This window comes from Ursus arctos, unplaced genomic scaffold (assembly GCF_023065955.2).
Source record: "Ursus arctos isolate Adak ecotype North America unplaced genomic scaffold, UrsArc2.0 scaffold_21, whole genome shotgun sequence".
NCBI lineage: Eukaryota > Metazoa > Chordata > Mammalia > Carnivora > Ursidae > Ursus > Ursus arctos.
Window position 1 is genome coordinate 40,079,483 of NW_026622886.1, and position 72,089 is coordinate 40,151,571.

The 72,089-nt window shown below is 37.9% G+C and overlaps 1 protein-coding gene across 3 annotated transcripts; it reads right to left on the reverse strand.

The window, feature by feature from the left end:
• Window positions 1-3,260: 3,260 nt before the first annotated feature.
• On the reverse strand, window positions 3,261-47,395 carry RAP1B (RAP1B, member of RAS oncogene family). 3 transcript variants are annotated; one of them, XM_026500081.4, is made up of 8 exons: window positions 47,198-47,395; window positions 12,822-12,904; window positions 11,423-11,491; window positions 10,167-10,223; window positions 8,902-9,042; window positions 7,116-7,259; window positions 5,887-6,003; window positions 3,261-4,508 (listed from the first exon to the last, which is right to left on the reverse strand). In XM_026500081.4, the coding sequence occupies exons 2-7, from the start codon at window positions 12,876-12,878 to the stop codon at window positions 5,917-5,919; spliced, it is 555 nt and encodes a 184-aa protein (XP_026355866.1). In that variant the 5' UTR covers window positions 12,879-12,904; window positions 47,198-47,395; the 3' UTR covers window positions 3,261-4,508; window positions 5,887-5,916. The 3 variants fall into 3 exon arrangements, with proteins under 3 accessions (XP_026355866.1, XP_044240562.1, XP_048073765.1); XM_044384627.3 differs by having other exon boundaries at window positions 3,261-5,041; window positions 47,198-47,365; XM_048217808.2 differs by lacking the exon at window positions 47,198-47,395 and adding an exon at window positions 31,752-40,898.
• Window positions 47,396-72,089: the final 24,694 nt, after the last annotated feature.

Genomic DNA, 72,089 nt, shown 5'->3' on the forward strand with positions numbered 1-72,089 from the left:
CAGAACATCCCTGCTCTATCCCTAGCACAGTGAACGATGCCAGGAACATGGCAGACAGGCAGTACTGAATACATTTGTTGATTCTTTGATACAAAAGTCAGGCAGATGTCTCTAATTTTGGATAAAATCTTTAATTCTTAAACTCAGTAATCTATAGGCTACAAACAAGGATGTTTTAAGAAAGCTGAAATTATGTGCAACACCATGGAATACTTTTTTATCTGCATTTAGAAAACCTATTTAGCAGTATTTTACTTCTACCTTTCAAAAATTAATTGTCAACTCCACAAATTTAGCTGCTCCGTTAACAGGCTTATTAGCCAATTTTGACAAGTGTATCAATATCCTAACAAAGACTTATGCAGTTATGGGAAACTAGGTTTAGTTCTACCCAGAATCTTTACAATTCTCTCATGTATTCATAAAACACCAGACGTACTGTGCACTTTAACAAACTATAGAATCGGTAAAACAAAAATTCGAGGGCACCTGGGTGGCTCAGTCAGTTAAATGTCTACCTTCAACTCAGATCAGGATCCTGGGGTCTTGCATCTGGCTCCCCGCTCAGCAGGGAGTCTGCTTCTCCCTCTCCCACTGCCCCTCCCCTCTCTCACTCTCAATTAAATAAAAAATCTTTAAAAAAATTTGAGTCCTATTGGGGTGCCGGGTGGCTCAGTTGGTTGGGCATCTACCTTTGGCTCAGGTCATGATCCTGGAGTCCTGGGACCAAGCCCCGTGCGTTGGGCTCCCTGATCACTAGGAGTCTGCTTCTCCCTTTGCCCCTCACCCCACTCGTGCTCCCTCAAATAAATAAAATCTTTAAAAGAATTTAAGGGCTATCAATCACAATTTATTAAGACTCACCAATAGTTCAGGAGAAGCCTGAAAACACTAAGACTTCTAAAATAAAGTCATAGGAGCATTAATTATAAAATACTGTTAACTCCTTTCTACATTTCCAAGATTTAAAAGGGAGGAGACAGAATAATAGATGGAGATTAATTCAATGAAGACACAGATTGAAGTAAACCAAAAGAAAAAACATTGTGGTGATAAGTTTTGATTCTAAGTTTCCTGCCCCACATCTAAATTGAGATTAAAAAAGCAAAGCAAAATTTACTTTAATTGGAGGTTTTAAAACTTTCTACTCCTAATATCCACATGTGATAAAGGTTATATACATAAGAAAAAGAAGTTGCATCAACAAACATAAAAGTCAAAGCAAGAGTTTTTTACACTTAAAAAAAAAAATTAGATGAAATGTCACTCTGGTTTTCTCCTGGAATTCAAGTTTCTCCAAGTATCTGTGGGGACATGAAAAAGAACTCATGACTTTACTGACTGAATTACTTTAGTATTTTTCCATTTAAGGACCAGAAAAGTCCATCTACATGATTTACGTTCCTAAGCTGCAGTTACTATTTTATATGAGACAATGATGCTTTTTGCCAAACCACAGTCCTATTTCTAGTAGCAAAATATAAAATAAAATTTAAAAAATGACCAAGAGGGTGGCACTGGCATTTACGTCACTCCTTTTAACTCTTTATGAAGTAGGTGCTATTATTCTCATTTTTACAGATACAGCAGAGGCACCTAACTAGTGTCATATGCTAGGAAGTAGCACAGCTGGGATTAGAACCAGGTATCTGGCTCCAGGGGAGCCCAGTCTTATTCACGAAACTGTCCATTTTGTTCCCCTAACACTAATCTGTAATTACCGTGTTGCTTATCACCAGATCAGTGGTTCTCAGTCAGGTGATTTTGCCCTTCGACATCCCCTCCCCTGAATCTACCTGGAAAACACTTGGCAATGTTTGGAGACAATTTTGGTTGTCACAGCTTGAGGGTGGGGGTGGTACTACTGGCATCTAGAGGGTAGATACCAGATACATTGCTAAAAATCCTATAATGCACAGGACGGCTCCCCAACAACTCATTACCCAGCACAAAACACCCATAGTGCTGAGAAGCCCTATAATAGAGTATAAATTCTAGAAGGGGAGGGTCTTAAGTCGATCTCAGTTGTTGCTCTATACTCAGACCTAGAACACTTAAACTTATCTGAATACTTGTTTGTAAGAGCCTAGAATAGAACTCAGGGGGCACCTGGATGGCTCAGTTGGTTAAACGTCTGACTCTTGATTTCGGCTCAGGTCAAGATCTCACGGTGTGGGACCGAGCCTTGCGTCGGGCTCCCTGATCAATTGGGCTCCCTGCTCAATGCAGGGTCTGCTTGAGGATTCACTCTCTCCCTCTCCCCCACCCTAAAATAAACAAATCTTAAAAAAAAAAAAAAGAGCCTAGAATTCAGCCTGTTGCATAGCTGGCAGGCAACATTTATTAAAAGTAACTGAATTAATGGTGGTACCTACAAAGAAGGTCAAATGGGTGTAACCAGACATAATAAATTGAAGTGATTTTAGTGCTCTATAATCCCAATTTTTGGGGGTTTAATTTCCTCCCAATGACTACAGATAAAACCAGTTCTGCCAAGACAAAGCCTCTTAATTAAGTAGGCCTTCTGAGAGAATATTTTTTCTTTAGATACATAAAACCTTTAAATAAATACATGGAACTCTTTGAGTTAAATTTGTAAGGAATAATACCTTTTTCTTCTTAAAATGAAAGCCTTTAAATGTTCCATTCAAATAGCATATATATTTAAGAGATTAGCAGACACCCCTAAATTAGATGATACCACTCATTGATTGAGGATATGCTCCAGTGACTGGCAAATACTTTGAAAAGTTTGAGTTAAGATTTGTTCAAAAATTTCAAAAAAGAATTATAGTACACCTAAGAAAAAGACAGATTATCCAAAAAAAGTAGTTCTTGAGTCCACTTCATTCAAAGATCTTTATAACCATAATATTCTAAGTATAACTTCATCCCATATTTTTAAAAAAAATCCATAAGCGTAACATCTATCAAAGAATTTTCAAATCTTTCTCCTACACCTCAAAGAGCTACTGAACATTACCCAGAAAGCATATGTAATATTGCTTGATTTACAAAATTCTTTCCCAAGAAAAAATTCAAAAGGTGGTTACGTGGATATTCAAACAACGTTAGGGGAAAAAAATCTGGCATCTTTCACTCATTATTTCTATAATCAATGAATCAATCTGGCTTGCCCAAATGTTATTATGAAACCACACTACGTAAAATGCACCTATTACATTTAAAAAGAAGTTAAACCCATATTTATTTGCTAGCACTGTTAAACATTACACAAAACACATTCAAGTGGCAAGTAATTATAATGCAAGCCCTTGCATGGCAATCCAAATTTATTGAACTACTGATGCTAAGTTATACAAAATTGCACCACTTTAATTAAGGCTTTTAGTTTACATTTGGCCACCTCAAAGTAGTTGTAACATTAGGTTGGTCAATTTAAATACTGTGGCTCCCTGTTGGATAGACACACAATCTTTACACCCAAACGGTTAATGCATACAAAGCAACAAGGCATTGTTAAATAAAACAGCAAGAGTTACTGCAACTTAGGCCTTGTGACCAATTACACATGATTAAAATTACTTCCCACATTCACATCCACAGTACTCGTCCACCATTTAACATCTCAACCAAAACGTTACACATGTGAAACAATCACTAACAGGCAAAAATACTAAACCTGTATATTTGGTATTGCAAATACACTTATGCATGAGCAAGCAAGGGATTCACAGTGAGAATCTACAGCTGCAGAAGCCTGAAAATGATTTACAAAAATTGTTAAATCATTAAAAAATTGTTTGAAAATATACACTTCTTGTTGTAGACCCCCACTGTACACACAACTATAAACATTGTTCCCTATGTAAACAAAAAAGGAAACATATAATAAAAGATTTGAAAAGTCTGGACATTTCTTTCCCAACAGATATTAAAGGCAATGTCTTTAATCTAAGACATTATACTGAAAGGACTATCATATTTTAAAGACAAGATCACTGTCTCCACAGGTTTTTTTAAAAATTAAAAAAACTATATAGCTGTGTTAATCAAAGCGCTTATTTGTACAATACAATGATAATGACCTTGAATTTCTTAAAAAAAATTACAATAAGCTACAAGTATCAAAGAAGCGAAGTTATCTGGAGTAGTCTATATAGGAGCTCTTTGGACTTTCTTTTATTATGCTAAAATAGTGGTGCTTTTAGGATTTACATTATTGTACTCTCCAATACAAAGTATGGGGCATGTTAAAGTATACAGTACACCATTTTCATACATGTACAACATTGGTGGATGAAAAATGTCTCTTAGCAGTAATACTGGATTGTAGCCTCTGGTTTTACCAGCTGCATACTCTAGGACTATTATATAAGTAAAAATCTCTCTTGTGATACTGGAAAGTGATTAGAATGTGCAAACTGATGTAGTAGCTTTCATCCGCCTCTTAAAGGGTACCACCACAGAAAGTCCATTTAAGATGTTGGTAGGTTTAACAAAGTTGGAATGCTGGCACTGTTGAATTGGGCAACAGTTCTTCAGACCTGTCGAAAGGAAAAAATTAAATTGAAAACATGGGTTGAAAACAGCTCACTACAGATCCAAAGGAACACAATAAAGCAGCAGTGTTATAAGTGTTAGAAATGAATATACAGGCTCTTGTCATTACATTCATGACAATGTATGACGATGTGCCACACAACTCACAGCAAAGCAAAGCATAGGCAGACATGTTCATCTTTTTGGGATGACTTCATCTACTTTGCTGCCCTCTTGAAAGTCAGTCAAATGAAAAGTTTTAGACACAAAAAGGGAATGTACCTTAGTGCATATTTCTGTGTATTACCTTCCAAAGATTAAAAGCAGAAAAACAAAAAACAAAAAACACCACATTAAAATTTTAGGTCAGGTCAACTTTATTAGAATTAGGATTAAAAAAGATAGCAATATCAACAAAATGAGTGTTTCCAATCCTAGAATTACATCGTAAGTATAGAACACACATCTAATCAAGGTTTTTAGTATCAGAAAATCAAGACCTTTCTTCCTTACTCTTCCAGGAAGAGTGGCTACAAAGCTGGTTCAGAGAAGCAGACAAAAAATAATTTATTTCATGATGGTTCTTTACAGTTGACGGTTATAAACATTCTAATTCCATATTTAAACAAATTCTATCAACTTTAAGATGAATGTCAGAAAAAGCTGGTATTACACTGAAATCATATGTAATTAAACTTAAAAATAATTGTGAGTGACGTAAAAAAAAGTAACTCATTGTCTGCCAAGTATTTATTGACTTTGGATGATTTTCTGCATACATTCCTGGGCTAAAAAAAGTTTTCTTTTTACTGTTTTTCTGGGGTTCAGACTTGTTGCAAGTTCCAGAAATGCTGTTAATATAGATGTGGCTGCTGAGACAATTTTCATAAATGCCTGGAACTCAATGAATATGTGGATAATACTAAGACTGCTAGCATATGATAATGTGTCAGGGATCTTATTACTAGTACTGTGCTGGACTCAGTCTATCCCACATTTATCATATTTTGCAATTGTTTGTCTAACTCTTCCACTAGACCTGAATTAGCTTAAGACAAGGAAAGAAGGTTGGTTTTGTTCACCACTGCACTGGCAGCACAAACCAGTGTACCAACGGGGCAGAAGTCTATATTGGATGAACTTACCTAGACTATTCACTTATGTGGAATACCCTACTTTTGATGATGATATATAAAGGAAACAATTAAATACTAGGATATCATACTAACTCATGGATATCTTAAAAAGAAGTAACCATTTTTTTTTTTTTTAGAACAACAAAACATTCTATACTTGTTTTCTTGTAAGAGTGCCCTTAATGAAGTTGAGGTTAAAGTTAGAGGAAAAGAATATAAAAATAGAAAAAAAGATAAATTAACATACCTGGCTCAGAGCTACAATGCATCTAATATATTAAAGCAGCTGACATGTTGACTTTTTGCGGATCTTCCCAGGCACTGGAGTTTTTCTGTTAATTTGCCGCACTAGGTCATAAAAGATCTGCAAACAGAGTTGTTGTTGTTGTTTTTGTTTTTGTTTTTTTTTGTTTATTTACAGGAAAAAACCCCCCCAAAAAAACCAAAAAAATGAAAAAAATAAAATGAAAACCTGAACTTTCCATGGATATATATATGAACTCCAACAAATATTCTATTCAGTTAAGGAATAAATAAAACTGGGAAGTCATTTAACTGCCAAACGCTTTTGTTTATTTTTTGGGAGGGCTAAAATTGTTCTCCTTAAAATAAGTACTGAGTTAAGGAGCAGCAGAGATCTTACTGTAGTTCATTAGAACATTTAATATCATTCAAAGAAAATGATGATTTACTCTTCAAATCTTTCTATGCTATCTTTACCCTACAACTTGACTTAAGCCCCTTCAAGGCAAGAACGGTGTAGGCCTTCTTGAATTTGTCTCCATCTTTTACAAAACATCCTTCATCTCTACATACATATACCTGAATACTTAATCCTATCTTTCCCATCCCCATCCTTTTCTGTCCAGTCTTCCTTTTTCTTTTTAAAGATTTATTTATTTATTTATTTGACAGAGATTGAGACAGCCAGCGAGAGAGGGAACACAAGCAGGGGGAGTGGGAGAGGAAGAAGCAGACTCCCAGTGGAGGAGCCTGATATGGGGCTCAATCCCATAACGCCGGGATCACACCCTGAGCCGAAGGCAGACGCTTAACCGCTGTGCCACCTAGGTGCCCCCCTTTTTCTTTTTTTAAAGACTTTATTTAGTTATTTGAGAGGGAGAAAGAGATCATGAGCAGGGGGGACAGGTAGAGGGAGAAGCAGACCCACGTTGAGCAGGGAGCCCAATGCAGGACTCGACCCCAGGACCCTGAGATCATGACCTGAGCCGAAGGCAGATGCTTAACTGACTGAGCCACCTAGGCACCCCAGTGTTCCTTTTTCTCATAGTAAATTCTAGCATTGTTGCTTATTAACATGTATATACTTAACATAAGATTTTTGCCTGTAAGATCAACAAAGTACCAGGAGTAAGCATTAACGTTACTAAGGTTAACCTAATACACACTCATTATTTTTCATTAATTTTAAATGAATTCCAAATCAAAAGTTTCTTAAAGTATACTTCATCGTACCTCATTAACATTTATTTTTGATTTTGCAGAAGATTCTAAGAATGCACAGTTGTTCCACTGTCTTGCTAGATTTTGACCTTGTTCCTTTCCTACAACTCTTTCATCTTCCAAGTCACACTTATTACCAACCAGAATCATTGGAACCTAAAAATACAAAAAAAAAATTGGGAGGGTAAAACAAAGTAAGTAAGTATGCTATATAAATTCAAAACCAAAGAATTCTAAGAGTCAACCCTAAGGATTACTTTTTATGCCAGAGAAAAATACTGAATAATATGTAATAAAATTTACAGTTAAATATGAAAGGCTTAACCCTGTTAAGAATCTTTCATGTGAAATTTTTAGAAAACAAGCTATGATCTATTTATAAAAGAGGAGGGGAAAACCCTTAAAATTATGTCCCAATGGACTTATAACTAAATATAGTAAGCAAAACACGAAACCTTTTAAAAAATAAATTACAAAAGGGTATTACTACGAAAAGCCAATATATTTCAAATTTTTAAAATGTTTTTCTAAGGGATGTGAATCAACTCCAAGTTCTCTGGTTTACTGAACGCATTTATCAAATAATCATTCTCAATTTCATAACACAAAAAGGAGAAATTTGGAAAGCCCCTTATTTAGAATTTTTAGTTTCTCATATAGTCTATATTAAAAAGCCAGAAAATAAAATCATCTTATCAAAAATTTAGACTATCTTAATCATGTGATGTCTATTTTAAAAGGACATTATAGAGATAAATAATACTTATTCTGCAAAATTCCTATTAATCATTTAGAGGCTGGCTTTCCAGAGAATTTTTGGAAAAAGATCCAAATTAGGAGTATCAAGAATTTTGGTTTTTAGGAACAGATAAAGAATTTTATATTCATACTTATTTAATGTAATTGACAGAAGAAGAAAACTAGTTATCAGAGACAGTAGAAAACAGACTTACTAATTGAGAAATGGTCACTGAGCTGTAAATATTTAAGAAGCCCCCAAAGTTCTCCCGTTTCAGAAGTCTAGGAAATGGCAACATTTCCCACAGATGACTCTGAACCCTCACAATATTTGCTTATAATTATATGTATAATACAGTGTTTTTAAAAAGTGTGGTTCCCGGACCCTAGCGGCATCAACACCATCTGGAAACCTGTTCGAAATGTAAATTCTTGAGCCCTATTCTAGACCTACTGAATCAGAAACTCTGGGAGTGAGGCCTGGCTATCTGTTTTAACCAGATTTACAGGTGATCATGATGCAAGATCAATTTTGAGAACCACTGCTACAGGGTTTTTCCTACAGGGATTAAACTCCATTATGGTACACTGTAAGGGGCATGCACATTGATGTTAGAATCTAATGTACTGGTTGGCTTCCTTTTAAAAGAATTATTATGTTCTTTTTCTGTCAGTTGTTTGAGATGTGTTCATATGTAGTTTTGATTCCTGTAGAAAGGCTCTTAAGTCTACCAGAAATATGGCCAGAACATCTATTAGTAACATCTGCCACACACATCTTTCCTTCCTCCCCACCAAACGCATTATTTAAAAATAGGAAGGGTATAAAGTTTATTTTACATAGGTTAAGGAGAGAAGAAAGTTATTTCTCATTTTCCACATTATATATTGAAAATATGCATGAGCGTTAAAGATATATTTTTGCCCTTTAAGGAAAAAAGCTTTTGAAACTCCCCTCCCCAAAACACATGAATTTTAAATTGGATTTAAATCCAAATTCTTAAATAATATATCACTTCACTAAGAGTTTGAAATAAAATATATTAGGATGTCAGCTTACATCATCAGTGTCTTTAACTCGAAGAATCTGCTCTCTCAGATCTTGTAAATCATTAAATGTGGACTGTGCTGTGATGGAATAAACTAATGCAAAGCCTTGTCCATTTTTCATGTATAAGTCTCTCATTGCAGTAAATTGTTCCTACAGTAGAAAGAAAGGATCATTAAAAAACAATAAAGTTCTGACAGTTAATGTGATAATTTTTAAAGTCTATAATTAGAGCTCAATGAAGAATACAGTAGTGTTATGTAACATTTCTTAAAATTATAGTCTGTGGCAAGATGCTATTTGAAAAACTGCTATTTCATGAAATAAGTTTTTATTTAACAATACAACCAAAGCAGATTTATGTGCAGTAAGTATACTTAAGTGGGAAAGAAAGATCCTTTCTCCAAAAGCTACTTAAAAGACAGCTTTTAAATATATAATATATAGGGTACCAAAACTGCATCCCCAAGTTTCTCGCAGCTAGTTCACAATACTCTTCTAAGGGACCCACCAGCACGCTTACCTATATCTTGTCATTTCCTCACACTCTTCCTCCTTCACTAGACTGTGAGCCTTTATAAGTAAGAACACAGCCCATGGCACATATCAGGTACTCAAACATATTAGATGAATGAATACCATATATTCAGAATAAATCTTCCCTTCACCTTCTGATACCAACAAATCTAGTTGGTCTAGAAATACTTTGAAGGAAAGATACTGTTCAAGTTATTCCACACAGCCACTAAGGAATAAATGTTTACCGAAGTATTTTCCACATTAACTAAAATATTGTGATATATTTTAACTTGTTTTTAAAGTACTACTGAGACTGAAAATTTTCAAACAAATTTATTTATTTACTTTTAAAAAGATTTTATTTATTTATTTGACAGAGAGAGAGAGCACAAGCTGGGAGAACGGCAGGCAGAGGGCAAGGGAGAAGCAGGCTCCCAGGAAGCCCGATGTGGGGGCTTGATCTCAGGACCCTGGGAACATGACCTAAGCCGAAGGCAGCTGCTTAACCGACTGAGCCACCCAGGTGCTCTCATTCAAACAAATTTCTATTTATTTCTTCAATAAATGACCCACTGCAATTACAAAGCACACACACACAAACTACAACTCAAGAGAATAAGAAAAGCAGCTGTAAGATTTAATGCAAGTAGTAAGCTTTTAAATAATAAGCTTAACTAGTTTCTGTCTATAGAGTACTAGCACTTGCAAGGTCAATATCGCACAAGTTGTGCATGTACTTCGGTACTTGTTTTACATACCGTTCCTGCAGTATCCAAGATTTCAAGCATACACTGTTGTGCATCTACTTCAACTTGCTGGGGGAAAAATTAAAATATACCTTCATTCTTAATGTGTAAAAGAATAACTTATTATATACAAAAGCTAATATGATATTTAAATAGAGATTATTGTAACTTTACAACTAGTTTCACACAGTACCTGAAGAAAACAGGAGGAAAAAATGGCTATATAATCAAGGTCCACTGACCCCCAAATTGTATTAGTGTACAAAAACCATGTGTTCTCAACATAAGGATACCTATAACATCCAAGCTCAAAGTGAATCACTCAACTTAATTCTGGGGGAGGAAATGATTTCAAAATATAGCTCAAAAAATTTTTAAAAGCAGTAATAGTTCCAATAAGATCAGAAGTCATTCTATCTCAACACTGCCATACTTTACTCAGATATACCTTCCTTTCGCTAGATAACTACATCTTCTTCACCATATTGGAACAACATTTCTGGTAGCAAAGAAGCAGAAGACATGTAGCAAATAAATTATATATACCCGTGACCCCTCTTTCCGCCAAACATTTCCTAGGAAAAGAAGCTATTTAGAATTAGACGTGAAAAGAAAAGAGTAATATTGCCTCACAGCTGAGGTGCAAGAAGGGATTTCCAGTTTCTCTGGTAGACTGTGGACACAAAGGTAGGAATAGAAACAGTATCTACACAGCAGCAGGGGTCAAACTGGCTGTTACATAAAGGTGGGGAGATAACTCTCCCCCTACTAAATTAAAAATGTCTGCATATTAAGTTTTATTGTCACATGTTGTATTAGTGGACATAGAAATAACTCTTTCTATTATAAGCAATAACACTTTCTCAAAGAGTTATTACATAGAAAGGTTAGAGAGACTTCTTATTTCCATCTCTAGTTTAAAAAGAAGGGAGCCTGAGAGTATTCAGTCTTTGGTGGTGTTGGGGGTGGGGGGACAGAACTATCACTTGAAATGGATGGCCCAATTCTGACGTTTGTGGGGTCAGGATAAACTTAATATTTTCTGGTGGGGGGAGAGAACACACAAGAGCAAGTGTTTTAAGATTCTCATTAACCGGTAAGGACACAAAGCTAGGAAATAATCAAGTGTGAACTTTTCTTACTAATTTTATAAACTCTTGCTTCTTCATCCAACTTTGTAAACAACATTCAGCAATCACAAAGCTAAAAAATAAGAACTTATATTTATAGTAAAGTCAAAAGCAAAAGCCTCCTAGAGTAACATATACCTTTCTGTAAGAATCTTCTATCGTAGGATCATATTTTTCAACAAAAATTCCTTGAACAAACTGTACAGTCTGGAAAAAAAAAAAGCATACACTTATACTTAAAGAAAACAACAAATCCAAATCCATATGCTTTGAACTACTGATTTTACATAGCTAGTTATACCATCGATGAAAACATAACCACTACTACATTTAATGTAGGCATTTGGTGAGAAAATTACCTTAGAAAGCTTTAAAAAAATTAATAATTACTATGTTCCCTATTAGGTAATTGTAACTTTAGAGCTCATATATTTAAAATTTTTAAATTTATTTTATTTTTAGAGCAAGAAAGAGTGGGGGGGGCGGGGAGAGGGAGAGAGAGAACCTAAAGCAGGCTATGTGGAGCTATCTGAAGACCGTGAGCCAAAATCAACAGTCCAACACTTAACCTTAACCTACTGAGCCACCCCGGGGCCCTATATTTAAACCCATTTTTAGATGTCTTCTATTTTAGTCTTAACAGCTTAAATTTGAACTTTAATTAGAAAGAGGCTAGTTGTTTTGTGAATGTGAGTACATACACTCAAGACGCCGCCTCATCGCCTCATTGCTTTGGATATATTTACAAATGAAAAGGCAGCTCATGCCCCATTGTACACATTTCTCAGTTTGATCCAAACATCAAGTTCTGTGCTAGGTGGCCACTCTAAGTGGCTGAGTGAGATGGTCAATCTGTTTTATAGTGGGGCTTTGTTAGACTGAACAACTCACTACTCATCAGGTTATTTTCTCTAAGTTTCTCCCCTTCCCCAGTCACTACTATCAAACTTTTTCTCACTGATTATTATTATTTTTTTAAAAAATATTTTATTTTTAAGTAATCTCTACACCCAACATGACGCTCAAACTCACAACCCAAGAACAAGAGATGCATGCTCTTCCCACTGAGCCAGCTGGGTGTCCAATCGTTATACTATTCTTGATACAAAAAGCATGGCTGCTAAAATAATGTGAAAACTGGACAAAGGTAGTATTTGAAAAAGGCTTTTTATAAGCTTTAATATTTTCCAACATAAAATATATAAGCCAGTCACAACGAGAAAGGCCAAAATTCATTCCTATCTGGCTCAGAAATACAGATAGGCACACATTTATATGCTCTCCCTCTCTATGCTTAGCCCAAATTGTATTCTGGCATATCTCATGTTGGTCTGGAACCAATGGACCAGAGACAATATGATCTACACAGGTACAACTAAAAGCTGACTAAAATTACAAGGAAAATACTCTATTGCTTCTAAAATCACTGACATTTCACTTTAACAAATAAATGAAGACAAATAATCAAAACCTAAAACTCAACAGAAAAAGAACATGTGTTGCAGTGAATAGCTTAGGTACAGTGAGAATGACTTACCAGAGCAGATTTTCCAACGCCTCCTGAGCCAAGAACGACTAGTTTATACTCACGCATGGTGCAATCTTGTCAAAAGCTAGTACCTTATAAGGCAAAAAAAAAAAAAAAAAAAAAAAAAAAAAGAATTCTTAGGTAATATCTACATATGTACGTGCTTCTTATATAAATTAGACATTCAAGCAAGTAGTTTAAAAATGATTACTCTTACCATACTAATATACACATTCCATAAAGACACTTAGTAAAGAATGCTACTGCTAGGGCTCTTTATACCACATCAGAGGTAGAAAGAAACCACAGAATTACAGACATGACTTTCAGCCCTATCCTAAAATCAAACAGAATAAAACATTTGTGCTATGAATTAAAAAAAGGGGGGGCTGAAAAACAGCATGAAGGGGTATTTTACTGGTTACAAGATGGCAGTAACAGGCATGTTTATTTATCTCCCTTTCCTGAACCATCTGTAACCTTGAGTTGCACAAGTAGTTGAGTGCCTACTAAGTACAGGGATATGTCCAATGAACAACAAAAAATTCCTATCCTCACTGAGCAATATTCCAGTAAAGATGAACAGGCTGAAAGAAAGGTCTGCAAACAAATCCAGCTAATCAGCTGTTTCTGTACATTAAGTTTTATTGAAATACAGTCATGTCCATTCATTTGTGTATTGTCTGTGGTTGCTATCTTGCTGTAATGGCAGAGTTAAGTAGTTACAACATAGGCCATCTGGTCCACAAAGCCTAAAATATTTACTATCTGGCATTTACAGAAATTACAGAAAAAATTTGCCACCCCCTGGGATACATGAATGGGAAATGAGTTAGCAGAGAAAGCAGACCAGGGATCTATTCCCGAAGTGGGGGGAGATACAAAGAGCCTGAAAATGGTCAGGAATCAGAGGCAGAACTGAAGAGTATGAGTCCCAGACTGAAAAACTACGGTGTTCAGGAAGATGAAATAGTGGAAATCAAAACAAAACCAAAAAGAAAACAACCCATACCAAGGCTTATTATCACAAAATTTCAGTATACGAGAGAAAGAAGATCCTAAAAGTTTCCAGGCTAGGGAAATAATAACAAAACTCCTCCAGTCCTAGAAAGAAATAATTGGTCAGTGGCCATGGGAAAGAAGTGGCCACCAGAACGGGTTCTACATCTTAATGAAGAAATGACAGTTCTATGGTCCTAGTAATAAGTGACTACTAGAACTGGTTTAAATGCATTTAATCAATCAATAGCCATTTGCTTCAATGAATGAATATGCTTCTGCAAACTAGCCATTATCAATAGCCCCATACTTATGAAAGCCAGTCAATCAAGAATGGATTCCCTTAGGCACTATATTACATATTTATATATTTTTTCCTCCCAACCCACAGTCTTAGAAAATATATCCCTTGTTTTACCTCTCTATGCCAGTCCTTTATTTCTCTTTAGGACACCATGTCTATTGCCATGGCTTCCTTTCAAAACTTTCTCCACTTCTGACTTTAGATGTGTAGACTAGTTAACATATTTTCTCTTCTCCTGAATGGGAGGAAAATCACCCCCCAAAAATCAACCAATCAAATTAGTTGCTAACCTCCCCACTTACTATCCTATGTTTTATTTCTACTGAACCCATCATTTCTACAGATTTCTCCCCAGTTCTCGAATATGTCTCCTTAATTTTTGTGATCTGCATGGTTCTTACGAGATTATAATTTTAGGAAAGAGGATATGAAATAAAAGTTGAATCAACTTTTAGCTTTAAAAAAATTCCACACGGTAGTATGCATACAAATTTGAGACAGATAAAGAAATCACTCTTGGGGCGCCTGGGTAGCTCAGCTGGTTAAGCACATGACCCTTGATTTCCCCTCAGGTCAGGATCTCAGGGTTGTGAGACTTGAGGCCTGCACTGGTTTTGTGCTGGGCATGGAGCCTGCTTAAGATTCTCTCTTTTGCTCTGTCCCTCTTCCCAGCACCCCCGTACTCTCTCTCCAAAAAAAAAGGAAAAAAAAGAAAAAAAGAAACCACTCTTTGTAAAAATTTAACTGAAGTCACGTTTATTTCTTTTAATGTAAAAAATCATTTAAAAAGAGGATTACTTAGGGGACAATTCCGTTACCAGTCCCGTGTAGACATTACCCAATCACATAGATTTGTATTGATCAGAGAAATATTTTTTAAAAACTCAGGGTTCTAATGAAAGATGTCTTCAAGTTTGTGTTTCTGAACCCAACTAGAGAATATACGGTAACTTTGGGTTAAGAATTTCCTAAACATCCCAAATACTTCAGTAACAGTAAACCAAATACTTCAACACAAATAAAATTAGATTCATCTCCCTGCATTCTTTTATTTTTTATGTGGCTGGCTGAGCCAATTTTTGATAACTTCTTTGTCACTGTTTCTCTAAAAAAATTTAAAAAAAAAAGTCAACAACCACCTCCTTGCTTGAATGACAGTGTTTCTACAGTTGACATTAATTCACTTAACTTGTCTATCTTTGAACTCGCAAATTCCTTCAAACCCTGTAAGACTAGAAGTCTGGTGTCTCGTGGGTGGCAGTGTCTGACCAGGATATCTTTTCCTTAAGTAATCAATAATTTCAGCTTTGTGCTTTTTTGTTTCAGATACTGAATGGTGCCTTTCACTCTTTGATATTTTGACCTAAGACCCTCACTTAGCATCATCCCAAATGATGCCCTAGACAAACAAAAGTACTGAAGGGGATGCTTGGGTCTCATTTGTTTGTTCTGAGAATTTGCTATCAGATGAGTCAGTCTCAACAATGATGGAAGCTTCAATTGGCTCCTAGAGCTCACATTGCCAAATTTATTTTGTTATCCTAGGATGTGTACCAAGTAGGTCTTGGTAGAAGGAAATTAAGCCTTTTGGATATGGCTTGGAAGTGTATTATTTGGTAAATATTTTTGCCATTAGTTTAATTCTTCAGCTATTTGCTTTGCTTTTGTTGATCTACTTGTGCAAAAATCTGTCAAGTATTTTGTTTTGTCCTGGACTGTCTTGTTTCCATTCACTGAATAAGGGAGTGCTCCATTTGGAATGAATGGAGGCATAGCCCCCCACAAGTCTCCAATCCAATTCAAGCTGGCTCCAGGCACTAAAACTTGAAGATGAGTAAAACCAGTGACCTCTTCAGGCAGAGGTGAGTGACTGCTCAAATATCACCTTGGGTCACTTACAAACTTCATGACAGCTTACTGTAAGGTCAGTAACTGTGCAGTTGTTGATAATGTGGGCCCTTCCTAACCTCTGCTTGGTCAGGGAAACTGAGGATCTGTTTGTAAGGACATGCTTGTTAAAAAAAAAGTTTTCTTTAAAGCACTGTTAAATCATTTTTATTTAGGAATAATTTATATCAAGTGAAATAGGAAGATCTTAAATATTATAGTAAAATGAATTCTGACCTATGCTAATACCTTCACAATCACGGAGCCCTCATTAAGATTTTTTTTTAGAAAGATTTTTATTTTATTCTTTTTTTTTTTTTTTTAAGATTTTATTTATTTATTTGACAGAGAGAGACACAGCGAGAGGGGAAACACCAGCAGGAGGAGTGGGAGAGGGAGAAGCAGGCTTCCCGCTGAGCAGGGAGCCTGATGCTGGGCTCGATCCCAGGACTCTGGGATCATGACCTGAGCCGAAGGCAGACGCTCAACGACTGAACCACCCAGGCCCCCCCGAAGATTTTATTTTTAAGTAATCTCTATACCCAATACAGGGCTTGAACTCACAACTCCAAGATCAAGAGTTGCACGTCCTGCCACCTCCGCCAGTCAGGCACCTCACCCCTCATTAAGATTTAAAACACTTCTATCACCCAGAAAGTTCCCATGTGCCTCTTCCCAGTTAATTAACCTGACACGCTTTTTCTTGACTCTAGTGGCTGCTTTATTTGTCAAAGCCACCAACCTTCTCTAGGAAGAACTTCCATGTTTTTTTAATAAACTCCCAATATAATCTTGACTTTTGTACTTACACTGGCAAATGACAAAAACTGATTTTTGACAAGTGTGACTTAACAACTGGACTTATGACCAACTTTTGAAATGTCAAAATTAATACCTTAAGAGGAACTGTAACTACAGAAAAGAATTATGAGACGAAATAACATTCGATAGTCAACTTCTTTAATTGGTATTCTGGGGCCTCAAAATAAAATGACTAAGATAGTCTTTCTTTACTTCCCCCTGCTCAAACCTTTGGAAGCCTACTCTCTTGAATCATTCTGTCTCTTATACTACCCACACAATCCTATTCCTTTTGTTCCTTCCCCTTACCTCTGAAATTAACTACTTTTCTTGAAGGTTTCTCGGCAAAGGAACAATTATACTAGCCTCTTTAATTGCTGGAGTAAAAGACAGAACTGTAAAAATTGAGTGTAAACATGAGTCTAGATTTAGTTGAATTTACAGTTAGGGATTTTCTTAAATCTCAGGGAGACTGACAGAAATTTGTTTCAGAATTTCAGCTTAATCATTACTTACTTAATTTCCTCTTTATAAAGAAAATGGTTAAAAGCAGAACAGGAAAGACCAGATTCAAACAGCCCAGCATATTTTAAAAACTGGCCTTGAGAGAACAAGAACTCATTTAGGAAATGCACTATTTTAGAAGTCTTTCTTAGAGGTAGATTGGTCAAGATTTAAAACTGTAAGCAAAATAAAAACGACGATATGAAACAAAATAAGAATTAATGTCAGGAAACTGTAAAATATATTCTGTGGCAGAGTCTATAGCTGAGGTAAAGGAAGACATGTTCATTCTTTCTGTTAACCGGGCTCAGACCTGAATGGGAAACTTAAAATAAGACATTAATGACTTAGAATACAACAGATGAGATTTTTCAAAGACCCTTACAAATGAAAAAGCTAAGAAGAAAAACTAAACCAGAACGTCTTTGTTTTCTAAGAAATGGGAATCTACGGATAAGGACACTTACACAACGCAAGAAGAGCTACAGGAAGGATCAATGTTCCATATTTACTAAGGAAGTGAAGTACAAGGATTCAAATTGTCCCATAATGCTGCTCTAAGGAAAACTTAAGCACCCAACAATTCCTGCCCTTTCTCCACTGGAGGTAGAAGTGGACTGACTACCCCGAGTCACAAGGGAATTTTTTTGGGTGATGGAAGTGTACTAACACTGGTTGTAGTGATGATGCACAACTGTATAAAAACCCCAAAACGAAAACAATACACAGCTGACTGAATTAACATAAAAACTGCCATTTAAAAATATTGACTATGAAAAGTAAACATTTATGGAATTGCATTTCTTAATGAGATGGTTGAGACCTGTTTCCCCAATTGCTTCATTTATCCATAGTGAATATTACCTGTTGCTAGAATTAGAATCAGGTTCATCTACATTATTGCTTCCATACTGTTCCTTTTATTTGTTATGATAAAAAAATTTTTAAAAATATCCATTGTATGGATACATGACATTTTCTTTACCCATTCATCAAGTGATGAACATCTGGATTATTTCTGGCTTGTGGATATTATAAATAATACTTATTGGGGCACCTGGGTGGCTTAGTCGATTGAGCGTCTGACTCTTGATTTCAGTTCAGATCATGATCTCAGGGCTGGGTGTGTGTGTTGGTGGGGGGGAGGTGGTCCTGAAACTGAGCTCTGTGCTCAGTGGGGAATCTGCTTGGGATTCTCTCTCCCCCCCTTCCGCTGTCTATCCCCCCCCACCTCTCTAAAATAAATAAATCTGTAAAAAAAAATTATGCTTGTCTATTTGTTTTTAGTAATTCAACCAAGAATTTTTATTACAGAGCCCTACGGTCACAGGAAATTTAGAACTGAAATTTTAAATTTTCAAGTAGAGAAATATGATAAAGTTGTTAATAAACTTTCAAATCTAAAAACATAGTGACAAAACATATGTAACTTGCCAATAAGCAGCTTTGTAACAAGCAAAGGTAAGGAAATGCAACTGAGCAAAATCATTATCTCTCATCAATTTTTACCAGTATTTCCTTATATGTACTAAACAACTAAAATATTTTAATCCAAATCCTGATAAATACCAAGGCTAGGGGTGTTTTTTTTTCCTTAAAAAGAAAAAAAAGCAGTATGACAGCCAAGATTTGAATATTAACTTTTCAAATAGGTGCTTTCTACTTTTCAAATAGGTGCCAAGATTTGAATATTAACTTTCCAAATAGGTGCTTTCTACTACACCAGCTTTGAAAAATTGTTTACAGGTTCTAAGATTGAAATAATGGATTTCATTGTGAATGCCAGTGACTGACAGAATGGGCATTAGTTCTATTTTTAAATGGATTGTGTGGTTGCATCTAGTTTTAGCAGAAAAGACAACCCTGTTCAATAAGCAATGTCTGTCATTAGCTTTTTGGTGGGGAGGAGGGAAAAGGTGCTGGCACCTGTGTACTTGTGAGCTGTGGGAAGGACCTTCCTGTTCAAGTGCTCTTAACTTAATGCCCGAGAATGAGTGCTTGAGAATCTGAATTTCTAAAATTTTACACACAATTTTGATGGGGAGAGTTACATCAGAATTTCAAAGAGATTTGTTATAACTATTGTTTGAGACACTGAGAATAACTGTTCTCTTTCATAGAATCCCAAAGAGGGACAATTTTGACAGGACAGCATAATGGTTCACAGCAGCTAAGTGTCAAATCCTAGTTTTGTATAACCTTGGGCAAGTCATGAAATCATTCAAAGCTTCACTTTCTTTATAGGGAAAAACGGAAACAGTAATATCTACATGATAAAGTTGTGAGGGAGACACACAAGAACCTGAAACAGTGCCTGGAGCACACGGTACGTGCTCAATAAATTCAGGAATGAAATGTAGTGATTTTCCTTAAGAGTCACTGGTCCCTTGCACAGAGTAACAATCAAAAGACAGTTTTTTAATAATAATAGGCAGTGGTCTGAGCTACTGCTCAAGTTGCCGCAACTTAGAAGCACTGCTCTACCCTTTTACCTACTAACTCAATAAAACATGTATCAATACAAGTCGGGGACTGCAGTCCAGCTTTTGTCTGAGAAAGTTTCTTCTAGGTACCCAAAGAGATACAATGTATAGGCTAAAACTATTTTCCAACCATATTTAGTCCTCCTGTCACTACAACAAGTTTGGAATATGTTAAGATCAACTAAACTATATTACAATTCTTTAGCTGTAGATTAAGGCTTATGACCATATTCTACTAAATCGAAGAGGCACTTAAAAAAATACAGTTTAGGGGTGCCTGAGTGGCTCAGTCGGTCAGGCGTCTGCCTTCGGCTCGGGTCATGATCTCAGGGTCCTGGGATCAAGCCCTGCGTCAGGCTCCCTGCTCAGTGGGGAACCTGCTCCTCCCTCTCCCTCTGCGCGTCCCCAGATTGTGCACCTGTGCTCTGTGTCAAATAAATAAAATCTTAAAAAAAAAATACATTTTAACATCTCTGCAACTGAAATGTGTTACAACCTCCCATGTCGATACAAAAGCAAAAAGCTAGTAAGTACAAGTCAGTATTCTGAATCATTTAAAGATGTAGTTCAGGGAGAGAGACTGGAAATAATCCTCTTGTAAGTCTTTAAAAAAAGATTACTACACAAAAAATCCTATAATATTGGTTTTATCTCTGATCCTTAATATTAATTACACAAGTCTATGAACTTTTCTGTACCTCAAGTTTTGCAGACTGTAATTTTGACAGCCTAGGGAGAACCTCAGTATACTTTAGGAACAGTGAGAAAAATCCTGAGATTGTAATATAAAATGAATTTTAATTACCTTGAATGTGTAAAACAGATATGTGATAATGTGGGGGATCATTTTTCTTCTACTTTTAAATTTTTTTCTGAGCGTTTTATTACTAATAAACAATTTACAAAATATACAAATGAAAATTAAAGACAAAGTAAAAGAGGAGTTGTGGAGTTGTCTTGTAATTAATTACCCTATGTTATTATCATTTAAGAATGTTGATAATCATTGGCATTTTTAAAAAGTGGTCACTAGAAACTCAAAAATACCAAGTTTAGCCAGTCATTCAACTCACAATGAATAGTAATTATAATATTGATGCTGGCAGAGGGAAATATCTTTCAGATAAATAATATACTGTTGGTGACAGTGCATGTTTAAAGAAAACAGGCAAGCTTAAAAGAAGAATTAAAATTCTTTTAATCCTATTTTTAAACCTTAATAACTAGTATGCTTGTTCTTGAAAAGGGCTAAGAAGTATTTACTGAAAATTACAAAATTAAACATATTGTTTTAAGCGCCTAACAGAAGAATTACCAACATAAATACTGACAATATTTACTCTAACAATGTAAATACTGGAATTTTAAACACGTTCCTCTCTATTGTCAAAGCAGAATTTATCTTTATATTAATTAGCATGCTAATAAGTCTATCTAGAAAGAAAAGATAAGTAGGGTGGCAAAGGAATTAAGTTCTAAGTACTTTAACTGGTGTGCCACAATCAAAGGACTGTATTCTGAAAAGCTTGCTGGTTTATCTTCTTGCACTTCAGGAGAAAATAAAGATTAAGACACAAAAAAGGTACAAAGTAAAATGAGGGTACTTGATTTAGAAATTACTAAGAGTTCTGATAACTAGGTGTAAGTTACTGCTACTTGGAAGAAATGGGAAGTAGAATTAAAACCATTTCATTATCAACTAAAAAAAAATCTATGAATTTAAGAAATTTTAACAACCTTCAGAAAGTTAAGGGCAACACCATGAGAAAACGTTAAATGAAAATGTCACCAGCAATGGGAGTGTCTTGGTTAAACACTGCCAAAAATGATGGTGCTATTGGTCAACTGTGAAACATTCTAGTTTGAATTTCTAATACAGGTGATGGGATTTGGTTGGTTTACATATGTTCTTTTTTTGTGGTATTCCTTGAAATAATGTCATTTATTTGTAAAAATTAGGTGTACTCTGGAAGTTAAAAGCAAAGTTAAGAATTGCTAATTAAAAATAACATGCCTAAATTAATCTGCATTTGAACAAAGCTTTAATCTATTAAGTCGCCTATTATAAGTCATTAATTATTGAGGGACTCTCAGATCCTCATTTTCTTCAGGTAAACAGGTAAGAATAGTATATATGCAAAATGAGTTTAGTGGTGTTACCAATAATGCCACTTCTCACTTACACTTCTTCATTAGCAAGAAAGTATAACTTCTACAACAAGCAGGCACTTACACAATCATAAATATGAAGCATGATTCACATTACTTCTCCAACAATCTAAGATTACAGATGAAGAAAACCAATTAAATTGGTTTAATAAATAAGCTGAATAAAAAATACTTGGAGGGCTTAAAAGTTTCATTAAAAATTGGGGGGGTAACTTTGGGGATTACATATTTACATGTAAAGATTCCTAATTTTAATTACTTATATAGAGCTCCTAAAATTTATATGACTTACAACCAACTCCCGATAAATGAAAATAACTGATAGGTCTTAGACTTTGCTGTATTTCTTCCAAAACACTTGGGTACCTATTCAGTAATTTAAAAGGTTATTTTTTTATTACCTTCTACAACTTCCTCCATTTACTCTACAACCTAGTTTTGCTTGCATTTTTTTTCTCAGTCAATTTAAGAAGTTATTTATTTCTAGTCTCAAAGAAAATCATAGCAAAGACATAGAAGCACAAGAAAACAAAACCGCCTAGGGCTCCTTCCCAAGTCAGGTTCCATGGGCTGCTTCATAATTGCTTGAAAGGACAGTTGAGGAAACAGATGCAATCACAGTCTACCTGAAGTTCAGTAAATATATCCAAGATAATACTTCGTCAATTAAATGGACTGGAATTTTCACAAAAATACAAAACAAAAAAGGACACTATAATGATTCTGAGAAAATTCTGAAGAGATTTACGAGTCAGAGAAAATAAAAATTTGGTAAAATTTTAGTCTAAATGTATTCACTATATAAAAATACGTATCAAAAAGTAAGTGACTTGATTATCTACCACTCTATATTACACATATTTTTTTATTAATAAGACCTAAGACAGACCCAACTTCAAATACTACTGACCCTAATTATGAACCATAAGAGTAATTCTAAAAATCACTGGGGAAATTAAAAAAAGCATTAAAAAATGATATATATTTAAAAAAACCCTCATATATGCATGTAGTTATATATATATATATTTTTTTTAACTATATATATAGTTATAGTTTTTAACAACCATTCATCTATCGATGGGAGGGGGACACTTGGGCTGCTTCTATAGTTCAGCTATTGTAAATAATGCTGCAGTAAACACAGGAGTGCATACGTCCCTTCAAATTAATGCTTCCGCATTTTTTGTGAAGGAGATTAAGAGTACACTTATCTTGATGAGCACTAACTAATATATAGAACTGCTGAGGGGCGCCTGGGTGGCTCAGTTGTTAAGCGTCTGCCTTCGGCTCAGGGCGTGCTCCCGGAGTTCTGGGATCGATCCCCGCATCAGGCTCCTCCGCTGGAAGACTGCTTCTTCCTCTCCCACTCCCCCTGCTTGTGTTCCCTCTCTAGCTGGCTGTCTCTCTCTCTGTCAAATAAATAAATAAAATCTTAAAAAAAAAAAAAAAAAAAAACGAACTGCTGAATCACTATATTGTATACCTGAAACTAATTTAACACTGTTAACTATACTGGAATTAAAAAAACAACCCTTAGCTTTTACTTGGTGTTAACATTTACTGAAGACCTACTCTGGTTTGGGTTGTGCTAGTACCTGAAGATTAAAAAAGAAAATCTAAAATTATAGCTTATACCAAGATTACCATAACATTTAGTATTCAACATCAATATATAATGAATGCCTACAACATGTCAGGTACTGCTCTACCCAAAGGGAATGAAGCAGTGAACAAAAGACTCTGTCCTCAGAATTTATAATGGAGTCTGGGGAGACACAAATATAATCAATATAAAACACGTTAGAAGTGATATACGCACTATGGAGAAAAGAAATAAAGTAAGGTAAGGGGATAGTGTGGGAATGGAGGGATCTTCTTACACCATATGGTGATAAAGGACTTCTGTTAAGGTGAAGGCACCATACAGGTAACCCTTGAACAACAGAGGTTTGAGCCACATGGGTCCACTTATATGCAGATTTTTAAAAATACAGTACAGTACTGTAAATGTATTTTTCTCTTATGATTTTCTAAAAACATTTTCCTCCAGCTTATTTTGTTCTAATAATACAATACACAATATATATGACATATAAAGTATGTGTTAATCAACTGTTTATGTTATCAGTAAGGCTTCCAGCCAACAGTAAGCTATTAGTAAAGTTTTGGGGGAGTAAAAAGTTATATGTGGATTTGACTGTGCAGGAGTCAACACCCTTAATCCCCATGCTGTTCAGAAATCAACTGTATAGCTCAGTACCCAAAGAGCCCTTTCAATAGACTGATTTTGTGTTTTCAACAAAAGTTTCTACCATGTGGCTTTTTCTGTTTATTATTTTCAAATCAACATCTCTGGTAGGGTAATATGCCAATTAATTTGTAGCTAAAGTTAAATTTGGATTTGGGAAAGTCACAGAGCTCTGTCTAGAATCCACTGGAGAGCTCATGGCTACAATGCCCCTTCTTCCTCTGCTAACGGGCAAAAATGGGATTTCTGGAGCAATCTAAATGTAGATGGTCTTATAAGGTAGAATTATTCAATACGTACAAAATGCCCCTCAGTGACTTCCTTTGCCAGCTCTATATGGGGACACATTCATGATCCTCTCTCCCGCACCGCCCCCTCCAGTGTTAATGTAGCAAGAATACTACACAGATCAGGATAGAATGTTCCTGACTAGCAAATACTTAGAATGCAATTCTTAGGAGGGTAGTGTCAAAGATTTCTGAAGTATTCTTGAACTGTCTCAGCCCACAATGACAGTTCCTCTGACAACCCACACCAAATACTTCAGCACTTGATTATATACTATCTTGTATTGTTTTCTAAGGTGAGACAACAAATTGTAGAAAGGAACATTATCTTGAGATTTGAGAAGCTTGGCTCTATTAAAAAATTTGAGATAAACTACTTTATTCTCAATTTTGTTTCCTTGTTTGGAAAATGAGGGAACAGGGAAGGGGCAAGTACTGAACACAGAGTTGCCTTAGATCAGCCAGGTAGGCATGTAAATGTCTGAAGCTGGAAGTTGTTAATATTAAGGAATGGTGTGAACTGTGGCCAAGGGGAATGAATGCTTATACAGCTAAAGTCATTCAAATTCTAAAAAATGTGAATGTTGTGAAAACCAATAAAATCTATTTAAGGTATGGAGATCTGGACTCTGAGTCACTAGTTTTCTACTTCTGGATTAAATGATCTCTAAGGTCCCTTTCAATTCCAAAATGCATTGTTACATATACCAGGGTTTTGAAGAATTATATATCGACAGAACTTTTAAAAATATCTTAATGTGATATTCACTCTTCTTAATTATTGTAAAAAAAAGATATAATTCTATGTTGGTACTAACATTTAACAATAATTTAAATCTTCTTTTCCTAACTCATAATGGTAGTTTCATTAGACATTTTAGAATTATCTTTCAAATATAATACAGATAAAACTAAAATAAAGGGGTTGAACACAATACAGGACAACTTACACATTCATAAGCTGCTCTCAACTGGGAAAATCCATGGATCCTAATGGGCATTCAACCAAGGCAAGATGCAAAGGCTTTCCATATTTTCTTCTTAGTTCTGGCATGTTAATCCAACATGCTTTGTGCAATTAAGGTCTTCTTTTGAACAAACTTAAGATTAGGGTATGGACACAAGGTCCTCTCTTGCCCAGGGTGGTAAAACATGGAATCTGCAAATAAGGGAACCCTAGAATTGACTACCTATATAATTTACCCACGGGTAGTCACTTAATTCTCAGCTTGAAAATATACACAATGCAAACACCAATTTCACAGACTTAGTGGACAGATTAAGAAAGAATGTATATTGTCTATAAAAGTTTTAAGTGTTAGTCATTACTATCATCAACTAGATGCACAGTAGCCCCTTAATTTGTCCCCAATTTGGTCTAGAAATGTATGTTGAATCAAGGAATGACTAAAGATTAATAATTCAATTCTAGCAAAGGAAAGAACTATTCAGATCTTTAAAAGACCATAAACAAGTTACCTTTTGTATGTAAATTGCCATTTGAGTTCACATCAATTACTGACAGTTGTCAAGAATCCCAGTTGAAAATGAACTATACAAATCTTGAAAAAAAAAAATCAGTTCTTACACTTGCCTTGTAGGAATGCAATTCCAGTAGAAAAGAAAATGCTCTGAAGCAGGAAAAGTATTAAAAACAGCAACTTTTGGGTTCCAGAGACACCTGCTCTCAACCTCATAATCTGATTTATTATTTTAATCAATCTCATTAGTAAATGTAAAAACATTGTAAGAATCAAATCCTTGAAAAGTGGTAAGTGATAGTCAAAAAGCATAATTCCTTTCCATTAAAATATGTCACAGGGTCTCCAAATAGCTATAGTCGAATCAGAAATTTTCCAAAACTATGGTAACTCATGCAATTCTATCCTCAAGTTATTTTGCTACGACACCCACCCCCAACCATTCATTTTTGAAATTCTGCTATCTTAAATTATAAATAAAGGATTAAGTAAAAAACTTAACTACTGGTTCCTGAAGTCAAGTGACATTACTTCTCCCACTGAACACTTTCTGGAAGAGATGGTATTCGACTTCTCCTTTCCGCCTCCAACTCCCAAAGCAGTATTTTAGCAGCTGAAGAGGATTACTGTGTTCTCCTTACCCTCCTAAATAAAATTAACTAATTAAAATGTCAGGAGAATCTGGTACTAATCTGTTGGACACAATGATAGAATTCAAAACTTCTGATCAGATTTAAAAAATTGTATTTGGAGGTCCAAACACTATTTCTCATACTCTCTTAAAAATTAACAATGTACTACAAAATAAACAAAAAGCTGTTAAAATGAACATTACGTATCATATTTACTTTTTGAGTTGTCTGTGTCTCTCATAATGAGGACAAACGAGAAATGCTTCCAATCTTACATTCTGCTGAGAAAGGTCTCTGTGAACTAGATTTCTAAATCTAGTCAAGTGTAGAATTTGTGGACTATCAAACTGTTCATAGCATTTTCTCTACTCTGACTGTATTTATAATACCTCAAGTAGGAAAAAATTCTTCCATTGACCTTTTCATGGATTAATATTGCCAGTAAATAAAGCTTATTCCAACATATAGTATGACATGCAAGTTAAGGTCATGTTTTCTAGTTTTATTACTGGAGTTATTACCTTTCAGTTTAGTACTTGATCATGTCTCTGAGAAATTACAGTACAACAATTTATCAGTAATATGACAAATGCAGAAGAACTGTTTCTTAGATTTCTCAGTGGAATCAAGAGATGAGCTGGTAAGTAAGTGACAAAAAAAGGAAAGTTCAACACGTTTCAAAAATAAGCAAGAAAAAATAATGTGGGCTCAAAATGACCTACTAGTTTCTACCATATCCCTCTAAATAGGTCAGATTTATGTAGAACTCTCCCCTGCTCCCAAGAGTTCTTTGGACATGACCTAAGAATTAACCTGTCAGGTTTTTTTTTTTTTCCTTCTTGTCAGATCTAGCAGTAATTCTATAGGTGTACATAGTGACTCAAAGATCTGCTGTGTCTTCCAAACATAATTTAGGTGAGTATGGAGATTAACTTTACTATTTGTTATATGTCTTAGAATCTGACACCCACCCACCCACCGAGACATGCCTTATTTAACTAAATTTTAAACTGAAAAAATGATAACACGGGAAAATGTAAGAGTTAAGAGCACAGGCTTTAACGTGATCTCCTAGAATGCCAGTTCTAATTATTAGCTAAGTAACTCTGGTCATGCTACTTAACCTCTCTGTGTCCCATTTCCTCATCTGAAAATGGGAGTAAGTTATCTACTTAAAGTTTTTAGGATTCAAATAAAATAACTTATCCCACGCAAAATGCTTAACAAAATGTGTAACACATACTAAGCAGTGTTACTTGCTATTTTAAAAGTCCCATCTACCTATTTACAGTGCTCAACTTGAAGCTCCTACAGTACCTCAAAAACACAGTACATACAGGAACCTGTACACCTGAGGGACCTGTCACTGACACTTCTATCTTCTCCATTCCAAGTCTGATCCATTCCAGCTTGGCATCTCTGCAATCGACTCCACTCTCTCCACTTCGCTGCCTTATAAGGGCCCCTCATTATTTCCCAACGAGGAAAAGGGCGGTGGGATATAGGAGGCAAATATGAAGGAAAACATTAATTTGTCATACATTTGAATTTCAATGACCAGATTAGAGACATTTTAGTTTTAACTGTGAAGACAAAGAGGTAGGGCATGTTAGAAATTTGAGAAAAAAACCAATATGACAACTGTATTTTAGTGGCCTTTCTACCCCAGAAAATCTGTTAGTTTGTAACATTACAATGTAGTGTTTGTACTGTGTTACCTCACAGTAAAGCAGGGTCTACAGAACGAAGTGCTATGTGTACACATAACAGAATTCTCTGCCTAGAAGGATATGTCAAGCAAGGCTTCACTAAATGGATATTTAAACCAGACCAGCGGCTATTTTAAAGAAGTACAGGAGTTCACTGGAAAATGAGGGCATTCTGGGGGAAAAGGATTAGGAGTGCATGGGGATGGAGGGGGGAGTAGATCAGAGAGGCAGGTGATCCTCTTAGCTTAAGAGTTTGACCTGTGTTCTACAAGAAAATGAAAGACAAAGAATTTGCAAGTTGGGAAATGACATGAACATATCTGTGTTTTAGAAAGATCACAGAAACTAAGTATCCATTTTCTGAATTCTGGGAATTCGGTAAGAGGTTTACCACAGGTGAGAGATGGCGACCTAGGTTAGGTCAGGGCAATCACAAAAGGAATCAAGAGAACATGGTGACTGACTAGATGGGTAAGAAAGAAAAATAGGATGCAGCATGATCAAACATGGATACTGAAGGCACTGAATGAGACTGGGAGCTTACGAGGAACAGAGTTGGTTCAAGAAGTACCTTTTATCTTTTGCAATAGGTCTTAAAGACATCAGAGTAAAAACTGACAATAGCATGGACATGGTAGTAGCATCTCTTATTCTTAAAGAGATTAGAAAAAAGATGCTCACTACCTGTATTCAAAAGGCTTCAGGCATAAAACAGAACACTGATTTGTTTAGCAAGATTATGAATGTACCATGTGTAATCTGTTCCACTCAATATTCCTGGCTTATTAATTTGAAATATGTAATTTATTTAGATGATTACAAATCTCAACTTTAAGGTTTATAGTTTTAGTCGTTAAGGCTTCATCAAATGAACTTTGATGGAGTCTTTTGCCAACTTATGAGAAAGAGAAATATGAACAGAAAAGATTAACACTGTACAAAACCAAAAACCTTTCTAGGCTTAATGAGTATTTCAGGGCAAAATACTTGGTGACTAACTTGTGTGGTACAATAAAACATAACATATAAAAATCATTGGCCCACAAAGTGCCACACAGTGTCCTTAGACTTGCTCCCTTTTCCTCTTTATCAGAAGCCTTTTGTAAACAGGCCAGGAACTATCTTATATCTTATTTTCTCATTTCTTTAGGAATAAACAAATAACTACTGCTATGGTGACACCACTGCCAGTGTTTACTTCACACTTTTTCCTTAAGATCTAGTCTAAAAGAAAATATATCTACTAAAAATCAACTAGAACTACTATAAGCGAAGTACAGATTCCCTCCTTTTGTGTGAAAAGAACGCCATTCTTTTTCAACTTCGACCTAAATTTTTCCATGTTCTTGCTTTCTCAAGTCTTTTCGTAACCCAAATCTGATCTTTACATTTCTATACAGGAATATAATGTTGGATACATTTGCTTTAAAGGCACAAGTAATTTTTCTACAACAATGTGGCCCAAGATATAAGCTGGCAAAAAGAACCCTAAAAAGCTAAAATAACATCAAAGAATTCTATTCACATTGTTAAAACAAGAAAAATAACAAGAGGATAACAACCAAGCAAATCATTCCAGAAGAGCCTATTTTAGCCAAAGATTAATCAAATTAAGGATGCTATTATTATTCCACATAGCCCCAAGAGGTACAGTTAAAATTTACTCATTACAAAATGGGGGGCAACTCAAAACAAAACAAAACAAAACTAGGAGGGGTGGGAAGAAGGAAAGAACTGGGTCATTACTGTCCTTTTTGGTATAAAATACCAATATTTTTAATGGCTCTTTTCCCAACAATACCACCAGGCATACTGTATGTAACAGAATAGTTAACCCACTATGGCTTAACTGCTGATAAAATTTAAAAGGATTTTTTAGTAACTTCAAGTTATACACCTGCTATTAGAGAGTTCTCAGCCATGGACTTCTCTGATTTATATACATGAGCACAAACAAAAGCTAATTCCAGCTAAGGTGTGACTAGACACAAACTATCCTAGACATTTCTTTAGAAACATGGTCTCTGCAATGCAAATCTATGAGTAAAGATTAAACCACTGTAAAGGGAACTAAGGAAAATTTCAGGCCACCTCAGACTTTGCTTTATCTAATAAGGTACATTTAAATAAAGTACTAATCATCTGACAGATTATGTAATTTTAAATTAAAAAGTTGAGTAGCACCACCTTCTGATAAGGTCACCAATGATATGTCATAACAAATATATTCCTAAGCCGACCAATTAATCAAATGCACTTTTGTGTTTTCATTTGAACATCAGAAAATGTCCTAATAGTCAGAAACTTAATAAATAAAAGCCCAAGTGCTCCCACCAAACCAATCACCCACTTACCAGGCATTTATTACACTTCTTAAAACTGTGCCAAGACTGTGATGTGCAAAGGAGATGGCTGCATCATAAAGTGGAGTCAGGGTAACCAAGAGTCCTGGTTTTAGCACTTTAAGTCTTATGTCTCAGGAAATCCTCAGTCCTGAGCAAATCAAGATGGTTGCTCATCATCTTAATAGGAATTTCCTTCCTCTTATGTTTCATGATCTTAAAGTTATGAAACTGCGAAGGCTTAAAAAACATCTTGTAAACATTTTGGGGTACTACATATCTTGTCTTTTGCCATAACAGAATCATACTCTTGTCTGAAATAAAATATGGAAATTAAAAACCAAACTGTGCGGCACTTAGCGTAAGAGCCAAATTGAGTGTTTATGGTAACAGACAATATTTGCATAGCATTTACAATTTACAGTACATCTTGACACGAGTTTTTTCGTTTGGATAAAGTCTCAGGACATTTCTCATGAAGAAGCACTGTCCCTTGCTTCATCAGGAGTACCTTTCATCTAATTAGTAGTTGAATATGCCTTAATTGCAAGTCACTACGAAGATTTACAAAGAGGAACGAAACATCCTTGCTTTCAGGAAGTTTACAGTTTTATTGGAAAGATGAGATAAAAATATGAAAATATGAGAAACACAAAAATATTATAAAAATATGAAGAGAGGTCAGGAACAAATTTATGAAGAAGGTGGCAAATGAACAAAAGGCACAGCATTTCAACAGGAAAGAACATACGAGAGAAAAAAGTGAAAGCAAAAGCACAGAAGGCAGCAAAATGTAGGAATATGATTAGACTACCATAGAAAGCACAGTCTGAGTGGATCTCAGTGTACAAATAGGAAAGCAAAAACAGCAAGAGAGTCTACAGTCAACATAACATAGACCTCTGAGTACTGTCAAGAACCTGGTCTCATTTTATAAGCAACAGTACTGGATGTTTTGAAGAGAAACATACCAATATTGAGAAAACTAAAGGTACTTTTTAAATGAATAAAAATAGTTCTAACAGAAGCCTGGACAATACATCTAGAAATGTTAAGCATTTTATTAAAATATAATTAATATATGGCTTACTTTTAAAATGCATCAGTTTGGGGGCACCTGGGTGGCTCAATTAAGTGACTGACTCTTGATTTCAGCTCAGGTCATGACCTTTGGGTGAGGTTCTAAGGCTGAGCCCTGTAGCAGGCTCTGCACTCACTCAGCGGGGGGCCTGCTTAAGATTCTCTCTCCTCCTCTGCACCCCCTAAAATAAATAAATAAATAAATCTTCAAAAAAGCACACCAGGTTAAAAACCTATAATGAGATGATAAAAACTAAAATTAAAAGGTCAGAAACAAAATACTGCATAGAGGAAGAAACTTCAAGAGACTGACAAAAGATAGCTAAGACAATCAGTAATTTTAGCTTTCTTTTCTAAGACTGTATGAATACTGCATACCTACCATGGGCAGACAGTGCAGATATCAGATGCACACATCAAGGCTGTCTATTTTTCACGACAGAATATTAACTTTGCTGTCACACCATGTGATATCCAAAGCATACTGAGATTACTTTTAGTTAATATCACTACCACACAACACGGCACCACTTAGTGTATTTGCCTAAGATCTCACTGACATTGACAAATGAGGCAGATTTATGGGGCAGGCCATACTCTTCCTCAAAAAACTGATTTGGATCTGTCCACATGCATAAAAAATACTCAGTTAAGACTTAAATTATCTCAGGGAGACTGGGTGGCTCGGTTAAACATCTAACTCTTGATTTTGGCTCAAACTCATGATCTCAACGTTGTGAGATCGAGCCCTACATCAGGCTCTGCACTGGGCACAGAGCCTGCTTAAGATTTTCTCTTCTCTCTCTCCCTCTTCCTTGCCACCGCGGCTCTTCCCCCACCCCCAACCCCACCCCGCTCTCTTTCTCTTAAAAAAAAAAACCTGAAATATTTCATGGCAAGGGATATAAGTATAAAGTTAATTGCTGCATAACCAGCACTTAAAATAGTTGTAATATAGAAGGCAAATTATTTGTTGAATGAATCAAAACCAGTTTCTTGCTGTAGACGAGGGGCTGGCAAACTCCAGACCTCAGGCCAAATCCCATTAACTGCCTGTTTTGTTTTGTTTGTAATTAAAGTTTTGTTGGAACACTGCCATGCAACTGCATATTGTTTATGGTTGCTCTGGTAGAGATGAATGGTTGTGACAGAGACTGTATGGTCCTCAAAGGCTAAAAATTTATTATTTGGCTCTTTACAGAAAAAGTTTGCTGATCCCTACCCTATAGGGAAGAAATAAGGATGAGTCTTGTCTATTTATTCACAGGTGGCAAATGGGTTTCAGCTCAAACACCAATGCAAAATATAAATGGCTACCTAGAGTGCAGTGTTGAGAATGATTCTGAGACCAACTCTAGTCCCAAAGGGAAAGAGTATAGTTCTCCATTATCAATGACTACTGTGGTTCAGGGGAAGGAAAAAACAGGGTTGTAACTCTAAAAACATTCAAAAACTTCTGTTGTAGAATACGTTGATCTTAAGTAACTAGCAGTGTTGTCTGACAGTTTTACAAAGATGATTAGCTGCAAAATAATTATGCAAAGGCCCCCTCCACCCTGCAACCCGAAAGGAATCACTGAGAATGGTTTGCCTGAATGCTGAAGACCATCTACCAAAAACAGCACAGTTGATGTTGCTCATTTTTACAATATTCATTCATTCACTCCATATTCATTCATTATTCACTTGGTTAACAGATGCAGTTGTTTAAAATGATTCCTTAGGATGATTAAACAGTGTTATCAGGGGGAACCTACGGCAAGAAGGTTAAGTCCCCAATATGCCCTAAAACTCTATCAAGCTTTATAGATAAAACTGTAAAGAAGAGCATGTTGGGTAAAGTACTTTTACATTAGAAGCCAAATCTATTAAATTAGCCCCCTTTGATTTTGGAAGTAGTTAATAAACAGTTTCACATTAAAGGATTCATGCTACTGGAGCTCTGCAAAGTTTCCCTTTAGATTTTACAAAATTCCTTTGTTTGCTGGACCCACTTCAAGTACTTGCACCCTAGCTGCAAGGGAGGCTGGGAGAGCTAGTACCTGGCATTTTTGTTTTCTGCAAAGCAAGGTTATTAACCAATTGTCATTTAGATCTGTGTCTTTTCAGACACCGGTTAAGTCTCTCTAAAGATAAACGTGAACACACTCATTCCTACATCTATATAAGACACTTTGAGACAGATATTATATCTCTGTTACAGTCTGCCCCATATGGGCCACACCCTAGCATGATAGGAAGTAAGCAGCCACGCATGGGATATCTTAAGAGGTGACAAAATCACTGCTGGGAATGGTGGGAAGGAAGGTCTCAAAGTCAGATCAAATTTAAATCACAAGACCCAGAAGCCTACGACAGCTAAGTGGTATCACAGCAGTGGTCATCAGTAACATCACTCATCATAGTAGAGATTATATATGTCTGTGTGTGTATGCATTGTTTTTAAAAGTACCTCTGGAACACTCTGACAACACCTCCCTGTTCCTCCTAAAGACCCTAAGACTTATATCCCTAGCAAAGAAAGGTCAGGGTTCACCAGGAACCATTATATTCATCATTCTGCCCCCAAATAACTGTCCCGCAATTTGGTAAAGAAAAAAGAGTCTCTGTTGTTCCTCAGGTCTGCAAAAATCAGATTCTTCAGTAATTTAAATAACCTGCTCTTAATGTCTTCCGCAAGTCACAGAAAGAGACACAACTACTTCAAAGGGATGGCCGTTGTTGGAGCAAGAAAGTTAACCATGTTATTTTTCCAAGCTGAAGCCGTATCTTCTCTAAGTTTGCTGATTTGTCATTCCAGAATTTAACATTAACGCCAAAGGTGCTCAATGTTTTTTGAACTGGTTGCACTACATTAACCAGAAATATCCCTGTTAGGGAAAATACCTGCTTTTATATATTTCAAGCAAATATCATACTAAGTACAGTTTATGACTTGTTAGGGCAAAAGTAAAAGAAATCAGAAGTGAGGCACTTTAGTAGTAGCAGGTAAATTAGAATTTATGGGTAAAGATTCCAGAATAAACCACACCTGTTTTCACAAGTGGAAGAACACCACAAATATTTCTTTTAATATAAATACTCAGATTTTACAAAACGCTACCATCCACAAGGGTGGGGGGGCATTCTTTAAAACATAATTTTACAATCTGTTTCAACATGACTGAATTCAGAAATAAACAGAATTAGTGTCTTCCATGAACGAAGGAATAAATGGCTGCAAAAAATATTTTATTTCATTTTACTGTTAACCTCCTAACTAGGATTAAATGACAAAGCTTAATATGATTGCCCCCAAATGCATTTGAAACCATAATAAGAATGCCATGATTTAGATTGTGGGTTCATAATTTGCATGACTAAATTACATTCTAAATGAAATTTCAAGGCCAGGACATTCCTAATGGAAAATTCCCTAGTAAACCTGCCAAAAGTTCAGAGAAGAAAAATTAACCAACTAACAAAAAAAACAGTGGAAGCAGAGGTACTTCCCATAATTTTCTCTGGTAATTTTAGTATCTCAATCTAAGCAGCAGTTTATGATAGCTGCTTAAAGCTGATATTGGCTTATACAACTGTCTTATGAAGTTATTTTTGACTAATTTAAGTTCTTCCTCAGTGATCGAATAAAATAAAGGCCATTCAGAAAAATAAAATGCATGCCACACTTCGAAGCCCCAATAATGCTTGTATTTGGCTTTCTCATACATTACTCCACTTAACTTGCATAATTAGTAGGTCAGTAAGTACTTTTAAAAAAAAAAAAAAGTCATTTCAGAACTTGCCTGTCTTGGCAATTCTATAAAATAAAAGTTAGTATCCAAAAAATAACGTATACATGTTTGCATTCTTGGAAATTAGTATTTACCAAATGAATGAATAAAAGCAATGAGAACCAAAGTTTGGGTGTTAACTAGGCTGTTGGAATAAGGAGAGCATACTGGGAAACCACAAAAAGTGGGCAGGCACTTTCTATAATCAATCCTGAGTTTCAAAGAAGCATCTTCAGATATTTACTTCCTTCCATGTCAAAAATAAGTGATTCCATCAAGAATTTTCAGAGATTATGTTCGTCCTATAATATTCCTATTCTAATCTATTGTACTCTAACTTAACAATGAAATGTATTATATAATTCCTAGAAACCTTATGAACTGGGAGACAAACTTCATGATATCTTAAAAGACTTAAAAAATCTATTAAGAAATTGTAGCTAAAATATGAACTCTCAATTATTAAAGATTTAAAAAAAACCATTTATTATGTTCCAGGCACCAATACACACAGATGAATCTTCACTATTTCCAAACATTTAACTGGACTCTTAGGAATTGGGTGGTTTTCCCATACCCTTATAGACTCATCAGCCTAAGCAGTGCACTCCATCCTGAATCTGTGTCAAAAACAATTCCTTGGCAGAGACTGTTTCTAAGCTAATTGCTTCAAAGTAACATTTTCAGACCCTGATGTCCTCCCCAAAGACACAAAGTAACAAAGAGTAAAGTCTTTCCAACAATTTCAGATCCATTTCTCATAGTAGATATATTTTTTACACAGCAAAACTTCACTTAAGCACTACCATGAGGCTATTTATAGTTTTTATTCATCCCATTTAGTGTGACTATTGGTGCTTCACTTTAGAAATACTGATTACTCTCACTAAAATTCAAAACACATCTTTCCACAAAATTCTGAATTCCAAAGTACTCGAGACCAAGAAATTTAAGAGGACCTATAATCCATTCATAAACATCTACCATAGCAAAGTACTCCTTCGAACATACTTTGCATTTTCTAATTTCTGTATTGTTGCCCACCCTGATTCACTGTTAGTCTAAAACTTACATACTCTTGATAACATGTACAGATCCCACCTCATTTATAACTTCTTTGACTACTAGAGCCTAAGACTTTTCACTATTCCTTTAGCTCTGTAAGCACTCATCTATATCACTCATTTGGGTATCAATTATGATTATTTGAATTGCTATTTAAATTCCATATTAACTTTGCTAAAAACCTTTTGTGCATAATTACTCAATTTAATCCTAACATACAGTAACTGAAAACAATTAGCTCTCAAAAACATGGAGTCAGATGAATGAGTCCTCCAGAGACAGAAGCCCTAAATAATGAGGCATTATAGTTGGAAACAGATATAACACTTTAAAAAATTAGTGTTAAGTAGCCTACGATGGGAACTGACAAAGAAATCATCGAACACCTTATGTATTCTTTTCATTAAAATAAAAATTGTTGGGCACTATGTGCCAGGTAACAGGCTAACCATTTGAGACTGTGGTGGCAAAGTGACACTGTATTCCTGCCCTCTTGAAACAACTAGTTTACAGGGCAAGAGAGAATAAATGGATAAATTTAATTACTGAGTGTGATAAGAGCTATGAAGATAATAAAGGGCATGCTCCTTCATGTAAGGTGATCAGGAGAAACTTCCCTGTAAATGTACATCTGAGCTGAGATCTAATGATACATAGGCAGAACTGCAGACAGCTGGGGAAAGATCATGCTAGTGAGTAGTTGTAAACACCAAATCTCAAAAGATGGTAGAGGGAGGCACCTGAGTGGCTCAATTGGTTAAGTGTCTGCCTTCAGCTCAGGTCCTGATCCTGGGGTTGTGGGACCAGCCCCACATCAGGCTCCCTGCTCAGCAGGGAGTCTGCTTCTCCCTCTGCTCCTCACCTTGCTGGTGCACTCTCTACCAAATAAAATCTTAAAAAAAAAAAAAAAAAAGATGGTAAAGCACTTTTTTGGTCAAGATCAGAAAGAAGTCAATATGGGTAGAGCTTAGTGAACAATGGAGAGGAGATAAAGTTGTGAGGCAAGCAAGAACTGGACCTGGCTTCTATTTTAAGCCACTGGGGTGGGTGGGAGGGGAGCTTGGACTGGAGCGTAATCTATGAGCTGATTTACACTTTTAAAAGATGATTTTTAAAATCTAGGTGGAGACTGAGGTAGAGGACGACAAGAATGGAAACGAGTTAGGAAAGTCCTATAGGAGCCCAAACAAGAGATGATGGCTTAAACAAGAGTAATATCACAGAAACCCAGGCTTTTTGAGCTCAAAAAGACCTAAACAGCCATTTAATCAAACTGGCTTATGTAAAGATAAGTTGAGAAGAGAGAGAGAAAGAGAGAGAGAGAGAGACGGACACATTAACTTGTTTGAGGTTTTACAGCCAATGCCAGAAAGAGAATTGAATTCTGGGAAACCCAATTCAAAGTTATTGTCACTAAGCCATGCTACTTAATAGGGTGGAATCAGAGGTCTAGCAACTACTGAAAACTAGCACATCATTTCTCAAATTTACCCCTCACGCTCAAAGGAATCAGCTAAAACTTATGAGAAAAGTGTCCAATTTAAGCACTGGAGGTTCAGAGAAAAGTACGTAAGGGTCTGTTGGGGAGTAAAAGTAAACATACTCTCAACTTACACTGCTTAGTAATGAAACTTTAACCCCAAAATCTCGATAGATAATACCAATTTATCTTCTACCCAGGACCATTTCTCGGGAGACAAGATTATCTATCACTAAAGCATCACAAATGCTTTTCCAAGTGTTTATCATTCCTGTTAACCTGAACTCTAAAGTGAGTGCAGTAACAGTAGCTTTGCTCATTAGAAAGAGAATCTCTTAATCATCATCCTCATTCTTTTCTGCTCTACTTCCTGCCCTTCCACCTCTCCACCGCCCATTATCACTATTATCACTTTCATGTAAATAGAAAAATGTTACAAATGTTCCTCTGTCCTTAAAAGCTTGCACATCCTGTCCTCTCTTTGTTGAAGGATGATGAAGTAAGGTGACAGGAGTCTTGGAAGAAAAGAAATGAAAGCTTAAATGTAAAAAATCTAAAATAGAGGAAATCACATACAATTTTTTCAGTTAGCAACTAAAACTGAATAAACAATAGCCAGTGGCAACCTTGTGACCAATTTGGATGTCCTGAACATAAAATATGATCTCAGTATGTTCCCTAATTCAGAACAGCCTGAACAGCTGACCAGGTAATTGTTTAATATAGAGAGAACTAAAGCTTCCTATTACACTCCCTCTCTCACTGTGGGATTAGCTCATGTAGGCAAGAGGTTCCATAATGCTTATTCCTCAAAGCTACCCCAAAGTTAGCATTTTTACACTTATTTCTCTAAACCACTCCACTCCAGGTCTCTGCCTCTTCCGTCAATGCTGTTTTTTCAACCAGTAGAACACAGACTCACTACTTTTTCTTCACAAAACACACTCATTTTATTATCTCTAGGGGAATAACTGGCACTAAATTTCCAAGAAACTAAGTACGGCATAATCTACAACTGACCTATCTTCTCTCATAATCTGAAACTTACTACTTGAACTGAATGGTTAGCCTAAAAATCCTTTAAAATTTGTAACTGTCCTGTGACAAAAGATTTATAAAAATAGTTAACAAGGATTGCTACGATTGTTCTCAAACAAGCATGAACAAGAAACCACTTTGTCCCAAAAGGTAAGAACATTATAATTTGTTTTAAAAATATCTGCAAAAGGTAGACAACACAGTAAATACTCAGGTCAAAGAGACATTATTAAACTTGAAATGGTTTGAAAAAGTCCATAGCTTTACTACAGGAAAGCTACTAAATATCCTAAACTCATGAAGGTCAACTATTAAAAACTTTTTTTAGGTTATGTCAAAATTTGAGCACAATGCAATCAATGTGCATGAGTTATCAGGGGTACAAGTATTAAAACCAAGAAATAGACTTAAAAAATAACAGTCACTTAATTTATTACAGTGATCAACAGGTGAATGGATTGCTCAAGGAGAAGACTATTAACGTCAATCTAGCCGGTGCCTGGGTGGTCCAGATGGTTCGGCCTCCGACTCCTGGTTTCGGCTCAGGTTGTGATCTCCCAGTCGTGAAACTGAGCCCTGTGCAGGGCTCCACGCTCACCATCTTGTCTGCTTGAGATTCTCTTTCCTTCTCCCTCTGCCCCTCCCACTCAGGCTCGTGCACACACTCTCTAAAATAAATACATCTTAAAAAAAAAAAGGTCAACCTAAAATGACTATATATTAATAAGAGATTTCAAGATGAAGTGCATGAAAATACTGTTTCACATGTACTCTGGTTCCTATTCTTATCTTCCCCTCCAACAAAAATATGAACTAAATAAATCAAAGACATTATACATTGAGAGCAAAGCATGGAAAAATGAACATACAAAAAAGTGAATTATAAGCACACAGCTGGGGCTATTTTAGTAGCCTTTTCAGATAAATGTAAATATTCTCCTTTGATACTATACCAAAACTTGACATTTGGTTGCAATATACTGGAATGGAAAACCTTACCAATAAACTTAAGGTCTGCTTTAACATTAACATCCATAGGTCTAGCTAGAACTTAGGAAGGATTTCTTACGCATGCATGATTTTGTAACGTCATGCATTGGTCACTTGGAAAATACTTGTACAAAGAGTTATGCAGATCTTCAAATACTGACACTATATTATTTTTAAAAAACTATGCTCATTATCACCAATATCATCAGAAAAATTTTCTAAATATTGGGAAGCTGTCAAGAGCACAGTGCCTGATACAAATTTTCCAAGATTCTAATTTTCACTTAAAAACTAGAACTTTGTCACTGACCATAAATAGTGTTGATCTTTTCCTTAAAGCAACAGGCTCATTTTGTTTATTTTCAAGAAAATGTCAGCCTAATACCCAAGTCTGAATAACTCTGAATAGTTTTCAGGCATTCCTTTTTTTTTTTTTTTTTTTTAAAGATTTTATTTATTTATTTGACAGAGACAGCCAGGGAGAGAGGAAACACAAGCAGGGGGAGTAGGAGAGAAAGAAGCAGGCTCCTAGCAGAGGAGCCTGATGTGGGACTCGATCCCAGAACTCTGGGATCACGCCCTGGGCCGAAGGCAGACGCTTAAGGACTGCGCCACCCAGGCGCCCCTTCAGGCATTCCTTAAAGTAAAAAAAGTATTCATGAAGAAAGTGGCTAGTTCAGCTTGCAACTCCAGTAACTACACAAATGCTTTTCCCATAGACAACCATTTCACCTTCAATACGGCAGCAAAATAGTGTTTGAAGCATATTTTCCATTTTGTCATACTATATTGAAATAGTATGTACAGGAGTCAAGATTTGGTAAAAAAAAAAAAAAAAAAAAGGGGGCGCCTGGGTGGCACAGCGGTTAAGCGTCTGCCTTCAGCTCAGGGCGTGATCCTGGCGTTATGGGATCAAGCCCCACATCAGGCTCCTCTGCTATGAGCCTGCTTCTTCCTCTCCCACTCCTCCTGCTTGTGTTCCCTCTCTCGCTGGCTGTCTCTATCTCTGTCAAATAAATAAAATCTTTAAAAAAAAAAAAAAAAAATTTTTTTTAACTTCTTCATCAAGTGCATTTAGGCCAAAGTATTTTGTTTTTTAAATGCATAGCAGTGAAGAATACAATGACTATGAATGCAGCGTGGTGCTCTGACTCGATTTGTTCTAAGGTGCCGGAAGTTTTACTCACTATTGCTTTTGTACCACTGCTACAAATGTCAACACAGTGAAAAACGCAAAGAACATCTCAATATTATTGTAAATATAGTTTTGCATTTGCAGACTCCGGAAAATGTCCAGGAAATCCCCAGGATTCCTTGGGGTATATTCTGAAAACCCCTGAGCTAGACAATTTGTTAAGCTGTTCATAATCACAATTATTCTTTCTTAGTCCTTATTCATGCCTTAATGAATAACTTCAACTGAGAGAAGCGATGCTACAGAGAAACGTTTTACAGAACAAAAACTAATACTACATTAGTATATTCTTTTATAATCATTTACGGATAATACTCCACTTAATCCACAACAACTCTAAGTATATGCCACTGTTCCCACTGAGGAACCAAGGAGGTAGGAAAGGTTCAAAAAAGGAGGTATGAATTTTGTCTAAAAATTCATTGTCCTGGGGGTGCCTGGGTGGCGCAGTCGTTAAGCGTCTGCCTTCAGCTCAGGGCATGATCCCCGCGTTCTGGGATCGAGCCCCATATCAGGCTCCTCCGCTATGAGCCTGCTTCTTCCTCTCCCACTCCCCCTGCTTGTGTTCCCTCTCTCGTGGGCTGTCTCTATCTCTGTCGAATAAATAAATAAAATCTTAAAAAAAAAAAAAATCTTAAAAAAATTCATTGTACTGATGGGATTTTAAGGGACATTAAATTTTTGCTTTATACTTTGTTCTAAACACTTTAGTAAGAAAATTCAAAAGACATACATTTAAAAACTTAACAGTCTTACCAATACAAATTCAATGCAATATCTCAAGTTGCACAATTTCAAGAGAAGAAAACAGACACACATATTTATATGCTTCATCCCTATCCTTCTTCATTATCTATACAGTATTCAAGATTACCCAGGGATTCCTGAGTTTTGTTATCAAGGAGCATAACCATAACTTATTAATCCTAGGAAGCAGCTATAACTTTGCTAGCATTATGTAATAATAGTAATAGTCTCACTGTAGCTTTCAAACACAAAGTAACAGTTGGATGCAATATGCATACCACTTTGATACCCAAAACCTATTAATTAAACAGAGTTTATATTTACAGTTTTTATTTTATTGACATCCTCAGTCCCATTAACTGAGAACTTTCAGGAAGTCTCCCAATTTTTTTTAGAATGAAGTGATATGGAAAAATATATTCTAATGCATAAACTTTAGAAGTATAAATTTTAGAAGACACAGATAATTAGAATTTTATTTTACGTAACATTTTCCATTTCCTTTCCAGAAGCTGTTGCCAAAAAGTGCTATTAAATGGACAAAACAGATTTTCTTTCATCTTTTTTCTTTTCTACAAGGCAAAGAAGAGGAAAGCAACAGGTAGAGGTAATCCACTACTGGGGCAATCAGTTCATTGTATATTTTCAAAATAAAGTTATTTAATGAAATGCCAAGTTTTGAATATAAGAAAAAATCTATTTTATTAAAAGTACATATTTACCGAAATAAATTTTCAAAGCAACTACTGAAAAACTCAGCAACATCTATAATGTAGTGAAGGTGATGATTCCAAGAAGTCAATAATTTAATGCAATCAAAATTATTTATAACTGTTTAAATAAATGCTCTCTTCCTTTAACATCCTTATTGAGCCTACTTGTACAAAAGTTAAAAACATTCAATTCCTCACCACAGGAAAAGATTACCTAGCAAATTATCTCATGAGATCAGAATCTGGTTTAAATGTAAAAGGTCTCGTTGGTTATATGTATATAATATATAAGGTATACAAAGCAGCTTAACTACAAAATTATAAAATAGCATAACTACAAGAGTAAGCTTTAGAAACCAGCTCAATGTAAAATCCAAAATCAGAACATTAGATAATTACTCTCTATGGTTAGAGAGACTAGGATTCTTAATTTAAGAGTGAACATATTTCTAGTACTCAAGTACCTCAAATACAATCAATTTTAATCATAGTTATATTCCAGAATACTGTTCTGTATAATAAAAACCAGATGGAAATTCTTCAGTTCATGTCGCAGATATTTTTTTGATAAATAATTTAAATATGATTTAAAATGTGGTACATTTCCCTAAATGTTTATTTCTTTCTTTTGTAAGTTTTAAGGCTCTTTGGAAAGAGTTTCAAAATTCTTGATCCTCTATTAATGCTGAGCAAAAATTATTTCTAAATCACTACTGAAATAATAATCAGTTGCTGTATACCCTTAATTTGACTAACACTAGGAATAAACACACCAGTGTATGGAAGTATGAATAGTGGTATTTCTTTTTGTTTGTGGAATATTATAAAAAGTGGTTTCAATTTTTTAAAGGCATAACCCTCTCTTCTTTAAAATAGAAATTCTATGACTAAAGGGATTGGTTTTAGAATCCAGTGTTCAACTAGGCTCAAAGTACAACAGATTTTATATATATACATATATATGGCAAGCCAGTCTTTCTTGCAAATGGATAAATTCATTCTAGTCTTTGTAGCTACTGCTTCCAATGTGTTCATGAGATTTCCAAAGAATAAATTAAAGACTTAAGTCCTCAAATGGTAATTAGTACCTTCAGACACTATTGCAAAATATCTAAGAACACTGAAAAATATTAGGCTTTCAGCACAAGTGTTTCAGAACATGGTACAGTATTCCTGCTTATTGAAAAATTTGTCCAATGTTACAAAGAATCATTGCCATCAGCCAAAATGTCTGTTCTTAACTTTTTCTACAAGAAATTCAACTTGAAAAGGCTAACAGTAAAAACTTCAGCCTAATCTCTAAGACTATGGAGTCCTCAAAAATGACAAGAGGGGAAAAATAATCAAGGTATTTATTTAATCACAACCTTATGTGGTCTTACAGAGTTTAAGATCAATCTTATCAAAGTCTTTCTATAGACTGAATGAACATGTGACATCACTGCCACAACAACAAAAGAAGCACTTTCGACTATGTAGTTCATAAATACGAAACTATTCCTGGTGTGTCAAATTTAGCACTGATCAATACCCACCTTCTTCATCAATACATACACAGAACACATTTTGTTAAGCCTAGGAAAATGACTCGTGCGTACCAGTGAGATGTTGGTATTCAATAATAAAATTGCTTATTTAAAATGACATATTTGGGGGAAAAAATAAACACCTGTGTAAAACAGCCAAATTTTCTTTGTATTCAGATCCAGTTTCACTGATTAATTTCACTCCCTTAACAAATATTCATCAAGTACCTACTACAAAAGCCAAATTTGAACATGAGCAATTTCTCATCCAAACCACAGACTTTCTATTTAAAACAACATGTATAGTTAGTTACCATGTTATCAACCTCTGGATAGGTCTTCTACTAGTCTTGAATTACACTAGAAGATGCACTTAATACGGTATTTATGTACATGATCAAAGTTTTATGATTAGCTCTTTATTACATCTCAATAGATGCTCCTTACATGATGGCTCCTTACCATGGGGGTTCACTTTTCCTTTATATGGCTAAGAGAAAATATTGGAAACCTATATTGGAATTCTAATAAGGATTGCTTTGAGGGTAAAATGCAAATCAATTTGTAAAGTTAAAAGGATTCCAAAGCCAATGTGGAAATGTTTCTTTTTGAAGGAAGACAAAGTTCTCTTCAAATGTTCACTACAGTTCATCTTAAGGCTAAATACTAAATACCTGTTATCTGCACAGGCAAGGTTCTAGGAACTAAGAATACAATGGGGAATGCAATGGTCCCTACCCTCATTATGCTTACATTTAACAAACTGGTATTATCTACGTGCAATGTACCATGCCAGTGCTTTGGAGCACACAAAGAAGACATCCTGTCCTTGAATTTTACAACTTAGTGGAATAGATAACAAAAATCATATGAATAATGATAACAGAACAGTAACAGAATGTTGGAGGTGATAGGTGTCATAGAAACAGACGACTTTCATGGAGTGGAAGGGGGGGGTGTTATTGGGAGAATGCAAAAGACAGAGCAATTGTTTTCATGCCCTCTATCACATTTTTAAATTAAGCCAGTTTATTATCGGTTTCTTCGGCTGTATTCTGATACCTGGCACATTAAAAGTGAACTGGCTACAGGTGTTTTAAAGATTTACTTTGTGGCTTCCTCAGATAAGGCAACCTCATGATTTATTGAAAATGCCAAAGAAGAAAATCCAAGTGAAAACACTGTGTCATGCAGAGTTTAAAAGCAAGAAGGGCTCAAATAAGACTATCATTCAGGGCTCTTTGCCCTTAAAGTTATTTAACCTCCTTGAGTATCAATTTCCTCTCCTAAAACCAATGTGTTCTTCCACACTATTTGACTAAGGTACTAACATCCTGTATATGATTGTTATCCTGTAAAAATGTAATTTCACTATGAAAATATTCTATTTCTTCCTCCTGGTTCTCTATTACATACTGTCCTAAAAGTCACCAAGGCCACTAACTAATCTTATCTTTTCTAGGCCTCAGTTTCCTCCTCCATAAAATGAGAGGGTGGGACTGGATGATCTAAATAGTCCCTTCCGGCCCTTAAAAAGTCCCATGACTCCATTATGACTCAAATACTATTCAAGAGTCAGCTTTTAGGAGTGATAGGAGTTTGAAGCTAAATGAACGTCTCCCTTTTTGATAGTTACTTCTTGCTAAGTAGATACGATTTTGTTGAGCAAGTCTAAACAGCAGTCTAACTACAAAAAAAAAAAAGTCAAAAATAAATTTGCGAGTTAGAAGCTTTAAGTTGTAAGCACTCGATATATATTAGATGCTACCAGCAAAACAAAAATCCAGTTAATCTTAAAATATTAAAATCACAATGTTCATTTAATGTCAAATTTCCACCCCTTTAAAAATGTAATTTCCCGTTACTGTAATACAGAACTGCTTATGTTCCTTCCACACAAGAGTTGCAGGGCAAAATTTTTTGCTAAACTAAATGGGGGGGGGAGGAGCGAAGGGGAAGCAAATCTTGTGCTTTAAACTCTCAAGGATGATCTTTTCTCCAAAAGTCATCAGTTCTTTTCAGAAGAAAAATCCAAATGGCCCGGGTAATTGGGGGTAGTTTTAAATAAAACTCATGGTGCTGACAGTTTTAGGATTAGACACACCGAGATGGCGAAAAAGAGAAGACGACAAACTTCCTGGATTTTGTCTCCCTCTGTAAGAGAGATTTCCTCTTGCTGACGAAGGGAAAGGCCCCTTTAACAGATTTTCCCTACGCGGTGGTTGCTGCCAGACTAGGTGGGGCTCCCTCCGCTGCCTTCCTCCTGCCACTTCCCGCAACAAATAGAGCAAACCAGTCCCGTTTCAGGCAAACTTTTTCCCTGTCAGGCTGGAGCCTGCAGGGCGCCGGGGAGTGGTTTCCCCCGAACGCTCCTCGTCCTGGCTCGGGGCTGGGGGAAGCTGCGTCTTCTCAAAGGACAACTTTCTGGTTTCCGTTCTAACTTCCACCCACACCCAGGAGGGCACCGAGGTGGCCAGCGAGGGGGTTCCGGGGCGGGGGACGAGTGCTCCGGGAAGCCGCCGGCGGACGGCGGGTATCGAGAGAAGCTGCGGCGGCCGCGGGCAGGAGGGAGGGAGCGAGCGGGTGCGGGGGGGGGGGTCCTCGGGCTCTCACTTCCTCCGCCATATTTCAGACATTTGACCCCTTCCGCAAAGCGCGCTGTTCCCCCGCGGCGGCGGCGGCAGCGGCGGCGGCGGCTCGTCCCCGCCGGCCCGGGAGGCAGCGCGCTCGCCGGCCGGGTGCCGGGCCCTCGCACCACCTGCCGCGCGCCGTGAAGCCGCCGTCGCCGCCGCCAGGGTCCCTGACCGCCGCGCGCGCCCCGCCCGGCCCGCGCCGCACCCCACCCGCTCCCCTCAGCCGGCGCCCGGCCCCCGCCCCGCGCGGCCGCCGCCGCCGCTCCCCTCAGCGGCCACGCACACATTCTGCGAACCTCTCACGCTGTCACCGGGTCTCCGCAGCCCGCGTCGCCCCGCGCCTCGCGCTTCCTCCGGGTCGCTGCTCCCGGCGCCACGGCGGTATTGCCGCTGCCGCCGCCGCCGCCGCTCCGGCTGGTTTACACGCCTGACTCTGGGCGAGGTTTGGCGGTGTCGCCTTGACGTCAGGCGTTCAGCCTCGCTCTCGCTTCCGTCCGCGGGCGGGGCGCGCGGGGCGCGCGGGTGCGCGGCCGGGGAAGGGGCGGGGCCGAGGGGCGGAGCGAGGGGAGTCGAGGGGGCGGGCCTTGCGCGCCGCCGCAACGCAGGCCGGACACACGCGGCCCCTTCGCGGCGAGTTCTGGGCGGTGTTTCTCTCCCACCTCTAGTGCCCGTTCAGCGTCGCCTGGGCCACCTGGCTCGGGGCAGATGCTCGTGTCGACTTCCCTGACCTCAGTGGATTACAGTGATGCGAAGGGTTTAGAAACGCTCCGAAACTTAAAAGGTGCCTTTAATGCAAACTAATTCAGTCACCAACGCCACCCAACAGTTGGTGCTTCTGTATTCTTTTGTGCTGGGGAAAGTGGCTGGGGAACTAACTGAGAGCGTGCAGTTTCCACACCTAGATCTTGCACGAAGGAAACCAGGCCGGGGACCTTCTATAGCTGAGGGTAATCATGGGTGGGGGCCAAATTGGGCACGGTTCTTGAAAGGGTTTTTCTCTTGACAAGTATTTCATGCACTGGTGTCTTAACCTCGGTGAACTCTCCAAATTACCCTTCCAGACGCAGTTAACAAATCGATGATCACAAACAACTTGGTACTCTGTACCTAAATCAACTATTTATATGAGTAAAATAAATTGCATATTTAAATGGACAACTCGGGCACTTTAAAGGGTTACTCATAGGTAGGTTTATGGTGAGACTACTGGGCAACAGAAAGCACTTTCTGTTCTAAAAATGCCTGGTTCCAAAAAGGGCGGGAACTTAATGAGGGAACTTACATTATTAGAGAAAAGACTAAAATGCAACTACCTTCGTACAAAACATCAGCTCTTTTATGAAAAAAAGTTTTGATGAAATAAGAGATTCAAAGAGCAAAATGCAGGGAAAAGTAGGGGTTGGGAAGTAATTGAAAACTAACTTTTGCTTAGTTCAGCTTAACTTTATTCTTGAAATAAATTTTGGTGAACTTTGATGAACTTGGAAGATTAATAAAAAGTATGATTAATTTCATTCCTTTAAAGAATACTAATAATTGAAAAATAACCAAGTTAAAGAATAGATAAGAATGAATTATAATTATTCCAAGTTGTCTGTATGTAAGTGCTTTCTAGGTATCTCACAATTTAGGTTAGTTGAATGTTACATACTTCTGCGATTTTTGTTTCCTTAGAAAACCCTTTTTTAGTGGAAATTTCAAAGGCAAATTTCAGAGCAGTCTGTAGGAATTGTTTTAAAGATTTTATTGATTTATTGCAGAGAGAGAGAGAGAGAGAGTGCACGCACAAGCAGGGAGAGGGGCAGAGAGAGGGAGAAGCAGACTCCCCGCTGAGCAGGGAAGCCCCACATGGGGCTTGATCCCAGGACCCCAGGATCATGACCTGAGCCCAAGGCAGACACTTAACTGACTGAGCCACCCAGGTGCCCCCAGTCTGTAGGAATTATTATAAATTCTAAATGATTGAATTTTAAACAAATTAGAGTTTACTGATTTTTCAGTTATTGCATGGAACTTTGATCAAGTCTGAAAGCCTAAAACTCTTAAGTTCATGGAAGCAGATGTTATTTGTATACCTCTGTTTTTTCTTTTTTCTTTCTTTCATCTCTCTTTCACCTTTGGGCAATTGATTTTTTATTTTTAATTTTTTTCAAAGTCAGTTTTAGAAGATTGGAGCTAGGGTTATTTAGAGTTTGAGGGAGTACTCTATTTTAATTAAGAATACTTCTGTTTTTCTTCTAAAAGACTAGAAATCATTATGCTTGGTTTTGTTTTTTTTTTTAAGCTTTTATTTATTTATTTGGAAGAGAGAGAGAGTGAACATGAGCAGGGGGAGAGGCAAAGGGAGAGAGAAAGGGAGAAGCAGGCTCTAGGCTGAGCAGGGAGCCTGATGCAGGGCTCCATTCTAGGACCCTGGGATCATGACCTGAGTCGAAGGCAGACACTTAGCCGACTGAGCCACCCAGGCGCCCTGAAATCGTTACATTTGTTTTAAACTATTATCTTTGTTCAGAGAATGCCAGAATCTGCATGTCTTAGCACCAAACTCACTTTTGGGTTTGGAACTCAGGTTCCTGTCTTGAAATCTTCACCAGGATACTCCACTGGCAGCTTCAACTGGTCATGTTTGCAGACGGAACTGGTCATCTTTGTCACGAGACTAGTTTCTTCTTTTCATTTGTTAATTGTATCACCATCTTTTAACTTAGCCAGTCTCCAAGTCTGACACTCCTTTCACAGCCTTTTCTCAAACCATCAGCCCATTGGCACATCCATTAGATAGACATTCATTTCTACTAGGACCACACTTGTTAGGATGGCACTACCTCTCAACTCCTGGACTTTGGCCACACCTTCCTACCTTGCCTTGAGGCCTCCTGTCTGCTCCTGCTGTGATCTATTCCACACATTGTTGCCAGATGAATTATCTTAAAGCATCCTGAGCAAGTCACTCTCTTCCTCAAAGGGTCTTCAGTTACTCTGTTGCCCTACCAAATATAAAGTTAAAATCCTTGTAGAGTATCTTACTATTCCTTCTCACTTCAAAGTGCCTTACAGTCAGAGTGGACTTTTCATCTTGCCCAAATATAGTGCTTTTCCACTGCTCTGGTGTGTATAGGTGATTTCCTTTGCCTGAAGTATTCCTTTCCACTCTTGTCCGCTAATCAAGGTCCCTTTACTTTCTCCAAGAAAGACCATTTTTCCAGTCAAATGCGGTCTGATATTTTCTATTGAATGTGGTCTCTTCTGCTTGGAATTCCTATAACGCTCTATTGCTCCTTTCTTTTGTCACTTGTATTCTACCTTCCTACTAGAATAGGGTTTTGCAAACTTGTCCTATAAAGAGCCAGATGGTAAATATTTAAGGCTTTGGGGGCCAGATGGTCTTTGTTGCAGCTACTCAACTCTGCCTTTATTGTGCAAAACCAGCCATAGGATACATAACGAATGAGTGTGACTGTATTCTAATAAAACTTTATTTATGGACACTAAAATTTTAATTTCATATAATTTTCACATGTCACAAATCTCCTTCTCCTCCCCTTCTCCCACCCTTTCTTCCTCTTCCTCTTCCTCTTTTTCCATTTAAAAATGTAAAAACCATTCTTAGGTCATAACTGTGCAAAAACAAGCAATGGGCTGGATTTGTCCGTGTTTGCCCTGCCCAGGACCAGCTTCATGGGCCTGTGACAGGGCCCTGTGCTTATTAGAAAGGCTCAATGATCAGTTTAATGCTCTAATGTCAGCATCTTGAAATTTTTACTAATTTTTGAACAAAGGGACTGCATTTTCATTTTGCACTGGGTTCCTCAAATTCTGTAGTTGGTCCTAGAAGGGAAAAATCTATAAGATGTTTATTTCTCATGTTTGGTGTGGTACTTTTCACATAATAGGCCTTCAAAATGTATTTGTTGAGAGATTTCTTAGGGTTGTATTTGTATTGTGCAGTACTGAGGAGTGAGGTAACACCTCCCCAAAGAGCAGAATTGTTTCTGCTCACTATAAAAGCTGTACGTCTCCTAAGCTCAGGGTTCCCCTTCTATATCACAACCCCCTGCAAGTGTAGGCATCTACGTAAGTCTACTTGCATTGCCCCCAGGGGACTTAGGGGATATATAGAACCAGTGCAAGCATGATGGTCTGGCTACTGCTTTTGCTGTGAGTAATAAAGTCCTTTGTCTCTCAAAAAATATGCATTTGTTGAATTTTCTATTCCTAAGGCACTGTGGAATAGTGGAGAACATGAGAGAATTTAGCTTTGCTACTTATTAACTGCATGGTCTCTTTAACCATATTGAGCCTTGATTTTGTCATCTATGACATGGGTATAATAATATCTGCCTTAGAAAACTGTTTAGATTGAATATAGAAAATAGCCATGTCTTAGCCCCTGGGAGTGGATGAAGCTCAAAATTAATTTTTTTCCCTTTAAGGGGAAGTGAATTAATAGGATTCTTATGCAAAACTTTTGCTTATTTAACTGTATTTAGCTGTATAATAATGTATTTAACAGTATTTCTGATTTTTCATATTATTTGCTTCCTTAAAAGCTATACTTCAAATAACATCTATACCTCATTCGTCTCATTTCGAAAGTCTACAAAGGGGCGCCTGGATGGCTCAGTCGGTTAAGGCCAACTCTTGAATTTGGTTCAGGTCATGATCTCAGGGTTGTGGGATCAAGCCCCTCCAAGCTCAGTGAAGAGTCTGCTTGAGACACTCTCTCCCTCTCCCTCTGCCCCTCCCCCATTTGCGTTTCCTTTAAATAAATACAATCTTAAAAACAAGTCCACATAAATAAAGGTCTTTTTTTTTTTTTTTTAAAGATTTTATTTATTTATTCGACAGAGATAGAGACAGCCAGCGAGAGAGGGAACACAAGCAGGGGGAGTGGGAGAGGAAGAAGCAGGCTCATAGTGGAAGAGCCTGATGTGGGGCTCGATCCCAGAACGCCGGGATCACGCCCTGAGCTGAAGGCAGACGCTTAACCGCTGTGCCACCCAGGCGCCCCTCACATAAATAAAGGTCTTATTGCAAATCCAAAATTGGATTTCAAAAATCCTCATATTTACAATTTTCCTAATTAACAGTTAATGATTATTAGCATTAACAAGAGTCATGCTATTTAACTTCCAATTAAGTATGGTATCAAGAGGATTGAAAGTCATTAACCTTAAATATTATTATATTATTTTATTAACAAATGAACAATAGTGAAATTTGATCCTTTCAAGGCACTTTCTTACTGTTTTTGCCCTCTGTTGTGTGCACTCATGTATGCATGTGTATGTGTGTGTGTGTATATCCATATATATAATATGTATGTGTATGGTGTATATGTATCATCTATATACACCACTATATAGAGTGTTAAGTATATAAATATAGTCCCTTTGCAGTATCCTGCATAGCTGGGGTTGGAGGTTGAGAAGGATAAGAAGGCCACTTATTGATGTGAAAGAGGAAAAACCATGGCTTAACTTTCCAGTTAGGTTCATTCTGGATTTTTTTGGTCAAAGATTGTGTTCCAAACTCTATGCAGCCATTTTAATAAATTCTGCCGTTTATCACGCAAGAGACCAGGTATGAACATATTAGACCATTGCTGTTATAGGAAAACAACTCAGAACTCATACTCTCAGGGTAGTTTGTGTGCCTCTAAGATTTCTGTTTTGGGGAAACCAAGTATTCGTATATAAGAAAAAATGAGGCAGCTTGGCATGTTTTCAACACTGTAATAACTGCTTATTTGTCTCAAAATATATTTCAAATTCTGTCTGTATTCTGTTTTAGCAGTTGGAGGCTTGGCCACCAAACCTGCCTATGCCACACTAAATAAATCTAACAATTCTATAATTTAGTCATTGCTAATGTCTATGATGTAAGGAACACATTGTACTTAAAATGTCCCCCTTTCTTAAGCTATGGCTGAGGAGAACAACATTCCCAGAGCCATCATGTAAATGAGTGTTAAAGGAGAAAACCACTGGAAGAACCAATCATGAAATACCCCCTGCCACAAAATCTTCAAAAATTTCAAAAAAAATTTAAATTAAGAAAATCCTTGGGGTGTCTGGGTGGCACAGCGGTTGGACGTCTGCCTTCGGCTCAGGGCGTGATTCTGGCGTTGCAGGATCGAGCCCCACATCGGGCTCCTCTGCTGGGAGCCTGCTTCTTTCTCTCCACTCCCCCTGCTTGTGTTCCCTCTCTCGCTGGCTGTCTCTCTCTCTGTCAAATAAATAAATAAAATCTTAAAAAAAAAAATCCTTAAAAACCACATACAAGTACTTTCAGAGTCTGGGCCATCTCCACGTAAAACAGCTAATGTAATCACGCCAAAGGTGTTCTGTACTTAGGCATGCCCTCAAACTTTATCATTATGATATAAGTACTTGGCTTCTAGTCAAGTTAACCCTGAATCCTGTGTTCAGTAATAATGGCCAAATTCTGAGAGGTAGGTTTTAAGGACCCATTACACGGATGAGAAGGCTAAAGCTTAGAAAGGCTAAGTGACCACGGCCGTATGGAAATACGTGGGCAGAGTTGAAATTTGTTATTTTTGTCTGCTTTCTTTTGGCACCATGCTGTCCTATTATTCTTTTATTAATGCTGTTCTTTCATCCAGAAAATCTCTCCTGTTTCTTTTGTACTTATCTAAATCTTAGTCATTATTTAAGACCCAGTGGTTTCTTGCTTCTCTGAATTTCTCTAATAATTATTGTTTGTATCACTCATTTGGTACTTATCAGACATGACCTTATTTAAATTGCTTTCGTTTTCCCTCCATCCTGAGATTTTTGGGAGCCAAGACCATACTTACACCTTTTGTGTGGCTACCATACTGCCTGGCATCACATAGTAGAAATAAAACGTAGTTTAGGGGGTCTTGCTAGTCTTGGTTAGACCCTCCAAGCTGATCAGAGTGGATTTGTGATCTCTGGCAGTTATTTAACCTTTCCAAAATTCCTTTTTAGTAATCTTTCAAAGGCATGTCTATAATGTAGGGCTTTAAATTTTTTAAAAATAAGAGAGCAGGGGCACCTGGGTGGCTCAGCTGTTAAGCGTCTGCCTTCGGCTCAGGGCGTGATCCCAGGGTCCTGGAATCGAGCCCCACATTGGGCTCCCTGCTCCTCTGGGAGCCTGCTTCTTCCTCTCCCCCTCCCCCTGCTTGTGTTCCCTCTCTCGCTGGCTGTCTCTCTCTCTCTCTGTCAAATAAATAAATAAATAAATAAATAAATAAATAAATAAAATCTTAAAAAAAGAGAGAGCCCATATAAAAATGAAAGTAATACAGAGCAGCAAGGAAGTGGATTGGTTCTGGAATCAGACTGCACGTGTTCAAACATGGGCTCCATTCGTTTTAGAGAATTTACTTCTGGCAACACCGTTTCCTCATTGCTAAAATGAGTACAATGATAAAACCTGCCTTATAGGATTACCATGTGGATTAAAAGAGTTAACAATGCAAGCAGTGCCCACCACAAAGCAAGAACTCTATAAATGTTAGCGTCATCATCTAAAAGATCACAAATAAATGTTGGTTCCTACTAGAACCTCTGGCGCAATACAATTTTGTGCAAACATAGTAAGAATTCAGCAAGTGTTAGTTAACTCTTCCTTTTGCTTTGCTTATGACAGTCCTCAGTTAAGGGTTGGTTGTGTTCTAAAGTTTCTTTATGTTAGTAGCTTATAACTTGAAGATATGTAAACAGTGGAAACAATGCTGTGTAGTTTACAGCCTGAGTATCTTAAAATATGACTTGATTATTAAGCAAGCTTAAAAAAGCCTATTTTAATCCGCAGATATAAAAAAGCACAGTTCTAAAAGTACAGGCATACCTTGGAGATGTTGCCAGTTTGGTAACAGACCACCACAATAAAATGGGTATCACAATAAAGTAAGTCAATTTTGAATTTTTCTGGTTTCCCAGTGCGTATAAAGTTATGTTCACACATATTCAAAAGTCTATGAAGTGTGTGATAGCATTATGTCTAAAAAACAATGTATATACCTTGATTTAAAAATACTTTATTGCTGGGGCACCTGGGTGGCTCAGTGGGTTAAGTGTCTGACTTTGGCTCAGATCATGATCTTGGGGTCCTGGGATGGAGCCCTGCACATTGGGCTCTGCACTCAGTAGGAAGTCTGTTTTTCTCTCTCTCTTTCTCTCCCTCTGCCCCTGCTAGTGTTCTCTCTCTCAAATAAATAAATATACAGAAATACTTTATTGCTACAACCTGTTAACCCTCATCTGTGCTTTCAGCAAGTTCTCATCACTGACCACAGATCGCCATTACAAACATGATGATAACGAAAAAGTTTGAAATACCATGAGAATTACCAAAATGTGATACAGACACACAAAATGAGTAAATGCTTTTGGAGAAATGGTGCCAAAAGACTTGCTTGACTCGGGGTTGCCGCAAACCTTGTTTGTAAAAAACGCAATGGGTGGGAAGCACAATAAAGAGAAGCATAATAAAACCAGGTCTACCTGTCCTCTTTCAACTACTACTGACCAGCATTTATAACACCGTTCCCTCGGTTTTTCACAGCACCTTTTTCTTGTGGTTTTCTTCTTTTCTCTCTGCTTGTTCTTCTTCCTCACTCTCTTTGGACTATCTCTTCTTCTGTCTGACCTTTAAGGGTTGGAGTCCCCTGGAGCTTGATCCTGGACCCTCTTCTTATATACTTTCTTCTGGGCAGTTCTAGTCTTTCCCGCGGCTTCATATGCCGTCTAAATGACAGCAGCTCATAGATCTATGTCCGCAGCTCAGAATTCTCTGCCGAACTCTGGATGCGTAGAGCCAATTGCCTTCTGGAAAGCTTTCCATGGTTGACCTCCCCCATAATTGCTCTTCCTCCAGGAATCCTCATCTCAATAGATGGTGGCAGCTCCCTAAAATAGAAATCTAGCACTTCCCTCTACCTTACTCCACACAGCAAATTCTTTACCAAGTCTTACCGATTCTACTTCCAAAATCTCTAAAATACAACCACTCTTCTCCATTTCCATTGTCTGGTTGGTTTATATACTTTCACTTTTGTCCCTCCTCCCATCCATTCTCTGAGTAGTAGTCTTAAAAATAAAAAAATAAAATAAAATAAACTTTTTATAGTGGGAAATTTCGAATATACATAGAGAGAAGAATTTAATGAGCCCCTCATTCATTTTCAACATTTATCCTAATTTTTGCTACTCTTGTTTCATCGTCCCTTCTTTTAAGGAAAACCTTGTAAAAACTTCAGTATATATCTCCTACAGATAAGAACATTTAATTACATTTAATATAACCACAGTGCTATTATCATACCTAACAAAATTTTAAAAGACTCCTTAACAAAATATAATACCCAGTCCATATTTAAAATTTCCATTGTGGGGCACCTGGATAGCTCAGTCCATTAAGCGTGTGACTCTTGATTTTGTCTCAGGTCACGATCTCAGCTCAGGTCATGAGCCCTGGGCTCTGTGCTGGGCGTGGAGCCTGCTTAAAATTCTCTCTCCCTCTGCCCGTCCTGCCCTCCCTCTCTGAAAAAGAAAACGTTTTTAAAATTAATATTTCCACTGTGGTGTATACAAATATTTAATTATTATGTTGTACATCTAAAATTAATATAATGTTATATACCAATTTTACCTCGATTAAAGAAAGAAAGAAGAAAAGAAAGAAGTAGAAACCAGAACCTGAAGAGTTAATAAATATTTCAGTCCAAAAAAATTCCTGATTGTATCAAAGATGACTTTTTCTGTTGGTTTATTAAGTTCATCATCCAAACAAGTCCAAACATTACATTTAATTATTATGCCTATCAAATCTCTCTTAATCTCTGATAGTCTCTCCTCCTTTCGTTGAGTGAATGACGATTTGTATTGTTTTCTCTTGTGCTTTTCCTTATCTTTCAGCTTCTGCACAAATGACATCACTTCGTCAATGCCTTCACAAGCATTCTGTGGCCAAAACCCTGTAGCTTTTACATTACACATCTTTATAAATACAAGCTTGAGAAAGTAAGGACCTCCCTTTCACATATTTACATTATGTGAAGAAAATACAGAAGATGGATTGAAAACTATTCATTCATCCCCAAATCGAGGCAAGAAGTCCAGTTATTAAGCCTATACTATATACTAGGAAGTTATCTCACTTGATCCTTTGAAAAATCCTTTGAGTTGGTTTTTTTAATCTCTGTTTTTAGGTTAGGAAACAGATTGAGGGAGACTATGGAAAAAATATGGGGCTACAATGTCAGTCTGAGGCAGGTGAGGTCTGTCTTTTTGAGGGGCTCTTGGTATCCCCACCTGGCTACGGTGTGGTGGTAATAAAGAGAGTGATGAGGTAATGAAGGATGGTTTAAAGGGGGGAAAACTACCAAAGGAAATTCTAGTAGTTTTTTACCCAGACGAAAAAGAAAAAAACACAGTCTTGAGTGTATTATCAGAGGGAATAGATTATTTTGGCTTCAGGTAAATATATTTGAGAAAATAATTATTTAGTGAGATTCTGAGAAAAATTGGTTGAAGTCTGAAAGAAGTTCAACAGTGACAGAAGCAGCCTTCTAAGGGCATGTATCTCTCAGTGTCCCACACTAGCTGATCCTGTCCATTTCTTTTTTCTTTTTAAATTATATCCTTTGCCTTTTTAAAGACAGACTTGAACATCACCAATGTGCTTATACATTTCCTTCCTGCTTCTCAGTAGACCTCAGAACCACAATTTTTTTTCACTAGCATCCCTTTCCTAACTGTCTCTATCTAAATTCTTCAGTGGCTTGTCATGTCCTTAATGCCTAGGAAAGCATGTCAAAAGATCATGGTAGCCAAGGGAGGGAAATTATATTTAAAATATATTTGGCCTGAAAAATTCTGTCTGCTTCACCAGCTTGCCTGAATGTGCCTACATTTACCAAAGATATGAGTCAGCCCAGCCTTCTCCTGCTCAAGATGGCACAAGAATCTGTCTAGATAATTACACATTGATAATTACTTCATAAATGGAGACATCTGCAAAAAAAAAAAAAAAAACCAAACAAAAGGCAAAGAATAACTGGCCAATAGCAAAGAGAAGTATTTAAAATATCTTGCTTATTGGGTATATAAGCAGGGACTAGGGCAGATATTAATTATACCCATGTTCATAGCAGCATTACTCACAATAGCCGAGATGAAAGCAAACCAAGCAAAACCTTCATCAATTGAAGAATGGATAAGCAAAATGTAGTATATACATACAATGGAATATTACTCAACCTAAGAAAGGAAGGAAATTCTGACACTCGCTACAACTTGAAGTGAATCTTGAAGATAGTATACTAAGTGAAAGAAGCCAGCCACAAAAGGAGAAATACTATATGATTCCGTTTATATGAGGTCCCTAGAGTAGTCAAACTCATAGAGATGGAAAGTAGCATGGTAGTTGCCAGGGGCTGAGGGTGTCAGGGGGAGTTAGGGGTGAATGAGTACAGAATTTCAGTGTGAGAGATTAAAACGTTTTGGAAATGGATGGTGGTGATGGGTGCAGAACAATGTAAATGGACTCAATACCACAAAACTGTACACTTAAAGGTGCTTAAGTTGGTCAATTTAGGCTTATGTATATTTCACCACAATACAAAAATGTCTTGGTGAAGAACTTGGGCTCTGACTCAGAAAGCCCGGGTTTAAATTCTGACTCAGTACCTCATTAGCTGTGAGAACCTACGCTATTTCCACACCCTAAGTTTGAGTTTCTTCATCTAAAAATTGGAATAAGAATAGTACATACCTTACAGACTTGTGAGGATTAAATAAAACAATCTGTTTAGAATCCTTTGCACCTCGCCTTGCGCATAGCCAGTACTCAATAAATGTTAGCCACTGATTTTATCATCATCTATTTACATTGGGACTCACTTTTGAAGGCTAGATTGGCAGATGTTCTGGTGGATTTTTAGGAATTTCCTCCAGATGTCTGAATCATGTGATTCCGGGGGGATGGGTAATGTCACCACTCACATCAGCGACAAAGGTAGTTGATCCAGAGATTCTGATGGAAGGCATGAAGCTCCAATGTGAAGTTTGGTGAAAAGAACAAAGATACTGGGTTAATTTTAAAAGTACTCCTTCATGTTTGGACTGAGGGCTTCAGAGGGGAGGGGGTGGGGGACTGGGATAGGCTGGTGATGGGTAGTAAGGAGGGCACGTATTGCATGGTGCACTGGGTGTTATACACAAGTAATGAATCATGGAACTTTACATCAAAAACTAGGGATGTACTGTATGGTGACTAACATAATATAATAAAAAATTATTATTAAAAAAATTACTCCTTCATGTTTGGGAAATGAAATTTTCAGACCCTTTCAATGGCTCAGAAATAAGTAGCAAGGAAAATAATATTGATTTTTGGATCTTCTGAAATTTTAGCTAGTTTTTTATAATTGTTTGGTAACATTTGCACCGTAATTCAGGAGATACTCTCCAAGTTGCAACTACAGGAAAACTTTGTCTGGCTGAGACCGTGTCTTTCTGGAAAGCTGGCACTGAGTGTGCATCTACTGACTCGACTAATTACAGAATGATAATTGTGAAACGTCTCAATTTTACACTCAGAGTTATGATCCTTTCATGAATTATTCTGTGTCTGTGTGTGTGAGAGAGAAACAATAGAAAGAGCTGTGGAGTTGCTGCTTTTGGAAAGGGTAAACCTGAATAATATGGGGGAGACGGTGTGCCAGGTGTTACACAAATCCATCCTTGACCCTCCACGTTGTCACTGTCCTCAACGGTATTTTAAAGAGGAAACAGGTTCAGAACTTGCCTCTGTGTGTGTGTGTGTGTGTGTGTGTGTGTGTGTGCGCGCGCGCACAGTGAGTGAGCTATAATTTGAATACAGGTTGATTTGGCTCCAATGTCCATGCTCTTAATCTCAAACCACATGCCCCAAACCACAACGTCCTGCCACTTGTTACTGTCCCCAGGGCCAGCGTCAAGTTTGGAGCTGCCACAGGTTCTGAAGTCACCTTCAGAAACTGCTGCTATCCCTGGTGGAATGTCATGGCGGCCCTTTGCCCTCCAGCCCGCCCTCTGCTAAGAGGGAAGAAGCTGCTGCCTAGGGAAAGCTAATGGGGTGGAGGTGGGGTAGCACAAGAAAGCCCCTATTGTCCGGGAATATTCCTTCTCCTCTTTTCTGACCTGAAGTGGCTACTAGTAATGCCACTCGGTTTGGAAAACAAAGTGCGGTCGTCTTCAGAGATCCCCTGTGACAGTATCCATGGAATACCTGGGAGTAGGAAGGAGAGACCGAGTTTCTTTTAGCTCTCTCTCATTAGCACTCTTTAGTTCATCGGATAAGCTAGTTGTCTCCTGGAAATCCTGGAAAGACGATCACAGCTTCAGCGAAGACGCACTTGACAAGTGTCACTAGCGCTCTTTGAGGCCAGCAGGTATGGGCAGAGGTCTTGGAACCCACATAGTGATGGGGCAGTGTGAGGACTCTGGACAGACATGGCTGCCTGCAGTAGTGACAGTCTGTTGGTTGCAAATAACAGATACAACCTGAGCTACCTTAAGCAGAAAGGGAAAATACTAGAAGAAAACAGGGGAATCTCGGGGAACTATGCAATTACAGAACAGCCAGGCCTCAGGAAGGGAGGAGTCAAGGCAAGTCCTGGGACTGCAGTGGCAGTTGGTGAAGGTCCCAGCCTATAGCAGTCCAGTGAGTTGACGTGGCTCCTGGTTCCAGTATGTCTTAAGCCTCAAGTGAGAGTGAGACTAGGGTATGCTTGGCAGTTGGCTTAATCAGCAATGGCTGAGCATGGGGAGGGGAAGGGATTGGTGTAGCAGGAAGTTCACGCAACAGAAACAGGAAACCTCCCTGTGGGCAGAGACGAGGGGCGGGGGTGACACTATATTAGACACCCTCCACATACCCCCACAAAAAGAGAGATTATGTGGGAAGTCATTCTATAAGGGACATTGCTTATAGACAGTACAGCATAGCAGTTGGGAGTTCAGACTTTGGGGCTAGATTGCTGAGCTCAAATCCCCACTCTGCCACTTCCTGGGCAACTTAAGTGAGTATTCTCTGTGTCTGTTTGCTCCCCTTTAAAGTGGTGATAATAACAGTACCCACTACATGAGACCATTAGGATTCAATGAGTTAATACCAACAAAGTGCTTAAAACAGTGCCTGGCACACAGTATGCCCTTGATAAATTACTATTATTATCTGGCTTTTGAGGCATCATAATATTTATTGAAATTGTCAAATGGGTCCACCTCATTTTAAAAATACCCAGTGGAACTCTTTTTAACATGTAATTTTATGAAAGAAAGAGGAGTGCCATCAGATAAACACTTTGTTATGAAATACCTATTTAATTTAACTTAGGCATAAATACTGATGCAACAAATTAAAAAAATACATGGATATAAAAACATTAAGAAAAGAAGTAAAATAAGGAATATAAAAACAAAAAAAAAATGGCTGCAACACCAAAAGCACAGTCCATAAAAGAAAACATTGATAAACTAGACTTTACCAAAATTTTAAAAATTTGCTCTTCAAAGGGTGCCATTACGGGAGTGAACAGATAAGCCACAAACTAGGAGAAAATATTTGTAAATCATATATCTGCTGTAGGACTTGTGTCCAGAAAAAAAATCATTTACAATTCAATAATAATAAAATAAACTACCTAATTAAAAAAGGGGCAGAAGATTTGAAAGACATTTCACCAAGAAGCTATCTGAATGGCTAATAAACACAGGAAAGGATGCTCAACATCCTTGGTTTGGGAAACGCAAGTTAAAAATCACAGTGAGGGGCGCCTGGGTGGCTCAGTCGTTGAGCGTCTGCCTTCGGCTCAGGACGTGATCCCAGAGTCCTGGGATCAAGCCCCACAGTGGGCTCCCTGCTCCGCTGGGAGCCTGCTTCTTCCTCTCCCACTCCCCCTGCTTGTGCTCCCTCTCTCATTGGCTGTCCCTCTCTCTGTCAAATAAATAAATAAATTTTTTTTAAAAAAAAGTCACAATGAGATTCCACTATAAACCCACTAGAATGACTGATCCAAAAGACTGATTTATCCAGTATGGGAGATATGAGCGCCTGCTCATTGCTGGTGAGAATGTAAAATGGCGCATCCACTTTGGCAAAATGTTGGGCAACATCTTAAAAAGGAAAACATAAATTTAGCGTATGACCCAGCAATTCTTTTCCTAGGTATATACCCAAGAGAAATAAATAACATATGTTCACAGAAAGACTTGTATAACAATGTTCTTAGAACCATTATTCATAATAGCTAAAAATGGAAAAAATCCAAATGCCCATTAAACAAAATGTGGTATTATACCATGAAATACTAACCAGCAATCAACCCCCACCCTCAGATTATGGATATACGGACAACATAGTTGAACCTCAAAAACGTCATGCAAAGTGGAGGAAGACAGACACAAAAGACTATATTTTGCATGATCCTGTTTATATGAAATTTCTGAAAATGGCGAATCTACAAAGACAGAGAAGCAGAATAGTAATTCCCTGGGCTGGGCATGGGAGTGGCCATTGACTGCAAGTGGCAATGACAGAAATTTTGAGGGTGATAGAAATGTTCTAAAACTAGATTGTAGCAATATTCATACAACTGCCTGAACTTATAAAAATCATTGGAATGTATACTTGTTAACAGGTGGATTTTTTGGTATGTAAATTATACCTCAATAAAGCTGTTTCTGTCCTATACTCAGTCATCTTGACTGAGTTACTACTGGTAAAACCATAGCTAAAAATAATTAAGAAAGAAGAAATCTCTTAGTCCAACACTATTTGCTGAGCCTTTTTTTGGGTTTCATAATGTTTTATGCCCAGTCCCATCCTATCCCCTCACTGATCCACTGTGAAGTGGTGACTTTCTATTATCAGTGTTGATAAATCATGTATAGGCAATGGAGTTTAAGAGTATTTTAACCTGAGACTTTAAGTAGGGTGTCTTTACGAACTGTATTTAAATAGCTCTAGCTAATCCCATTCCTATTCACCATGGTGTAGACTATTCAAGCTTTCCTGGAGTGTAACAAACCATTCTCCAAGGAAAGTTCTCTAGTGCTGATTTCTATGGCTGTCTGCTAATACCCAGGAATTTCTTTTCTTTCTCTTCAATGTGTCATACTGCCCTAACCTTGACAGGAAGAAAACAACTTTCAGGTTGAGAGCTGCATCAAAAAGCCTTCTCTTGTTACTAAAAAAAAAAAAAAAAAAAAATCATTTGCTTAATAGTTATTTCCTGTGTCAAACTATCAAATGTTCCCCCTGACTGCAGCCATCTGGGGGTTTGTTGTTTGTTTCACATCAACACATTAACATGAGGCACCTGGAGGGAACAACATTCATTCATTTATCCATCCATCCATCCATCCATCCATCCATCCATCCATCCATCCGTCCATCCATCCTTCCATCCATCATCTACACATTCAACAATGATTTTTTGAGTACCAGTTAAGTACTATACACTGTGCTAGATACTAGGGATGGAAAAATGAGTAAGAAAGTCATGGTCTCCATCCTGTCAGAGTTTAGAGTCTTCCTTGGATGACAGTGAAAGACTAGCACAGAAGACACATTTTTCCACTTTCCAGGTTTTCTTGGGCTAGCCTTATTCCTCTAGAGGCTGCACTGGTGGCATCTCAGGTGACCTGGTGTCTATGTGATAGCTGTGATAGTGGACGTAAGGAGCTCCTGGCTGCTGGTAATGGCTTTGATCCACCGGCAATGGTCACTTTGGTAGGCTCCTGAGGGACAGGCTTTGAAGCAGTCCCCTCGTTTTCTTTTTTTTAAGATTTTACTTTTAAGTAATCACTACACCCAACATGGGGCTTGAACCTACAACCCTGAGATCAAGAGTCGCACTCTCTACCAATTGAACCAACCAGGCACCCCTGAAGCAGCCCCCTCTTCAATGGCAAGTGCAACAGTCTTCGGGGTAGCCACAGAACTTTGGTGGTGGTAGCTGCATCTCTGCCATCGTCAGAGGTGACTCCAGCCCCCCTGCAGATTAAATAGTAGTGAAATGCAAAAAGTAAGTCCTGTACTTGCTTGGAAGCCCATCAGACCTGTAAGGCAGAGATGAGAATTCATTTGTTTCTCAAATATTTCATATTTCTATGAATACATGGTAAATCAAGGTTACTTTCCAACTCCCGCAGTATTTTCAGCTCAGTGGTATATGGTAGCTAGGCAATAACATTAGGTAACATTGTGTATAGAAAGGGATATTGGGGCGTCCGGGTGGCTCAGTCAAATTAAGCGTCCGCCTTCAGCTCAGGTCATGATCTCAGAGTCCTGGGATCAAGTCCCACATAGGGCTCCCTGCTCAGTGGGGAGCCTGCTTCTGCCTCTCCCTCTGCATCTCCCCCTGCTTGTGCTCACTCGCTCTCTCTGTGTGAAATAAATAAATAAAATCTTAAAAAAAAAAAAAAAAAAGGAAAGAAAAGAAAAGGGCATTAAAAATAAGGAGTCCAATTGGGACTCTATACAAAGAAAAAAAGACAGTAATCAGTCATTTTGTAAGTAGAACTGAAAGGTAGGGTTTTACACTTTACTTTTGAAAAAAAACAATAAAAAATATATACAAACGGAAGAGTACTTTCGATAATACAAATGAGTTAAAAACACATAAGAACATTGTATTTGCTGGATGGTGTTTCTGGCTTACACTGACCCTGCATATGAAAAAGTCTGAAGCTTCTTGAGTCAGATAATTTGCAGAATGTCCAAGCGTCTGATCTACTTAACTGTATCAGTCACAAGTGTCGGCTGTGGTAATTCCTCTCCTCCTGCCTCCCTGGAGATTCCTACCATTGAAAACACTTCCTGTGAGGTCAGGGCTGATGAATACATGGCAGACATGCCCATGCCCAGAGCACCTGCTCTCCCGTATAGCCCTCTTCACCACGGAGCCCGGGAATGGCTACAGCTTCCCTATCAGCTTGGCATCCCAGGCTCCACCAGCAATCAGCTGGATTTAACACATGAGATGAAATCCATTTGCTACCCTTGGACTGGAGAATGAAAGCAAGGGCGTTAACTTTACAGACTGTTGCCAAATGAAAACATATTTCTTGGCAAGGAAGAGACTACCTTGACCAAGAGTAAGAACTCTTTTTCTGAGATTAACACCCGGTCCTGGAGAATCAGGAGAGAGAGAGTTTGAGGAAAGGGAAGACAAGAATGGTAGTGACCAGGCCTGGCACCCTGGGGGGCAGGTTAGGGCCTGGAAGGCAGCACAGAGGAGAAGAGAGGGAGGTGAGAGAAAAGCCAAAAGTGGCTTATTTACCGCTCCCTGGCGTTGGGATGCTCTGGCTTGGTCTTTTTCTTTGCACCATCCTGAGGAATTTGGTGGAGAATGACTCAGAATGCAGGCCACTAGAAGTGAGTCACCTCCATTTCCTGCATTACCTGGTCATTTTGGGAAGCCGTCCACCAAGTACTGGTTGGAGCAGCCCAGCCCCATCCACGTTATGACAACTGACGGCATTGTGCTTTGAGGCAAACCTGAGTAAACAGACTTGAACGTCCCTGTGCGGAGCATGCCAGTGGAAACGGAGATAAAGCTTTCAGTGACCTCAAAGTCTGTGAGGTTTGTGGCTTTACGGCGAATGCCCTGAAGGCATGTGAGTGTAACCAGGCAAATCTGGGAACTTCCACTTAAAGTTCTCTGAGACAGTAACTTCGTGTTGGGGATCATTTCATTGGCCCATTTGATAGAATGCACAGACCACAAAGCTAACTCTGAGACTTTGGGCAAGTTTTGGTCTTTCTCCATTTCCTTATCTACATCGTAGGGTAAGTCCTTCTGTAAAAACAAAACATGATAGCAAAATATTTTGAGTATATAGCGTCTACAACACATTGAGGTTTGTCCTGGGGAGAAGAAAAGACAAAGACTAACGCAGGACTGGCGCTCTCCAGAAATTCAAGACTTCACAAAGGAGAATAAAGACGAGGAGAACAGTAACAACACAAGGCAGACAAGGAGACGGGTCCCAAAAGAAATGCCAGAATTGAAGTCTTGGGGGATAGATCACCGACCACGTCTCAGCCGTCTGACTTATTCTGGATGGAAAGGTGTTCGGCAAAGACTGGTCTAGGTGTTTTTCATTTTCATTTTTGTTTTTTCTGGTGGAGAAATAAAAGGCCGATTCCATATGTTTTATTTTCTTATGCATTGTTCATGGAAGAAAAAAACAGTGAGCCATACATAGTTCAAAATTAATATATACGAGGCCGTGATTTATGTTTTAAAATTACAAAGAGCCCAACCGCCATATATTAACACTGGGGAAGGTAGAAGTTCCTTCCACATGGGCCAGAGGCTTGGGAGCTAGTCCTGCTGCCCTACGAGGAGCAGGACACCGGTCTGATGTCCGCACATCAAACGCCAGGTTCCTGAGAAGGAAGCGGCCGGTGGGAAAGAAACTTACAACTTTTGTTACCTGAAAACACATTTACTCCTCTTTCGACTCCAAGCTGAAAGAAGCACTGGAGAATTTTGCAGCAACGAAGCTAAAAATAAACTAATCTGTGGTCCTCCTCCTCCTTTCAGCGGGAGAATTCTAACCCAATTAACAAACTGATTTAAATGAAAATAAAATTGTGATCAGTTCGGTTGCTTTCTCCTCCTCCCTGCTGTTGAATCCCACTGTAATTAGCATTTCAATTTTTTCATATCTAGCGTCAGTCAAGGAAACAAAATTGAGAATGTGGGCTGTGTAATTTGCTGGAACTTTTGTGTGTTCTGGCTCAACATCCCCCCCCCCCCCCCCGCCACCCAGCAGACCTTATATGTCCACAATTTTACACACTTTTTCCCTAAAACATGAATGATAGCCCCAAGAAAAGAGACCCATTAGCAAAAATGTTCTATCTACATCTCTTCCTATTCACCTCAAACATGGAGCAAACTATCATATTTGAAATATACATGTTTAGCCTCAACTCACCTTAAGTGCATTGAAAACCAAAGTCAAATAGAAATGGGAAGACATCGTATTACTGATATTTCATTCAAACTGCGTTTCTAAATTAAGAGTTCCAAACGCGGTATGTAGCCTAATTGTGGTTGTACCATCATTTTTAATGCATTAAAAGAGTTTACATGATTTACCGTAAACCACATAGTAACTTACGTAGCAGGGCTGAAACGGAGCCCAGAACTGGTGATTTCTAACCAGAAGGGGCATCTCTGCCCTGCTACATGTGACGTCATGTAACATTGCTTGTCTGTTGCCCACATCTCCAAGCTCACAGACTTTCTTCCCAATTATTACTTCCTACTAAGGAATACGTTTTATTTCTGATGAAAGCACTTGGTTATTTTCTCATTTGCAGGACTAGATTCATTCTCTCATCACTAGAGCTACAGAATATAGACCTGAATTTTTGTGTGTATTATAACTACACAAACGGTTGTGTTCTTATCTCTGTAGGGTGTTCCATTTATTGTTACCTTTGAAGTACTTGATGTACATTTTAACTTATTTATCTTTTTAATTGATTTTTGAAATATTCTCCTATTGACTTGGATGTTTGTGGCTATACCCTTTGCCTTGCCTTGAGGTTCTTTTCCTTCCTTCCTTCCCTCTTTCTTTTTTTCCTTTGTGGGATTTGTATCATTTGGTAAAAATCAAGTAACAAAAAATTAGAAGTCTAATAAGAGTCTCAGATGTCTAAATATTTCCCCCTAAAGTGTGACTAATCTTGATTCATATTGCGTTCAAGCTCAAGGGTCAAGTTCAGACAAAATTATTTGGTATCAAAAACAAAGGCAATAGCAAAAGTCTATTTACCAAATGTCAGGAGAACAAATCAGGGGCACCTGGGTGGCTCAGTCGTTAAGCGTCTGCCTTCGGCTCAGGGCGTGATCCCAGAGTCCTGGGTGCTTCTTCCTCTCCCACCCCCCTGCTTGTGTTCCCTCTCTCACTGGTTGTCTCTCTCTCCGTCAAATAAATAAATAAAATCTTTAAAAAAAAAGAAGAAGAAGAACAAATCAATGGGTGAGATGCCCTTTCTCTCTCTCTGTCTCACTCTCTCTCATACACACACACACACACACACACACACACACACACACACGTAGCTCACTTGATAAATGGTTGGCAATTTTTGTGGTGAATACTCCAGGGCGTGCTATTTAAAACAGACCTTACTTAAAGCTGATTTGCTTGAAGTAGGTCACTCTATACTTTCCAACAGTCAGATATAATATTCTCTACAAAATCTAGGACTTTTAAAGCTAGAAATTAAATTCATTCCATCAAATAATGTGTTGACCAGTTTCTTATTATAAATCTCTAAACATTTACAGGGGTGGAAGAAACACACCTTTACTGAGTTTCTCTTCTCTGTCAGGCACCTTACTTTGAGTCTGGGTCCTGAAGACGGACTTCTTAGATTGAAATCCGGGCCCTGCCATTTTCCACCTGCATGAGTTGGGCAAACTCTTTAATCTTGCCGTATCAGTTTTGTCATCTATAAAATGGGGATGACAGGACTCAGTTCATACATAGTTGTGAGGATTAATGAGATAGTACAACAAAATATTTAGCACAGTACCTGGTCCTTTTTTTTTTTTAAGATTTTATTTATTTATTTGACAGAGAGAGAGACAGCCAGCGAGAGAGGCAACACAAGTAGGGGGAGTGGGAGAGGAAGAAGCAGGCTTCCAGTAGGGAGCCCGTTGCCGGGCTCGATCCCAGGACACCAGGATCAGGCCCTGAGCCAAAGGCAGACACTTAATGACTGAGCCACCCAGGCGCCCCCAGTACCTGGTCCTTAATCAGCAATTTATTCTTACTGTTGTAACTACTTTCACTTCCATTAACACCTTCAGTCCTTACTATTACTCTGGAAGGCAGGCATTACTGCATCTATTTAACAGATGAGTAAACCCATAACCAGTGAAGTTTAGTAATCAACCTCAAGTTACAGGGCTTTTGCTTAGCAGAGCTAATATCTGAACTTTATCCAGTTAGTTCCAAAGCCTATGCACCTGCACTGAATTCTTTCTCTGCATATAGATTATAAATCATTAAAGGACATTTTCTGTATGATTTTTGACTTTTAGCATTAGTCAGTAAATTAGAATTTATCAGGTAGTCCAACAACCAATTAATCCCAGTAATACGCACACTTGTAGCCATCTAAACTTTTATGTTATGAGAAAGAAACAGATGATAAAAAGTGAATTTATAGGGAAAGTTGGCTGAAGAAGAAGGAGAAGGAGACAAGGGGTGGAGGTGGGGAGAGGAGAAATACATACACAGAAATTCCAAGGTGTATTTCAAATTTGGGCCTAATTCAAACCAATCTCTTACCCCATTTATGTTATGCAAAATTATTTTGGAGACATCACAATATGGCTTGAAGAACACAGATTTTGGAATCTCGTAGAGCCCAGTTATGTGAATTCTAGCTCTGCTGACTTTGGGAGTCTGAGCCTTCTTACCTCTAAAGTCAGGGCAGTAGTATGCACCTAACAAGCTCGTTAGGAAGATTAAATGAGCCCCTGTTCAGGAAATGCCTGGGATAATGCCTAGGACAGGTATGATGTTCAGCGAATGGCAGGATATCATAACATAAGTAGCTTCTATAAAAAAAATTTGAGGTTGTATAAGATTCTAAAAAGTCTCCTTAATAGTGTTAAAGGATGTTCAATATTAGTACAATCACAATATTTCGGACTTTGAGAGATGGATGGTAAATTAGAGAGCTTTCTAGTTCAATTACTTCATTTGATGTTTGAGGAAACTGAGACCCAAAGAGACTAAGGGAGTTGCCCCAAATCACACAACTAATTATGATCAGAGTTGGGAGTGAAACCCGGCCTCTTAATTAATGGTTCTCCTAATATTTTTAAAGTTGTGAGTGAATGATCATACCACTTGAGCAATAAAGTATGAAATATGAGCATCTGTGAACAAGAGTTCAGGATTCCAATGAAACACCACCTGTAATGGAGTTAGACATATATTTAATGATAGCCGTAATAATTATTGTGCTGGGCATAAATGGTAAGGAGCTCATTTTGATGTGTCATTGTGATTATTTTGCACAGCCAAACCAAGAAAGGGAAAAATAAAATGAAGAAGAGCCAGAAATTGCTCTCAGGGCCTCTTTGAAGGCTCATGAATCTGTTACTCAAGGGCCTTCATAGCTGTGTTTTTCTAGCGAAGGGTAGGGGACTGAGAAGTGGTTTTCAAAGTAGGAGGGACAAGAGGTTCCTTTGAATTCTTCTCCTGGGAGGAGGGACAAGGGCTCACCTCCTTTCCCACTGACGGAGGAGTCAGCTAGTAGCTTCTCCTCTTTCTCCATTAGCCTGTTGCTTGGATCTGGACATTTCGGCTACCCCAGAATCCAGTTCTTAGTAAACAGTGCCAGAGTCAACACCCAGAGCAGGGTGGTGGAATAGCTTTGCTTTTAGCGAAACTGTGGCCTATTTTCTGTTATCACCAAGTTCTGATTCCCAGCACTTTGTAGTCATTGTACTGACTTACTTGAGGACCTCAAAGAACACCTGGGTCATGGAGCACTCCCCACCCAGCCAAACCCAGTTTGGCTACATAATTACCCTGTGGTCATTGGAGAGAACCCAGGGCTTTCTAATTCCTTCCTACTCCCAAAAGGAGCCGCCGAGACCTCTGTTTTTCCACTCTTTATCAAGACTCGCTCAAAGATATGCTTGAGGGGGCACCTGGGTGGCTCAGTCAGTTGAGCCTCTGACTCTTGGTTTCAGCTGGGGTCGTGATCTCATGGGTCATGGAATTGAGCCAAGAGTCTGGCCCTGCTTTGGGGGGGAGTCTGCTTGGGAGTCTCTGCCTCTGCCCCTCTCCCCACACATGCAAGCTCGCTCTCTCTCAATCTGTCAAATAAATAAATAAATAAATAAATAAATAAATAAATAAATAAATAAATCTTAAAAAAAAAAGATGTGCTTGAAGAAAAGGCTCTCGGCTGCAAGACATTTTCTCCACAGTGCTCACATTATTCTTATCATTCATCTAGAGGGTTCCCCAAAGTAGGGTAGCTTTCATTTACACTTGGAATTGATGAATTTAATCAGATTGCTTCTCTAATACTTAAACTGAGGGAAAGGGAGCTCTGAGGAGAGCAGGGAAGGGAGGAAGAGAAGAATAAAGAGATACATTTTGAGTGGTGGGAGTTTTAGGGGAGAAGAAGCCTTTATTGGGGGTCTTTGAGGGGAGAACTTTCATCAGCCAGAGAGCAGGAATGAAAGAGAAAATGTGCCAAGATATCGGGAGGTGCAAATGCAGAGCAGGAGGTGAGATTCTAGAAACAAACTTCATGTGCACCACAAAATCCCCCCGGACCTCCTTTTCCCTCACTGCTGTCTCTCCCTACTCTACTTCAAAAAAAAAAAAAAAAAAGCTGATCTTTAAGTCTGATCAGTTTCCTGATGCACCTTATTCCTGGGGACTGGTGGGGTACACTGGGGAATTGCTTACTCAGGGACGATTCATACAAAGATCTTTGCAGAGACAGGCCCAGAGCAACGTTTGGGTAAGTCAGTCTTTCTTTCTTTCTTTCTTTCTTTCTTTCTTTCTTTCTTTCTTTCTTTCTTTCTTTCTTTTTCTTTCTTTCTTTCTTTCTTTCTTTCTTTCTTTCTTTCTTTCTTTCTTTCTTTCTTAGATTTTTATTTATTTATTTATTTGAGTAAGAGTAGGGGAAGGGGCAGAGGGAGAGGGAGAGGGAGAGAGAGAATCTCAAGCAGACTCCCCACTGAGTACAGAGACCTATTCAGGGCTCGATCTCATGACCTTGAGATCATGACCTGAGCAGGAAACCAAGAGTGAGAATATTTCTTAAAAAGTTTAAGACAGTATTCCCTGTCTGGGGCTGGGTGCAGCTTGGCTGCCTCTGTCACCCAGTGACATTCCCCTCGCCCCTTGCTACTTGAGTCTAACTGGAGCTCCTGCCCATTGATAGGTCCGCCTTCTTTATTCAGGTCATGCCGTCAGTGTGCGTGTATCTAAGTGGGACATGGGGAGGGCTGAGGCTGGCATTCAGTAGAACAGTACACTCTGGGCCTTCTCGGAGCTGCATTCCTTGGGCCTGGTGACCTCTGTGGCTTTCCCACCGCTACTGTTACTGCCCCGCTTACCTCGTTGTTCCTGTCACGCAGGC

Coding starts and splice junctions, on each gene's coding strand:
- RAP1B (XM_026500081.4), bottom strand. CDS start 12,878: ATGCGTGAGTATAAACTAGTCGTTCTTGGCTCAGGAGGCGTTGGAAAA. Junction 11,492..12,821: donor GCGTTGGAAAATCTGCTCTG/GTAAGTCATTCT, acceptor TTTTTTTTCCAG/ACTGTACAGTTTGTTCAAGG. Junction 10,224..11,422: donor TAGAAGATTCTTACAGAAAG/GTATATGTTACT, acceptor TTTTTCCCCCAG/CAAGTTGAAGTAGATGCACA.